Below are 70,405 nucleotides of genomic sequence, written 5' to 3'. Positions count from 1 at the left end.
ACTTTAACGTTTAATATCCTTTGTGTTGCCTTGTTCTTAATTCATAGCATTTGAGAGCAAGTTCCCAACAATTGCAATATCAAATGAGCATTCTATCTCTAATGTGTTTTTAGTTGAGAGTCTTGGATATAATTTACTATCTGTTAGTCAATTATGTAATATGGGATATAATTGTCTATTTACAAATGTAGATGTGTCTGTCTTTAGAAGATGTGATGGTTCACTAGCTTTTAAGGGTGTACTAGACGACAAACTTTATTTGGTTGATTTTGCAAAAGAAGAGGCCGGTCTAGATGCATGCTTAATGGCTAAGACTTGCATGGGCTGGCTGTGGCATCGCCGCTTAGCACATGTGGGGATGAAGAACCTCCACAAGCTTCTAAAGGTAGAACACGTGATAGGTCTAACCAATGTTCATTTCGAAAAAGATAGACCTTGTGCAGCTTGTCAAGCAGGGAAACAGGTGGGAGGAGCACATCACAACAAGAATGTGATGACCACTTCAAGACCTCTGGAGCTGCTGCATATGGACCTCTTCGGACCCGTCGCCTATCTGAGCATAGGAGGAAGTAAGTATGGTCTAGTTATTGTTGATGACTTTTCCCGCTTCACTTGGGTATTCTTTTTGCAGGATAAGTCTGAAACCCAAGGGACCCTCAAACGCTTCCTCAGGAGAGCTCAAAATGAGTTTGAGCTCAAAGTGAAGAAGATAAGGAGCGACAACGGGCCCGAATTCAAGAATCTTCAAGTGGAGGAGTTCCTTGAGGAGGAGGGGATCAAGCACGAGTTCTCCGCTCCCTACACACCTCAGCAAAATGGTGTGGTAGAGAGGAAGAACAGGACGCTCATAGATATGGCGAGGACTATGCTTGGAGAATTCAAGACCCCCGAGCGCTTTTGGTCGGAAGCCGTGAACACGGCTTGCCACGCCATCAACAGGGTCTACCTTCACCGCCTCCTCAAGAAGACTTCATATGAGCTGCTGACTGGTAACAAACCCAATGTGTCTTATTTTCGTGTTTTTGGGAGCAAGTGTTATATTCTTGTGAAGAAAGGTAGAACCTCTAAATTTGCTCCCAAAGTTGTAGAAGGTTTTTTATTAGGTTATGATTCAAATACAAAGGCGTATAGGGTCTTCAACAAATCATCGAGTTTGGTTGAAGTCTCTAGCGACGTTGTATTTGATGAGACTAATGGCTCTCCAAGAGAGCAAGTTGTTGATCTTGATGATGTAGATGAAGAAGACGTTCCAACGGCCGCGATACGCACCATGGCGATTGGAGATGTACGGCCCCGGGAACATTTGGAGCAAGATCAACCGTCTTCCTCAACTATGGTGCAACCCCCAACCCAAGATGACGAGGCGCATGATCAAGGGGGAGCACAGGATGTTCAAGTTGAAGAGGAAGAAGCACCTCAGGCACCTCCAACCCAAGTTCGAGCGACAATTCAAAGGGATCATCCCGTCGACCAGATATTGGGTGATATTAGCAAGGGAGTAACTACTCGTTCAAGATTAGTTAATTTTTGTGAGCATTACTCTTTTGTCTCTTCTATTGAGCCTTTCAGGGTAGAAGAGGCCTTGCTAGATCCGGACTGGGTATTGGCCATGCAGGAGGAACTCAACAACTTCAAGTGCAATGAAGTTTGGACACTGGTGCCTCGTCCCAAGCAAAATGTTGTGGGAACCAAGTGGGTGTTCCGCAACAAACAGGACGAGCACGGGGTGGTGACAAGGAACAAGGCTCGACTTGTGGCAAAAGGTTATGCCCAAGTCGCAGGTTTGGACTTTGAGGAGACTTTTGCTCCTGTGGCTAGGCTAGAATCAATTCGTATCTTGCTAGCATATGCCGCTCACCATTCTTTCAGGTTGTACCAAATGGATGTGAAGAGCGCTTTCCTCAACGGGCCGATCAAGGAGGAGGTGTACATGGAGCAACCCCCTGGCTTCGAGGATGAACGGTACCCCGACCATGTGTGTAAGCTCTCTAAGGCGCTCTATGGACTTAAGCAAGCCCCAAGAGCATGGTATGAATGCCTTAGAGACTTTTTAATTGCTAATGCTTTCAAGGTTGGGAAAGCCGATCCAACTCTTTTTACTAAGACTTGCGATGGTGATCTTTTTGTGTGCCAAATTTATGTCGATGACATAATATTTGGTTCTACTAATCAAAAGTCTTGTGAAGAGTTTAGCAGGGTGATGACGCAGAAATTCGAGATGTCGATGATGGGCGAGTTGAACTACTTCCTTGGGTTCCAAGTAAAGCAACTCAAGGACGGCACCTTCATCTCCCAAACGAAGTATACGCAAGATTTGCTAAAGAGGTTTGGGATGAAGGACGCCAAGCCCGCAAAGACGCCGATGGGAACTGACGGACACACCGACCTCAACAAAGGTGGTAAGTCCGTTGATCAAAAAGCATACCGGTCCATGATAGGTTCTTTGCTTTATTTATGTGCTAGTAGACCGGATATTATGCTTAGCGTATGCATGTGTGCTAGATTTCAATCCGATCCTAAGGAGTGTCACTTAGTGGCTGTGAAGCGAATTCTTCGATATTTAGTCGCTACGCCTTGCTTCGGGATCTGGTATCCAAAGGGGTCTAACTTTGACTTGATTGGGTACTCAGATTCCGACTATGCTGGATGTAAGGTCGATAGGAAGAGTACATCGGGGACGTGCCAATTCTTAGGAAGGTCCCTGGTGTCGTGGAACTCTAAGAAACAAACCTCCGTTGCCCTATCCACCGTTGAGACCGAGTACGTTGCCGCAGGACAGTGTTGCGCGCAACTACTTTGGATGAGGCAAACCCTCCGGGACTTTGGCTACAATCTGAGCAAAGTCCCACTCCTATGTGACAATGAGAGTGCTATCCGAATAGCGGAAAATCCTGTTGAGCACAGCCGCACCAAGCACATTGACATCAGGCATCACTTTTTGAGAGACCACCAGCAAAAGGGGGATATCGAAGTGTTTCATGTTAGCACCGAGAACCAGCTAGCCGATATCTTTACCAAGCCTCTAGATGAGAAGACCTTTTGCAGGCTGCGTAGTGAGCTCAATATCTTAGATTCGCGGAACTTGGATTGAATTATAGCATACATGTGTTTATGCCTTTGATCATGTTCATTCTGCATTTTGTTGCTTTTTGTGGTGCTCAAGTTGTACAAACACTCCCTGGACCTCACAAGTCCTTTTTGCAAGTGATGCACATATTTAGGGGGAGCTGTGCTACAACTTGACCCTTTGAGACTAACCATGTACTTGAGTTTGGTTGTTTTAGTCTCAAAAGAGGATTGAAAGGGAAAAGGTGGACTTGGACCATGCAAGACTTCCACTGCACTCCGATGCAAAGAGTAACTTTTCCAAGTTCATCTTTATACTCTTATTGCCTATGTGTTCTTATTTGAAGATTTTGGTGAGACAATGGGGTTAAGGGGCCAAGATTGATCCCGTTTTGGTGTTTGATGCCAAAGGGGGAGAAAATAAAGGCCAAAGCGATAAATGGATCAGCTACCACTTGAGAGATTTTGAAAATAGTAGAATAGAGCTTTTGGTTTGTCAAAACTCTTTTATTGTCTCTCTTGTCAAAAGTTGGCTTCTTATGGGGAGATGTATTGATTATGGGAAAAAGGGGAGTTTTTGAAATCTTGAATCAATTTCTCTTGGAATGACTCTCTTTATGTCTTAACATGTGTGTTTGACTTAGAGATAGAAATTTGAGTTTGATTTCAAAAACAAACCAAGTGGTGGCAAAGAGTGATCCATATATGTCAAATTTGAATCAAAACAATTTGAGTTCTTATTTGAATTGATTTTGTATTTGTTCTACTAGCTTTATGTTGTGTTGGCATAAATCACCAAAAAGGGGGAGATTGAAAGGGAAATGTGCCCTTGGGCCATTTCTAAGTATTTTGGTGGTTTAGTGTCCAACACAAGTGCCTAAGTGTAAAAAGGTGGACAAAGTACAAATCAAGGATAAAGGAAAAATCCAATTGAAAATGCCTTGGCTCGAGCAGCCAAGACTATGCTCGGTCTGGAGCACCGGACTGTCCGGTGGTGCACCCGGCTGGCTCTGCAAAGTGGCTGCTCTCGGGACTTCGACGGCGGTGTACGGCTATAATTCACCGGACTGTCCGGTGGTGCACCGGACTGTCCGGTGGGTCGTTCACAGGCGAACTCGTCGCTCTCGGGAATTCATCGTCGACGTACGACTATAATTCACCGGACTGTCCGGTGAGCCAACGGTCGGCAGGGCCAACGGTCGGCCGCGCGATCTGCGCGGGACACGTGGCCGGGCCAACAGCTAGAAGGGGGCACCGGTCTGTCCGGTGTGCACCGGACATGTCCGGTGTGCACCGGACATGTCCGGTGTGCACCGGACATGTCCGGTGCGCCAACGGCTCTCAGCCTGCCAACGGTCGACTGCTTCGTGTTTGGAAAGAAATCGGGCACCGGACTGTCCGGTGCGCCAGTCGACAGAAGGCAAGATCAGCCTTCCAAGATTGCTCTCAACGGCTCCTAGCTGCCTTGGGGCTATAAAAGGGACCCCTAGGCGCATGGAGGAGGACACCAAGCATCTCCTAAGCATTCCTAAGCACCAAGACATCGATTCCGCGCCTTTGATTCTTTGCGATAGCAATTAGAGCTCTAGTTGAGTGGTGAACTCATTGAGTTGTGTTGTGAGCTCTCGTTGCGACTTGTGTGTGTGGTGTCGCTGTGATTTCTTGTCTTGCGTGCGTTGCTAATCCCTCCCTTGCTCCGTGTTTCTTTGTGATCTTCAAGTGTAAGGGCGAGAGGCTCCAAGTTGTGGAGATTCCTCGCAAACGGGATTGAGAAAAAGTAAGCAAAACACTGTGGTATTCAAGTGGGTCTTTGGACCGCTTGAGAGGGGTTGATTGCAACCCTCGTCCGTTGGGACGCCACAACGTGGAGTAGGCAAGCGTTGGTCTTGGCCGAACCACGGGATAACCACCGTGCCATCTCTATGATTGATTTCTTGTGGTTATTGTGTTTTGTTGAGATTCTCCTATAGCCACTTGGCAATTATTGTGCTAACGATTAACCAAGTTTTGTGGCTTAAGTTTTAAGTTTCACAGGATCACCTATTCACCCCCCCTCTAGGTGCTCACAGATGGAAACGGTCGGAAACGGTCGGTAAACACTAAAAACATTACTGTTTTCATATTTTTTATCGGAAAACAAAATCGAAAACGGTAACTCCGGAAACGGAAACGATATCGATATTTTGGAAACATCGGAAACGAAAGTTTGGTGCGGAAAATACACCGGTAACGGTCGGAATCTAAAATACAATCGGTAAATATATCAAACTTCATAATACAACAAAGTTGACAAAAGATCACAAAGACCACAAGTTCACAATTCATGATATAACAAGTTCACAATATAAAAAGTTCACAAGGATTAAAAATTTATAATATAAAAAGTGTACAAAGATCACAAGTTCACAATATAACAAGTTCACAATAAATAAGTTCATAAAGATCACAAGTTCATAGACTCAAAGTTCACAATTCATAATATCCACTTGATCTAGTTGACATGGCATGCTTACTTATGAAATATTTTTCCTCACATAAAGAGTTTTTCACAACCTCACAGGAAAACCCTAAAACCTAGTGTGTGGAAAAGACCAAATTGTTAATCTCAACTGCCTTCCAACACCATCTATCCAAAAAAATCTAAAGGTGTCCAAAAAATACAAAAATAAGTAATACTTATCTAGAGACGTACAGGCGATGCGAAAAATCAAATGCTGGAAAATTCCAAAAAATTCTGAGACCCAATTCCGAAAAATTTCGAGACACAATTCCGGAAAATTCCGAGACACAAATCCGGTAATTTTCGACAAAAACCGGTAATCGAAGGAAACGGTCGGTAAAACACCACGCCGATTCCGATACCGATTCCGATAGAAAATTCCGAAAACCGATTCCGTTTTCGAAAAATACCGTTACCGATGAATCCGACCAAAAAATTTCGAAATCGGTTTCCGGAATACCGAAAAATTCCGAAACCGTTTTCATCCCTAAGAATGAGGCATCTAGCTCTAGGCATTCTACCCATGTTAATATGCCTAAAAAGAAAACTCCTACTGCATCAAATGATCGTAATGTTTCATTTAAAACTTTTGATGCATCCTATGTTTTAACTAACAAATCAGGCAAAGTAGTTACCAAATATGTTGGGGGCAAACACAAGGGCTCCAAGACTTGTGTTTGGGTACCCAAGGTGTTTGTTTCTAATGTGAAAGGACCCAAGACCGTTTGGGTACCTAAGAACAAGGCCTAAATTGTTTTGCAGGTTTATGCATTCGGGGGCTCAAGTTGGATAATAGACAGCGGATGCACAAACCAAATGACAGGGGAGAAAAGAATGTTCTCCTCCTACGAGAAAACAAAGATCCCCAAAGAGCTATCACATTCGGGGATGGAAATCAAGGTTTGATCAAAGGACTTGGTAAAATTGCTATATCACCGAACCATTCCATTCCAATGTTTTTCTTGTAGATTCTTAGATTACAATTTGCTTTCTATTTCTCAATTATGTAAAATGGGTTACAAATGTCTTTTTACGGATATAGGTGTTACTGTCTTTAGATTAAGTGATGATTCAAGAGCGTTTAAGGGAGTATTAGAGGGTCGGCTATACTTAGTTGATTTTAATAGAGCTGAACTTGATACTTGCTTAATTGCTAAGACTAATATGGGTTGGCTCTGGCATCACCGACTAGCCCATGTTGGGATGAAGAATTTTCACAAGCTTCTAAAGGGAGAGCACATTCTAGGACTAACCAATGTTCATTTTGAGAAAGCCAGGGTTTGTAGCGCATGTTAAGCAGGGAAGCAAGTTGGTACCCACCATCCACACAAGAAAATAATGACAACGGACATGCCACTGGAGTTACTCCACATGGAACTATTCGGCCCAATAGCTTACATAGGCATCGGCGGGAGTAAGTTCTGTCTTGTGATTGTGGATGATTATTCTTGCTTCACTTGGGTGTTCTTTTTGCAGGAAAAATCACAAACCCAAGAGACCTTAAAGGAATTATTGAGACAAGCTCAAAATGAGTTCGGATTGAGAATCAAAAAGATAAGAAGCGACAACAGGACGAAGTTCAAGAACTCTCAAATTGAAGGCTTTTTTGAGGATGAGGGCATCAAGCATGAGTTCTCTTAGAGTCTTTGGTAGCAAATGTTTTATTCTTGTTAAAAGAGGTAGTGTCGGCGTTTCGACCCGGGGGGGTCCCTGGACCGACGAGTAAATTGTCGCTGCGTGCCCCAGTCCAGATGGGTTGGCGCGAGACGGAACACAAAGGGGAAAACCGTGGCTTCGTGTTATCCTGCGCCAGAGCGGGTGCGCTTGCAGTAGGGGTTACAAGCGTTCGCGAGGGAGAGAGAGAGAGAGTCCCGCGCGACCCCCCTCCCGTATGAGGGCACTGGCCCTTCCTTTTATAGATGCAAGGAGAGGGTCCAGGTGTACAATTGGGGTGTAGCAGTATGCTAACGTGTCCGACAGAGAGGAGCCGGAGCCCTATGTACATGCCAACGTGGCTGTCGGAGAGGTGCTAGAGCCCCGTGTACAGGGTGTCATGGCCGTCGGAGAAGTGCTAGAGCCCTGTGTACATGGTGTCGTGGCCGTCGGAGAAGTGTTTGAGCCATGTAGAAGCACAGCTGTCAGGGCTGTCGAGACCTTGCTGACGTCTCCTTGCTTCTGTAAGGGGCTGAGAGCCACCGACGTCATGGACGCACGCGGGGAGCCATCATTACTTGTTACCGGGGCGAGCCTGGATGGGACGCCAGTCTTGTTCCCACGTAGCCTGAGCTAGCTAGGGGTAGGGTAATGATGTACCCCCTGCGGCATGGTCGGTCCGAGCCCAAGGTTGGGCGAGGCGGAGACTCCTTCTGAGGCCGAGGCCGAGGTCGGGCGAGGACGCGATTCCTCCCGGGGTCAAGGTTGAGGCCGGGCCCTGGGGTCGGGCGAGGCAGAGACCACCTTCCGAGGTCGAAGTTGAGGCTGAGCCCTGGGGTCGAGCGAGGCGGAGACCACCTTCCGAGGCCGAGGCGGGGGCCGAGCCCTGGGGTCGGGCGAGGCGGAGACTTCTCCTGAGGTCGAGGCCCAAGGTCGGGCGAGGCGGAGCTTCCTGTGGCGCCTGAGGTTGGACTCAGCTGCTGTCAGCCTCACCCTGGCCGGTGGCACAACAGTCGGAGAGGGGCGAGCGGCGCTGTTTTCCTGTTAGGTTAGTCAGTGGAAGGGCGAAGTGACTGCGGTCACTTCGACCTTGCCGACTGAGGCACGCGTGTTAGGATAAGGCGCCAGGCGATCCTTGCATTGAATGTGCCTGCGATACGGTCGGTTGGTGAGGCGATTTGGCAAAGGTTGCTTCACAACGAAACCTGTCCGAGCTGGGCTTCGCGCGAGTCGAGGGTGCTCCCGTTGCTGAGGAGGCCCTCGGGCGAGGCGTGAATTCGCCTGGGACTACAGTCCCCGCCCGAGGCTGGGCTCGGGCGGGGCGAGACCGCGTCCCTTGAGCAGACAAAGCCTTGACCTGAATTGCGCCCATCAGTCTCTGTAGTTTGTGCTGATGGTGATTACCAACCGAGTTTAGGAGTGTTGGGGGTACCCCTAATTATGGTACCCGACAGTAGCCCCGAGCCTCTAAGGGAGTGTTGGTACTCGCTTGGAGGCTTTGTCGTAGTTTTTAGCAAGGGGACCGGCCTTTCTCGGTTATATTTTGTTCCGGCGGGTGCGCGCGAGCGCACCCGCCGGGTGTAGCCCCCGAGGCCTCGGAGGAGTGGTTTGACTCCTCCGAGGTCTTAATGCTTTTCGTGATGCCTTGGCCGGTCTGGTTGTTCCCTCATGCGATCTGATCGTAGTCCGGGTGCATGGTCAGGTTCCAAGTTTTTAGGCTGGTTTGTTTGACGCTGTCAACGGTTTGGCCAGAGCTGGGTTTGCGAGAGCAGCCCCCGAGCCTCTGCACAGAGCGAGAGGACGATCAAGGACTGACTCGGCTTTTATCATACGCCCCTTTGTCGCCTTTTCGCAAGGAGGGGGGAAAGCGCCATGTTGCCCTCGGAGGGCGCCAAACATGGTGTTTCCAGTGAGTTGCTAACGGGTGATCCGAGTGGACGCCCGTGCCCCGTTCGATAAGGGTCGGCTAGTGGCCCAGAGGCGCGCTCCAAAAGTACCTGCAGGTGATTTGCCGGACCCGGTCCCGTTCGATAGGGTCCGAGGCTCGATGCCTCCCTCTGATGGGATTCCATTACAAAATCGCTCATGTTGGTCTCGGAAATGTCCTAGGGTACCTCGGGAGCGTAGCCCGAGCCTCGGCCATGTATCGGACGTACCCAGAGTCATCCCTCGCTCTGCGTGCTCTAGGGCGATTGTTGAACCCTTCGAGGGGCCAGCCTTCGAACCCCTGATCAGTAGTGGGCGCGGAGCCCGAGTGCTCTGAGGCGGCTGTCGAACCCTTCCGAGGGGCCAACCTTCGAACCTCTGATCAGTAATGAGCCTGAAGCCCGAGTGCTCTAGGGCGGCTGTCGAACCCTTCTGAGGGGCCAGCCTTCGAACCCCTGATCAGTAGGAGGGCTCGGGGCCCGCTTCCTTCGCGGAGAAGGATCCCTTTCGAAATACCCCCTTTCCCGGTCCCTGTAGCAAGAGAGAAAGGGGAAGAAGAAAAGGATATGAATTTAAATGGTGTGGCACACCTTTTTTGACGCGGTCATCATGCCGGAGGTGAAATGTCGCCCGCTTCACCTGCCAAAGGTGTCGCTTGCCCTGCCGCGAAGTTAATGCGACGGGACGGGTGGCTCGCGGGGCGGTCGTTGTGCGAGCCGTTCGAGGGACGGAACACGGGCGCGTCGTCTTCACGCCGTGGGAGAGGGATCCCCTGCTGCTCCAGGAGGGGACGTGAGCCTGCAGACGATTTGACTGCTGCTTCCGCTCGCCTGCTGCCGCCATTACTGTCGGCCGACTTTTGGCCATATCGAACGTCGCGCCTCCTCCCGCGGCTGACTGACCCATGACCGATGTGCTCGGTTGGCACTGTTGGGCTATGCACAGGGTTGCCTCGAGTCGCGACACCGGTTCCGTAGTTGAGAAGGCGCGGCATTGGCGCAAGTGGCGGTGTAGTTTTTCGCACATAGTAACCGGCGCGCCGGTTACATGACGTGTGGCCCTGGGCCTCCATGCTGGATGCGTCGAAGTCGAAGGGGCGCGTCTCTGTGGTGCGGTTGCACGCCACCTGCATGGCAGTCCGCCCTTTCAACCGTTGGTTTCGGCGAGGGTGGAGGAGTGCTTGTAACCGCAGGGCGGTTACACGCTCCGCGCGCGACGGTTTGGCTTCTTCTGTTCTAGGCCAGCTTACATGATGTGTGGGACCCAGCCCCCGTGTCGTAGGGGGAGGACCCCGGAGCACGTCAGTGAAGACTTAGTCCGTGACGCCTGTGGTCGCGAGTAGGGAGAGCCGCCTTTAAAAAGGGGTCGACCCTCTGGGTGGTAGCCATGCCTTCGCACTCCCCTCATGCATCGCATCCTTCCACCTTCCGAGCCCCCGGATGGGGAGCGCCCGCGTTGCCTTCGTCTTGTTGTTGGAGGAGCGCAACCTTACGGAGGTGGGCACCCTTCAGCCATTGCTCGGCTTCAAGGATTTTCATCAGGCAGCCCGGCTGCATTCCCTCATCGATGGTCACCCAGGATGGTGACCACCAGCTCGATGGTGGGGAGAAGCAAGCCGGGCTGCGGTCTCTGCCCCACCCTCAGCTTCAAGGATCTTCATCATCCTTGCTGGGGCGGGGGGTGAGCTGAGCCGGAGCTCTACCTCCTGTATGGGCCGGCGGGCCACCTCTTCCTTCAGCATTTAGGGGAGAGGGCACTCAACGGCCTAGCGGAGGGGGCAGACTTCGACAACGCGGGGCCGGTCAGCCGCAAGCGTCGTCAGCTCCAGCATGTCTGGCTTGCTGGCTCAGCTGGCTCTGGCGCAGCTTCTGGTGCCACCTCCCACCGCTGGGGCAGAGTATGGTTGTCTGCCCGCCGTACGGGCGACTGTTGCGCCGTGCGCACCGGGGGACCGTCCAAGACGTCGCACGCCGCTAGGGCGGCGTTCGTGTTCTTGGATTGTCTTGTCCTCACTCCGGCACGACGCCTCCGCGCGGAGGTTGGTGCCTGCCCGTCCGCGAGGACTTGAGTGGGGATCTGCCGGTGCAAGATGGGGCGGCCACCATTTCGTTGGCATAGCGCCGGCGCGCAGGTGGCCGCTGTCGTCGGTGCGGAGGTGGTGGTCGCCGGAGAAGGTTTCTCTGCCAACAAGATCGTCGGCGCCACCTGCGGACTGACCTCCGGCTCGTCGGCCTTGGCGGCTTGTCCTCGCCCCTCGAGTGGGTACGCGGGTGAGGGCCTTGTCGCAGCAGCGTCTGCCCTGAGGTCATCGCTGCTGCTGTTGTGGTCGGCGGTGAGCCAACTGGAGCTTGTCGTCCCGCAGGCCCTCCGATGTGGAGGTTGTTCATACCCGCGGGAGTGGAACCAGAGTTCCATTTGTAATGGCACCTTGAGTGCTGGTGTTTGTTCATTGTGGTTGTCGAGGCCTGAACATCTAGGTATTTGAGTGTAATACCGTGTTTCTTCCTCATTTCGAGCATTAGGACTCGCCTGTCGGCTAGCTGAACCGCTTAACCGAGTGTGAGTTGCCCTGTGCGGAATGTGACGAGTGAGGTATCCGTATCCCGGAGGCGTAGGAGTCCCTCGGCTCAATCGGCCTTGCCACCCAAGGCTTCTCTTGCTTAGTTAAAGAACCCTCGGCTGCTCTGCGATGAGCCGGAGCCGGAGGCAGCGGTGTCAGCGTGGACAGAGGCGGAGTCGGCTAGAGAAGAAGCTTCGTTGGCCTGGGAGCACGTGGCCTCCCTGGCCGAGGAGGTGCAGCAGCGGCGGCTGGAGCATGGCTAGGTCATCCGCTGGCAGGACCAACCCCGGAGTCAGGCTGCCGAGGCCATGAGCCGGCCTGATGTCCTCGGGGGATAGCTGGCTAAGGCTACGGAGCGGCCAGTCGAGGTGTTTGCCCGGGTCGGGACCCTTACGGAGACCTTGGCTATGATGGCCCGAGCTTGGTGCTGGCCTCCTCCTTCGAGGTGGAGATCCTTCCGCCCGCATCGCTGTTCGAGGCCGGGCCAGATTCCGCCGAAGGTGGAGACGACGCCGAGGGTGGTGCTGCTCCCTCTGTTGATGTCTGAACCTGCAGGGAGAGTTTGTCTGTAGTGTGCGTATGTTTTTCGCGGCCGCCGAGGCCCAAACATATCATTGTCGTTTTGTAAAACTGTGTTTCCTTTCCTCTTGTTTCGAGTATCAGGACTTGTTCGTCGGTAACAGAATCGTTTATCCGAGCGAGAGTTACTTTTCACGGAAGGTGACGAGTGAGGTATCCGTATCCCGGAGGCGTAGGAGTCCCTCGGCTCGGTCGGCCTCGTCGCTTACGTGCACTCTTACTCATTCGTAGGATTTTGTTATCGATGTAGTCGGGAAGGCACGAAAATCGTTCTGACAGAAAAGTTTTCGAGCGTTAAGACTTGTTCGGTCAGCAGAATCGCTTATCCGAGCGTGAGTTACTTATCGCAGAAGGTGATGAGTGAGGTATCCGTATCCCGGAGGCGTAGGAGTCCCTCGGCTCGGTCGACCTTGTCGCTTACGTGTACTCCGTCGTTTTCAGGATCCCGCTATCGAAGCAGTCGAAAAAGCGCGAAAGATGTTCTGGCAGAAAGACTTTTTCCGAGGAAAATTTTTACGCAGAGGGGGTTCCCCCCTTCTAGCCCCCGAGGGAGGGTCGGGCTTTGCCGAGGCAAGGCTGACCCTTCCTTGACGGTTAGACTTTATTTGTGTATGTATAGAAAACGAGGTATATGAACGACTTGAAAACATCTTAAGGGTAAAAGCGACGTAGCTGTCGGATGTTCCAAGCGTTGTTGTAGATCTCGCCTTGATTGTTGGCCAGCTTGTATGTTCCGGGCTTCAAAATCTTGGCGATGATGAAAGGCCCTTCCCAGGGAGGAGTAAGCTTGTGGCGCCCTCGGGCGTCTTGCCGCAACCGAAGCACCAAGTCTCCCACTTGGAGGTCTCGGGGCCGAACCCCTCGAGAGTGGTAGCGTCGCAGAGACTGCTGATATCGCGCCGAGTGTAGCAAGGCCATGTCCCGAGCTTCTTCCAGCTGGTCCAGTGAGTCCTCTCGGCTGGTCTGGTTGCTTTGGTCGGCGTACGCCCTTGTCCTCGGGGAACCGTATTCTAAGTCTGTGGGCAAGACAGTCTCGGCCCCATAAACTAGAAAGAACGGCGAGAACCCTGTGGCTCGGCTTGGCGTTGTCCTCAGACTCCAGACCACCGAGGGTAGTTCCTTCATCCACCGTTTGCTGAACTTGTTGAGGTCGTTGTAGATCCTCGGCTTAAGTCCCTGCAGAATCATGCCGTTGGCACGCTCCACCTGCCCATTTGTCATGGGGTGAGCCACGACGGCCTAGTCCACCCGGATGTGGTGGTCCTCGCAGAAGTCCAGGAACTTCTTGCCAATGAACTGGGTGCCGTTGTCGGTGATGATGGAGTTCGGGACCCCGGAGCGATGGATGATGTTGGTGAAGAACGCCACTGCCTGCTCGGACCTGATGCTGGTTAGGGGTCGGACCTCGATCCACTTGGAGAATTTGTCGATGGCGACCAGCAGGTGCGAGAAGCCCTCGGGTGCCTTCTGCAAGGGATCGACGAGGTCCAGGCCCCACACAGCAAACGACCAAGTGATGGGTATTGTCTGCAGGGCCTGAGCGGGCAGGTGCGTCTGTCTTGCGTAGAATTAACACACCTGGCAGGAGCGTACAGTCCTAGTGGCGTCGGCCACCGCGGTCGGCCAGTAGAAACCTTGTCGGAAGGCGTTCCCAATGAGGGCTCGAGGTGCTGCGTGGTGACCGCAAGCCCCCGAGTGTATCTCTTGCAATAGCTCCTGTCCTTCAGCGATGGATATGCATCGTTGGAGAATGCCTGAGGGGCTGCGGTGGTAGAGCTCCCTTTCATCGTCCAGTAAGATGAACGACTTGGCGCGCTGCGCCAGTTGCCGAGCTTCGGCTTTGTCGAGGGGGAGCTCTCCTCGGTGGATATATTATAGGTATGGGGTCTGCCAGTTCGATTAGGCATGACCCCATCCCACTCTCCCTCTACACGCAGTGCCTCACCCTCGGCGGCCGAGGGTGCCTCGGGCTGGGCCGAGGCCTCCTCGGGCTGGGCCGAGGTTTCCCCGGGCTCGGGCGTGTCGTCGGTCTTGATGGAGGGTTGATGTATGTCTCTGGAGAAGACATCCGGTGGAACCGTTGTCCGCCCCGAGGCTATCTTAGCCAGCTCGTCCGCGGTCTCGTTGTACCGTCGGGCGACGTGGTTGAGCTCGAGTCCGTAGAACTTGTCTTCCAGGCGCCGAACCTCGTCGCAGTAGGCCTTCATCTTCCGGTCGCGGTAGTGGGAGTTCTTCATGACTTGGTCGATCACAAGCTGCGAGTCGCCACGAGCATCGAGGCGCCGAACCCCTAGCTCGATGGCGATGCGCAACCCGTTAACCAGAGCCTCGTACTCGGCCACGTTGTTTGACGCCGGGAAATGGAGGCGCAGCACGTAGCGGAGGTGCTTCCCGAGGGGTGAGATGAAGAGCAGGCCCGCACCTGCTCCTGTTTTCATCAGCGACCCATCGAAGTACATGGTCCAGAGTTCCGGTTGGATCGGAGCTGTTGGTAGCTGGGTGTCGACCCATTCAGCCACGAAGTCTACCAAGACTTGGGACTTGATGGCCTTCCGAGGAGCGAACGAGATTGTCTCGCCCATGATCTCCACCGCCCACTTTGCTATCCTACCCGAGGCCTCTCGACACTGGATGATCTCCCCCAGGGGGAAGGATGACACCACAGTCACCGGATGAGACTCGAAGTACTGTCGCAACTTTCGCCGCGTCAGAATTACTGCGTACAGTAGCTTCTGAATTTGCGGGTAGCGGATCTTGGTCTCGGATAGCACTTTGCTGATAAAGTAGACCGGCCTCTGGACGAGCAGTGCATGCCCTTCTTCTTGTCTCTCGACTACGATCGCGGCGCTGACCACCTGAGTGGTTGCGGCTACGTAGATCAAGAGGGCTTCTCCTACAGCGGAGGGCACCAAGATGGGCGCACTTGTAAGGAGTGCCTTTAAGTTTCTGAGGGCTTCCTCGACCTCAGGGGTCCAAGAGAAGCGCTCGGTCTTCCTTAAGAGGCGATACAAGGGTAGGCCTCTTTCGCCGAGGCGCGAGATGAAGCGGCTCAGAGCCACAAGGCATCCCATGACCCTTTGTACTCCTTTCAAGTCTTTAATAGGCCCCATGTTGGTGATGGCCGCGATTTTCTCCGGGTTGGCCTCGATGCCCCGCTCGGAGACGATGAACCCCAGGAGCATGCCTCGGGGGACTCCGAAGACACATTTCTCAGGGTTAAGTTTCACGCCCCTCGCCCTCAGACACTTGAATGTCGTTTCAAGGTCAGAGAGGAGGTCGGAGGCTTTTCTCGTCTTGACCACGATGTCATCGACGTAGGCCTCGACCGTTCGGCCGATGTGTTCTCTGAACACATGGTTCATGCACCTTTGGTATGTCGCGCCTGCATTCCTCAAACCAAATGGCATAGTAATATAGCAGTACATGCCAAAAGGTGTGATGAAAAAAGTCGCGAGCTGGTTGGACTCTTTCATCTTGATTTGCTGATATCCTGAGTAGGCATCAAGGAATGACAGGGTTTCACACCCAGCAGTGGAATCCACGATTTGATCGATGCGAGGCAGAGGGTAGGGAACCTTCGGACATGCTTTGTTTAGACCAGTGTAGTCTACACACATCCTCCATTTCCCACCTTTCTTTTTCACAAGCACAGGGTTGGCTAACCATTCGGGATGGAATACCTCTTTGATGAACCCCGCAGCCATCAGCTTGTGGATCTCCTCGCCTATGGCTCTGCGCTTTTCTTCGTCGAAATGGCGCAGAGGCTGCTTCACGGGTCGGGCTCCAGCTCGGATATCCAGCGAGTGCTCGGCGACATCCCTCGGTAAGACAGGCATGTCCGAGGGACTCCACGCAAAAACCTCGGCGTTTGCGCGGAGAAAGTCGACGAGCACTGCTTCCTATTTGGGGTCGAGCTCGAAGCCGATCCAGACTTGCTTGGAGGCGTCGTTGCTGGGGTCGAGAGGGACGGACTTAACCGCCTCTGCTGGCTCGAAGTTACCGGCGTGGCGCTTCGCATCTGGCACCTCCCTGGAGAGGCACTCCAGGTCGGCGATGAGGGCCTCGGACTCGGCGAGGGCCTCAGCGTACTCCACACACTCCACGTCATATTCGTACGCGTGTCGGTATGTGGATCCGACGGTGATGACCCCGTTGGGGCCCGGCATCTTGAGCTTGAGGTAGGTGTAGTTGGGGATGACCATGAACTTGGCGTAGCACGGTCTCCCCAGCACCGCGTGGTAGGTTCCTCGGAACCCGACCACCTCGAATGTGAGGGTTTCCTTTCGGAAGTTGGAGGGAGTCCCGAAGCAGACGGGCAGATCGAGTTGTCCGTGGGGCTGGACGCGCTTCCTGGGGATGATCCCGTGAAAGGGCGCCGCACCGGCCCGGATCATGGACAGATCGATCTGCAAGAGCCCGAGGGTCTCGGCGTAGATGATGTTGAGGCTGCTGCCTCCGTCCATGAGGACCTTGGTGAGCCTGACGTTGCCGATGACGGGGTCGACAACGAGCGGGTACTTTCCTGGGCTCGGCACGCGGTCGGGGTGGTCGCCTTGGTCGAAGGTGATGGGCTTGTCGGACCAGTCTATGTAGACTAGCGCCGCCACCTTCACCGAGCAGGCCTCCCGGCGCTCCTGCTTGCGGTGCCGAGCAGAGGCATTCGCCACTTGTCCACCGTAGATCATGAAACAGTCGTGGACCTCGGGGAACTCCTCTGCCTTGTTGCCCTCCTTGTCGTTGTCATGGCCTCTGCCACCTTCCGCCGGGGCCTAGCCTTATGGAAGTAGCGCCGAAGCATGACGCATTCCTCAAGGGTGTGCTTGACGGGACCCTGATGATAGGGGCATGATTCCTTGAGCATCTTGTCGAACAGGTTGGCCCCTCCGGGAGGCTTCAAAAGGTTCCTATGCTCAGCGACAGCGATAAGATCTGCGTCGGCGGCGTCGCGTTTCGCTTGCGACTTCTTCTTGGCCTTCTTCTTCATGCCGCGCTGGGCGGATGCCTCGAGGATGTCTTCCTGTTGGCGTCCCTGAGGCTGCTTGTCCTTCCGGAAGATGGCCTCGACCGCCTCCTGACCAGAGGCGAACTTGGTGGCGATATCCATCAACTCGCTCGCCCTAGTGGGAGTCTTGCAACCCAGCTTGCTCACCAGGTCGCGGCAAGTGGTGCCAGCGAGGAACGCGCCGATGATATCCGAGTCGGTGATGTTGGGCAGCTCGGTGCGCTGCTTCGAAAACCGTCGGATGTAGTCCCGCAGGGATTCCCCTGGCTGCTGGCGGCAGCTTCGGAGATCCCAGGAGTTCCTAGGGCGCACGTATGTGCCCTGGAAGTTTCTAGCGAAGGCTTTGACCAGATCGTCCCAGTTGGAGATCTGCGCAGGAGGCAGATGCTCCAGCCAGGCTCGGGCGGCGTCGGAGAGGAACAGGGGGAGGTTGCGGATGATGAGGTTGTCATCATCCGTTCCACCTAGCTCGCAGGCCAGTCGGTAGTCCGCAAGCCACAGTTCCGGTCTTGTTTCCCCCGAGTACTTGGTGATGGTAGTCGGAGCTCGGAACCGGGTCGGGAACGGCGCCCGTCGTATGGCCCGGCTGAAGGCTTGCAGACCAGGTGGTTCGGGCGAGGGGCTCCGATCCTCCCCACTGTCGTAGCGTCCCCACGCCCGAGGTGGTAGCCTCGGTGCACCTTTTCGTCGAGGCGGGCTCGACGGACGTGGCGACGGTGCTCGTTGCCGAGGCGACCCAGGGCCGCAGGCGTCGCGTCCTGCATGCGCCCGGTGTGGACCGAGGCTTCCCGCATGAATCGGGAAGTCGCGGCGCGATGCTCCGGGGGTACCCTTGCCTTCGGGAGGCAGAGCTCTCGGCCCGTCGGACCGCGGCATCCTCCAGAAGATTCTTGAGCTCTCCCTGGATACGCCGCCCCTCGGTGGTGGATGGCTCCGGCATCGCTCGGAGTAGTATTGCCGCTGCAGCCAGGTTCTGACCGACCCCACTGGAAGCCGGGGGCAGCCTTGCCCTGGCATCGTCAGTGATACGGCGTTGGACGTCTTGGGCCTAATGACGCGCTTCTCCGGTTAGTGCTCGGCCTGCCCACTCCTGCTCGATGTTTTGCCGGAGCTGCACAAGCTGTCCTGCTTCCTCGTCGAGCTTGGCCTGCATCTCGCGGATTTGCTCGAGCTGTGTGTCCTGACCCCCCGCAGGGACTGGGACCACAGCTAGCTCCCGCAGGACGTCAACACGAGGCGCAGGCCCAGGGGATCATCGTCCTCCGGCATATCGAGGTGGTTGCCTTTGTTGTGACCCCCTAGATCGACGTGGAAACATTCGTGACTTGGGCCACAACCTTCATCGTCAAGGTTGTGGCCATCATCGGAGCAATCGGAGAGGTAGTAGTCGCATGCGGTCATGAAGTGTCGCATTGCGCTAGGATTACCGAGCCCAGAGAAATCCCAACCAGAGTCGGGCTCGTCGTCTTCCTCGGAGCCCGGGGGCCCATAGGTCGAGACGGCCGTCAGTCGGTCCTAGGTCGACCACATATGGTACCCCAGAAGGTTAGGATATGCCTTTATGAAAGCGCTCACCGAAGCGGGATCGCTTGGTGGATCAAAGCTAAATCTAAAAGGCACAGGGTGGGAAACAGATGGCACCTCTCGATTGATGGACGGTGACGAAGTCGCGTCGGGGACGGACTGCACCGTTATGTCAGGTACGAGGCTAACGCCCAGCAGGCCCTTCGCGAGCGTGCTGGCATCATCTGTCCGCTTGGGGTTGGCGTGTTGCGGGGAAACGACGCTCGTCGTCGTCTCAAGCGCGAGGTCAACGCCCGACGTGACCCCCGATGGGGCGCCGGCGTCGTCGACTCGCTCGACAGCCAACGAGGTGCCGCCTCCTGCTTGGCCACGGTTGCCCCGCCTCCTCCTCCTGCGGCGAGGAAGGCGACGGGACAAACCCGGATGTTGCTCTTCCGCCATGGGGGGAAGACGTTGCCGAGTCCGCCGCCGCCGGGCGGACTGACGGTCGTCGTTGTCGCTGTCGCGCTGCGGGGGAAGGAGTACCATGTCGTAGCTGCCGTCGAGGGACATGAACTCGAGACTCCCGAAATGGAGCAGCGTCCCGGGCTGAAGAGGTTGCTGGAGACTACCCATCTGGAACTTGACGGGAAGTTGTTCGTCAACACGCAGCAGGCCCCTACCTGGCGCGCCAATTGTCGGCGTTTCGACCCCGGGGGGTCCCTGGACCGACGAGTAAATTGTCGCTGCGTGCCCCAGCCCAGATGGGTTGGCGCGAGACGGAACACAAAGGGGAAAACAGCGGCTTCGTGTTATCCTGCGTCAGAGCGGTGCGCTTGCAGTAGGGGTTACAAGCGTTCGCGAGGGAGAGAGAGAGAGTCCCGCGCGACCCCCCTCCCGTATGAGGGCCCTGACCCTTCCTTTTATAGATGCAAGGAGAGGGTCCAGGTGTACAATTGGGGTGTAGCAGTATGCTAACGTGTCCGGCAGAGAGGAGCCGGAGCCCTATGTACATGCCAACGTGGCTATCGGAGAGGTGCTAGAGCCCTGTGTACAGGGTGTCATGGCCGTCGGAGAAGTGCTAGAGCCCTGTGTACAGGGTGTTGTCGTGGCCGTCGGAGAAGTGCTAGAGCCCTGTAGAAGCACAACTGTCAGGGTTGTCGGGACCTTGCTGACGTCTCCTTGCTTCCGTAAGGGACTGAGAGCCACCGACGTCATGGATGCACGCGGGGAGCCATCATTACTTGTTACCGGGGCGAGCCTGGATGGGACGCCGGTCTTGTTCCCCCGTAGCCTGAGCTAGCTAGGGGTAGGGTAATGATGTACCCCCTGCGGCGTGGTCGGTCCGAGCCCAAGGTTGGGCGAGGCGGAGACTCCTCCTGAGGCCGAGGCCGGGGTCGGGCGAGGACGCGATTCCTCCCGAGGTCGAGGTTGAGGCCGGGCCCTGGGGTCGGGCGAGGCGGAGACCACCTTCCGAGGTCGAAGTTGAGGCCGAGCCCTGGGGTCGGGCGAGGCGGAGACCACCTTCCGAGGCCGAGGCGGGGGCCGAGCCCTGGGGTTGGGCGAGGCGGAGACTTCTCCTGAGGCCGAGGCCCAAGGTCGGGCGAGGCGGAGCTTCCTGTGGCGCCTGAGGTTGGACTCAGCTGCTGTCAGCCTCACCCTGGCGGGTGGCACAACAGTCGGAGAGGGGCGAGCGGCACTGTTTTCCTGTCAGGTCAGTCAGTGGGAGGGCGAAGTGACTGCGGTCACTTCGACCTTGCCGACTGAGGCATGCGTGTCAGGATAAGGCGCCAGGCGATCCTTGCATTGAATGCGCTTGCGATACAGTCTGTTGGTGAGGCGATTTGGCCAAGGTTGCTTCACAACGAAGCCTGTCCGAGCTGGGCTTCGGGCGAGTCGAGGGTGCGCCCGTTGCTGAGGAGGTCCTCGGGCGAGGCGTGAATTCGCCTGGGACTACAGTCCTCGCCCGAGGCTGGGCTCGGGCGGGGCGAGACCGCGTCCCTTGAGCAGACAAAGCCTTGACCTAAATTGCGCCCACCAGTCTCTGTAGTTTGTGCTGATGGTGATTACCAGCCGAGTTTAGGAGTGTTGGGGGTACCCCTAATTATGGTACCCGACAGGTAGAAATCTAAATTTGCTCCTAAGGCTGTAGAAGACTTCTTACTTGGCTATGACTCAAACCCAATGGCATATAGAGTCTTCAACAAATCCACTTGATTAGTTGAGGTTTCTTGTGACATTGTGTTTGATGAGACTAATGGCTCCCAAGTGGATCAAGTTGATCTTGATGAGCTGGATGATGAAGAGGCTCCGTGCGTCGCACTAAGGAACATATCCATTGGGGATGTGTGTCCTAAGGAATCTGAAGAGCCTACACAAGCATAAGATCAACCGTCATCTTCCATGCAAGCATCTCCACCAACTCAAGATGAGGATCAGGCTCAAGACAATAAAGATGAAGATCAAGAGGATGAGCCACCTCAAGAGGAGGATAATGATCAAGGGGGAGATGACCATGACAAGGAAGATGAGCAAGAAATACAGGGTCAAAGACCGCCACACCCAAGAGTCCACCAAGCGATACAAAGAGATCACCCCGTCAACTCCATTCTTGGTGACATTCATAAGGGGGTAACAACTCGATCTCGAGTCGCTCATTTTTGTGAACATTACTCTTTTGTGTCCTCTATTGAGCCATATAGGGTAGAGGATGCACTAAGAGATTCAGATTGGGTGCTGGTAATGCAAGAGGAGCTCAACAACTTCGCGAGGAATGAGGTATGACATTTAGTTCCACGTCCTAACCAAAATGTTGTAGGAACCAAGTGGGTTTTCTGCAACAAGCAAGATGAGCATGGTGTGGTGACAAGAAACAAAGACCGACTTATGGCCAAAGGTTACTCACAAGTCGAAGGTTTAGACTTTGATGAAACTTATGCACCCGTAGTTGGGCTTGAGTCAATTCACATATTACTTGCCTATGCTACTTACCATGGCTTTAAGCTTTATCAAATGGACGTGAAAAGTGCCTTTCTTAATGGACCAATCAAGGAAGAGGTCTATGTTGAGCAACCTCCTGGTTTTGAAGATAGTGAGTACCATAACCATGTGTATAAACTCTCAAAGGCGCTTTATGGGCTCAAGCAAGCCCCAGGAGCATGGTATGAATGCCTAAGAGATTTTCTTATCACTAATGGCTTCAAAGTCGTTAAAGCCGATCCTACTCTCTTTACTAAAACTATTGCTAAATATTTGTTTGTATGCCAAATTTATGTTGATGATATCATATTTGGGTCTACTAACAAATCTACTTGTGAAGAGTTTAGTAGGATCATGATTCAGAAATTCGAGATGTCTATGATGGGGGAGTTGAAGTATTTTCTAGGATTTCAAGTCAAGCAACTCCAAGAGGACACCTTCATCAGCCAAACAAAGTACATACAAGATATACTCAACAAGTTTGGAATGAAGGATGTCAAACCCATCAAGACACCCATGGGAACAAATGGGCATCTCGACCTCGACACGGGAGGTAAATCCGTAGATCAAAAGGTATACCGGTCGATGATAGGATCTTTACTCTATTTATGTGCATCTTGACTGGATATTATGCTTTCTGTATGCATGTGTGCAAGGTTCCAAGCCTTCGCCTTAGGGTCGTGAAAAGAATCATGAGATATTTAGTTTATACTCCTAAGTTTGGACTTTGGTACCCTAAGGGATCCACTTTTGGTCTAATAGGATATTCAGATGCTGATTGGGCTGGGTGCAAAATTGATAGGAAGAGCACATCAGGGACTTGTCAATTTACGGGAAGATCCCTAGTGTCTTGGGCTTCAAAGAAACAAAACTCAGTGGCTCTTTCTACCGCCGAAGCCGAGTATATTGCCGCAGGCCACTGTTGAGCGCAATTACTTTGGATGAGGCAAACCCTCAGGGACTATGGCTACAGATTCCGCCTATCCACCCTCCTTTAGGCGACTTTCATAACCTCACTCCACGAAAGCATATGAGACATTGTTAAATTTGGAGCGCAGACAGCATAGGTGGGGGACGAGGACTATGACTCGGACGAGGCCGCACAAATTAGACACTTTTAACTCCCAAGCAACTTCTATACTCCTCGTCTCTTTATGTTGAGAGGAGTATAACAAGGTGCAAGGGTTAAATAATGCCAAAGAAATTTGGGACGTCCTCAAAACGGCACACGAAGGGGACGAGGTGACCAAGATCATCAAGCGGGAGACGATCGAGGGAGAGCTCGGTCGATTCGTCCTCAACAAAGGAGAAGAGCCGCAAGCCATGTACAACCGGCTCAAGACCATGGTCAATCAAGTGCGCAACCTCGGGAGCACAAAATGGGATGACCATGAAATGGTCAAGGTTATTCTTAGATCCCTCGTTTTTCGTAATACTACTCAAGTTCAATTAATGCGTGGGGATCCTAAATATAAACAAATGTCTCCCGAGGAGGTTATTGACAAGTTTGTGAGTTTTGAACTTATGATCAAAGACTCTAAAGATATTGTCAACTTGGAGCAAGGCGCCATCTCTACACCCGAGGTGCAACCCGTTGAATTCAAAGCAACAGAAGAGAACAAAGACGAGTCTACACCAAGTAGGCTCCCAATCGACGTCTCAAAACTTGACAATGAGGAGATGACTCTAAAAGGGACTAAACTTTAGTCACCTAACTAACTTTTAGTCCCTAGTCCTTTAACTAAAGGAACCAAACGTGTCCTAAAAGAGACTCAACCATATTAATTTTAATTTTCTTGCCCCTCGTTTATTTTATTTACACTAAAATAAAATAAAATGGAGAGATTAAAAATCAATACTTAGAAACCAAACAACACATAAACGATAAGACGAATCTACTAAACCTAATTTGTTTATGGTCCACTCATATGATGTTACAATAAACGTTTGTTAACTATAGATTAATTACACTTTGTAAATTTATCTAATCGTTTAGTCTTCAGCTGTATGATTACTTTTATAATTAAACTATATTTAATACTCGTAATAATCATTCAAATATCTGACACGATATAAACTGAACTTTAGTCCACGTAACAATTTGTCTAATCAACGATCACCTCTCAATACGAGCTAGCCGCTGTAGCACCTATTGAAGGTCATGTTTGTTTCAACTTCTGATTGGATTCAGAGCGATAGAGACGGGTTCTAAAAGTCAAACATGTTGCTTTTTAGCCGACTTTTATGAAAACCATTTATGTAAAAATCGCATAAATCCATGTAAAGCAAAAAACCGATGAGTCACCGTGATGGGAAGAACTGACCGCTTTCTAAACCCTAAATTATGTAGATCCTTTGATCCTCTACACACCGCGATACGTGAAAATAGATTATATACAATTCTTGATTTTTAGAAAATTTTCTTTAGAAAAAGGTGTATGCCCGAAATGGTTCGATTCAAAGGCTGGTGCCCACCTCCCCACATGAGGCGTGGGCCCTTCTCGCCATACAGAGAGACTCCCTCACGAAAACTCACCGTCTCCCGCTCTCGATTTCGAAACACTCGCCACTCTTCGCCTCCCGTTCCCCAGCCCAGACCCGAAGCCCTGCGCCTCCCCCTCCGCCGCTCGCCGGGCGAGATGTCCCCGCCGTTCGTGTTCCCCTCGACCCTGCGGGATCTGGAGCTGGACACCGACGGAGACAGAGACGAGGAGCCCTCGCTCCGGCCGCAGAACCCCGTCGCCGTCGCCACGCTCCGCGCTGCCGACCTCGAGGAGTTCGTCAAGGGTACGTGCCACTTCTGCCCCAGATCCCCCAGCTTCCGCGCGGTTTGTTGTTTGGTCGGGGTTGTACCGGTACCCAAGAATTACTAGTTTGGATTCGTATTTTTGATGGTAACACGAACTAGTGGCTTTAAATTGCACCGGAATAGGGTTTTGCTGGTCAGTAATACTAGTCGGAGCTTCGGATTTCGATGTAGCTGGCAACCTGCTAACCCTATCTTCTTTTTTTCTCTAGCAAATCGGTGCATAGCGTAAATAATCGAGTTTGCAGAGAAATGCTCGCTGTCACTTCCACATAAGCCTTTTTCAACTTGCTTGCCACCAATCTTAAAACCTTCTTGTATCTCCGCGGCTGTGTTAACAAACTTGATCTGATATCAGAAAAGGTGGGTGCGGGCAGCTAGCAAAAGCTATTATAAGCTCTGCCTCGATGGCCCTACGTAACGTTGCTATATTATTTATTCATGAATCTTTGTTCTTCATCGCCGTCTCTGTAATATTAGCTGTTGTTTGATGGGAATACACCTTTCCCCTTAATTTCTGCCTTACTTTTGACAATTCTGGCTGTTCTAACTTGTGGCAACGTACAATTAGATTTTTTTTCTTAAATGAAAGAATCTTATTAAGTGAACTCACTATTTCTTTAATTCTTATTCAAACTGAAGGTGCATCATTTGATCTTTCTGATAAGGAGCTCTTCTGCATTGAGGAACAGGAGGTGTTTGATGCCATCTACTCTATCGTGCGTGATTTCAATTGCCTACCCCCAGCCCTTAAGTTTAACATTGTTGAGACCTTGCGCTCCAACCTCAGTGTCCTTCTACCCAGCATAGACTCACTTTCCCGGGCATCCATGTCATCCCCTTCTGATGCTACCGAAATCACTGACCGCATTGCCTCACACCGCAATGCCCTCAAGATCTACTCCTTCTTTCTCATTTCCATTGTTCTCACCGCGGAAGCTGGCGCTGAAAGCTGCACAGCGGCTAAGGTGATTTTTGTGCAGAAGATACAATTATTCAGATTGTTTATGCTCTTGTTCTTTTAGTTGACTTTATTTTTTTCATGACAATTAGGCAACAGCACATGGTCGAAAGAAGAACCATATATATTCTTGGAACTGGGAAGCACAAAGAGGCAGGATCATGAGTCTAGTCGCTAATTCTCTTGAAGCTAACCTTTCGCTACTTTTTGGTCCTGGAGGAACCGATGAACGATATCTCTCTTTTGTTTCGAAGTAAGTTTTAGAAAGTGGAAACTGACTACAGTATTCCAGTAAGTCATCTTTTGCAATGACATCACTTTCATAACATGTAGGTGTACTTTTGTTCTCTGTGAAAATCAAAATGTGTTAAAAGATGAGGATACAAGAAATGGCCTGTGCCGGATAATTGGAGCAATTGCCACGAAGCATCAGAGGATTTCTCAAATCAGTGCATCTGTTTCACATCTAATACACAAATTTGATTTCACTGTTCCTCATCTTGCGGAAGCAGTTGCTTCTGCGGAGAAAAAGTTTGGTGATGGAAGCCTTGCAATTTCCCTGATTAGGGAAATAGGTCGGGCTGATCCAAAAGAATACACGAGAGATAGTGTTGGTGCGGATAATGTTGGGAGATTCCTTGTAGAACTTGCAGACCGCTTGCCAAAACTTATGTCAACCAACATTGGTGTTCTGATACCTCACTTTGGTGGTGAGTCATATAAGATCAGAAATGCTCTTGTTGGAGTTTTGGGAAAGCTGGCTGCAAAGGCTTTCAAGGATGTTGAGGGTGATAGCAATGCTCGGCTTCGAAGTAAGCAGGCTATGCTGGAGATTTTGATTGAGCGCTGTAGGGATGTGTCAGCATACACAAGGAGTCGTGTGCTTCAGGTGTGGTCTGAGCTTTGTGAAGAAAATTCTATTTCAATTGGCCTGTGGAATGAAGTGGCTTCCGTTGCTTCAGGGCGACTGGAGGACAAAAGTGCTATTGTGAGAAAATCAGCATTACAGCTTCTTATAACAATGCTGCAACACAACCCTTTTGGGCCTCAGTTAAGGACTGCAACCTTTGAGGCAACTCTAGAAAAGTACAAGGAAAAATTACAAGGAATGGAGCCTTCAAATTCAGACAAAGATGAGGCCGCAAATGATAGTTCGCCTGGTGAAGTGATCATGGGGCAAGATGAAAGTGTCAGTGATAGCTGTTTAGCATCAAGTCAGGATCAAAATGACCGTGATGCTACGATTGTGGATATAACAAACTTGGAACAAATAAGAGCTTTAGTTGCTTCACTTGAAGCTGGTCTGCGGTTTTCAAAGTGTATAACTTCGTTAATGCCAATTCTTGTTCAGTTGTTGGCGTCATCCTCAGCTACTGATGTTGAGAACACCATCCTTTTACTGATGAGATGCAGACAGTTTCAGATCGAAGGATCAGAAGCAGCACTCAGGAAAATGTTACCTCTGGTAATATCCCAAAAACTCTGTCTGGTATTTGTGCTTGTTTTGTATTTGTTAATTGTTCCTTGGCCCTTTGGATTTTTCAGGTGTTTTCTCAGGATAAGTCAATATATGAGGCAGTGGAGAGTGCATTCATTACTTTATACACAAGGAAAAGTCCAATAGAAACAGCAAAAAGTTTGTTAGACCTTGCCATTGATTGCAGCATTGGTGACCTTGCTGCTCTCGAGAGCTTAATTAGTTCCTTAGTTTCCAAAGCAGAAATTTCATCCAGCATGGTGCACACTTCTGTCCCTACCAAATTTGCTTTTGCTACCACTTTGAATGCTATTATTGTCAAGTTAACTGAGCAGTTCCATGATTAAACTATAATTCAGTAGCGAAGAAAAAAACAAATGTGGCAACATATTTGAAACTGACTGAACAAAAGTTTTTCAAATTGGAGAAATTAAGATGCTTCTTCAAGATCCATTTTTTACCTCTATAATGGGAATTGTCTTGCCTTAATTTGTCCTTCCTAGATCCCACTCACGTGGGAGCTTTTGGCACCAGTGTTCTTAAGGCGCCTAGGTGAGCAAGTGGACCAGACAATCGCCTTAGCGCCTAGGCGGGTATGGCGAGCAAGGCGGCCAGTTTTGCCCGGGCGCCTGGACGCCTAGGCGACGCCTTAAGAACACTGTTTGGCACTGAGCCTGCCTCTATAAATAGGGATTGTAATTACATAAGGACTCGTAATTTTCTGTGTCTACTGATTTGTTGTCTTTTTTTTCTTTGATTGCTGTAGTCATCTATAGCTTAGCTTCCAAATATAACCATTTTTTGGATTCTATTACTTCACTTCAGTGATATCTTATGTAGCCTCTATTTTCTATGACATGTTGCTTTTTCCAGGTATCAGCACTGTGGGACTATTTTTGCTTTAACATAAATGGAGTGAGACCAGTGCAAAGCCGTGGAGCTCTATCTATTCTTTGTATGGCTGCAAAGTCGTCTCCCAGCATTTTGGGTAATCACTTGCAAGATATTATTGACATTGGGTTTGGACGCTGGGCTAAGGAAGAACCTCTGCTTGCTAGAACTGCATGTCTTGCTTTGCAGAGATTATCAGAGGAAGACAAGGACAAGCTGATAAGTAATAATAGTAGAGTATTTGCTGCATTGCAAGGTTTGGTAACAAGCTTCTCGATTCCTGAGAAAATATGGTATGGAGCTGCAGATAAAGCTATAAGCACCATCTATACCCTACACCCTGCACCTGAACTTTTTGCTACTGAGACTGCAAAGAAGTCTCTCAGTTCTGTATTCAGCGTTTTAGGAACAAATGATGTGTCAAATGGAGATGAAGCTCAGAATGGTGCCTCTCTGTCATCAGTATCACCTTCAAAGCTGGGTAGATTTCTTTTTGTTATTAGCCATATAGCACTAAATCATTTGGTGTACATTGAGAATTCTGTTAGGAAAATTCAGAAACAGAAACGGAAGAATGAAAAATCTCAGCCCACCACTGAGGATCTCCAACCTGACGTGTCTAAAAGTTTGGAGGTAATTCTGGCTTGACTGCTAAATCTCTGTGCTTTCTGAACTTGTCAGTTTTCACTTGTCGTTGTTTGATTTAAGTTCAGGCTGTGCTTTGTGTAACAGGCACAAGGCATAAATGCCGAACTGGGACTTAGTGCAACCATAGATATTGCAATCGAGTCCCTTGCTGAAAGAGCAGAAAAGGAAATTGTTTGCTGTTCTTCTGAAAAGAATCTCATAGGACATTGTGGGCCATTTCTCTCAAAACTCTGCAGGAATCTTGCATTGCTGCAAAAGGTTTATAGTCTACCGGACTTCCTGTATTTCATTTAAACCTTTTCTCTTGTTACTATTGACATTTACTAATTTCTTGTCTTTTGAATCTAGTTCCCAGACCTTCAAGCTTCTGCAATGCTTGCTCTTTGCAGGCTAATGATCATTGATGCAGAGTTCTGGTAAGTATTTTTTCTTTCATATGACTCTAGTTGTTCGTAATTGTGGACTGATCGAACATTTCATGAAAGCACCCCTCACATTAAGTACTCATCTTTCAGCGAAGCAAATCTTCAAATCCTGTTTACTGTTGCTGAGAGTGCGCCTTCTGAAACTGTCCGATCCAATTGCACTATAGCCCTTGGTGATTTAGCAGTTCGCTTCCCAAATCTCTTAGATCCTTGGACAGAGTATATATATGCCCGGTTACGTGATCCTTCAGTGTCTGTGAGGAAGAATGCTGTGCTGGTCATTTCTCATCTTATATTGAATGATATGATGAAGGTCTCTCTCTCTCTCTCTCTGCTCCTCTCCTTCCCACCATTCTGTTACTTTTCAGTCACTTTGAAAACCTTTTGTAGGTTAAAGGGTATATAAATGAAATGGCTGTAAGAATAGAAGATAAAGATGAGAGGATATCAAGCCTGGCGAAACTCTTCTTTCACGAGTTGTCAAAGAAAGGTATGGAAACATGTGTCAAAAACATTGATTGACTAACTTGAATACTAGAGTTTCACTTCTAACAAATTTGTTTCTTATTTATTGGTGGCCTCTGAAGGAAGCAACCCAATTTATAATCTTCTTCCGGATATCTTGGGTAGACTATGCAATCAACACCTCAAAGAAGAAACATTTTGCAATATTATGCAGTTCTTAATCAACTCAATTAAGAAGGTATAATGTATTAATGCTTCACTCAATTGCATGCTGTTACCATACCCCACATTACTTGTTAGTAACTATATACTATTGCGATTGTGATCCCAGGACAAACAAATGGAAGCTCTTGTGGATAAGCTGTGCAATAGGTTTGCTGGAGTAAATGGTACTATGCTTATGTCTTTAATAGGATAAATAGTACCCCATCTGTTTGCTACGTCACATTTGACCAGCATGCATACAAAGGAAGTCATGTTTTGCATAAAGTTGGTTTGATTCCTAGATGGGTGCTTGTACTTACTGTTAATAAGGTACTTTGGGAAAGAGCCTCCCTCAGTGTTGTGGTAGTGAATTTATTGTGAACAAAAAAGGTGGTAAGAGTAAGAAATTTGCAACAGCATAGGAGAGAAACATTACTGCATTCTATTATAAAATCAAAAGGAGAGAACATTGCACATATCAGAAATAAGATGTGATCAATTAGTTCTTTTTCAACACTCTTGTGCCTGCGATTGATGTCTACATTTTAGCTATATTGAAAGTTAACACTTATTTCTTTGTTTCAGTCATTTAATTGTTTGTTTTCTCGAGACAATTGTGCTGTAAGACATGCATCGTAACATTTCTCAGACGTCTGGCCTTTTCTTTGCATGTGTTTCAGATGTCAGACAGTGGGAGTATATTTCTTATTGCCTTTCTCAGCTAACCTTCACTGAAAAGGGCCTGAAAAAACTCATTGATAATTTTAAGATGTTTGAACATGCATTATCTGAAGATTCTGTGATGAACCACTTCAGAAGCGTAATATCAAAGGTTGGTAGCATAGGCTTGATGTTTGTGTAGGCTTCAGTTTGGTTTAATAAATCATCACTAAATTTATGAACAATCCTTTTTCTTCACTTATCTATGGCGATTCCACCAATCAGTGCAAGAAGTTTGCGAAACCTGAGCTAAAAATTTGCATTGAGGAATTTGAGGAGAAACTTAGCAAGGTTCATCAGGAAAAGAAAGAGCAGGAGGAAACAACAAAAAATGCTGAGGCACACAGACAGAGAATTGATTCGCTTGATGAATTTCTGGTTACTAAGGAAGTTAGTGAGAACAGTGGGAATTCTGCTGAAGGTAAGTAGAAGAGTTTTAGTTTCTTCCTGAATCCTGATCCTCCTGATCCTGTATGCTTTATAACTGCAAACGTCAACTAATTTCTACTACTTGAATATTCCATGTGCCACTATGTGATAATTATGAACAATGTCCTGAAAATATTCTTCTATGGTTAAGGCATACATAGCCCAATAGCTGTTCATGGTCGGTGCACTAGATGGTAATATCACTGTTTCTCTTGCACCTATGGCCTGATCTGTCCATTTGTGTTATTGGCAGATGAAACTAGCGAGGTAGTTGATCCTTCTGTGGATAGCAGCACGGAACATATGGAGAACACGCCAGAATGCAGTGTCAATACTAGTGCTGAGAATTCTCAGACAACAGCCCCACTTACAGAATCAGAAGGTGGCGGTGAAGAGATTCAATCCGCACAACCTGTTAGCAAAGGTGAATCAAAGAATCTAGCTTTGGTATCCACAAAACACGAGAACCTTTTTCTTAAGGAACTCATCTTTCATGCATCATGCAGGCATGTCACGGTTAAGGGCAAAGAAAACCAGAGATCCTGTTGTAGATCCTTCGGTGGACCGCAGCACCGAATATAAGGGGAACACGCCAGAGCACAGTGCGGATACTAGTACGGAGAATTCTCAGACATCAGTCCCACTTACAGGAACAGAAGGTGGCAGCGAAGAGATTCAATCCACACAACCTGTTGGCAAAGGTGACTCATGACTCCAGCTTTGATATCCACACTCTGCACGAACACATCAAGTTTCTTAATGAACTCATCTTTCATGTATTATTATTATTATTACGCAGGCGTGTCGCGGTCAAGGGCAAGGAAAACCAGAGACCCCGTTGTAGAGGACTCAGCAGCTCCAGTGAGACGCGCCACGCGTTCAACCAGAAGGTACGTACGTGTACTTACTTACTCATCTCTCTGCTCGCTGGTGCCCACTTCATTTCCGCCCTCGACGATTAAAGGACCGCAGGCTGTTGCTTTGTTCACACGGCATACCATTCTATTCTTCTAGTCATGTTCGGTTCGTACCCCATCAATCACTTGGTAAAACAAAACATATTCCGACGAACTGTGCAGACAAGGAAGCTGATGGTGCAGCAAAGCGGCAGCTCAAGCCATTCCGTGCCGATCTCGCCTCGAGGTCCCGGAGTACTGGACCACAGCAAAGCGGTGCCTGGACGTCTGGATCGGAGAGTTGGCTGGCTCTATCCTTTTTGCGTGATGCGTGTCGGTCTAGTTTTAGCTCGCTGATTCCCGGACAGGCCAATAATGATCTCTCGTGAATCTGTCTAGGGGCAGTATGTTTAACTGCTCCATACGAGGAGCTCTTGTGTTTGGTTGTTGCAGTAGGTCGGCTTTCATATGGATTGTCTACTACAGACATTGCTCCCTTGGGGAGCGTATGTATAATATCTGGCCTGATCTTTTTGAGGCCTGATGACGCTATGATATTTTTGAACGTGTTGTTCTTATGAATCCAGCAGGCTCAGCTGATTTCCAGCCTTTCAATGTGACCACAGAATCCCATCTCCTCCTGGTGTCTGAGTCCACACACTAGTAGCTGTTGGGGACTTGTTCTCAAGTGCTAAGAGTTTAAGAACAAGACAACATAGAAAATGTTAATCGTTAATGCCCTTCGTCCTCCGAAGCACTATTTCCCTTAGGACATAATGACTTGCGGACGAAGGTTATGAAGGACATACCTTCATAAATTAATCAAATAATGACGAAGGATGAAATATGAAGAATGTAAAGGAAAACATGAACAATCATTTATTATTATTGAGTATAAACAAAAATATTATTGAACAACAGGTGTACCTTCAATCGGAAGGAAATGATTGTACAAGCGTGACGCAAAAAGCGAATGCCAAGTCAGTGTGAACAGTACGGGGATACTGTTCACCTATTTATAGACACGGGACACAGCCCTTACAAAATTACATTCATGCCCTTTACATCTGACAATAACTCTATAGTAATCTATTGAGGTCTGAATAGCCTTTTCATCTTTAAGTCGGTTCCACTCTCTGCTGTTACGCCGAAGCTTTCCTGCTCAACACCTTCGGCTCTGTATCAAGCTTCGTATTATTCCGGTCTGCTGCAATGCCGATTTTAGTCTGAGGGTACCTGTTCACATATTGTACTACAGAAATACTGTTAAATTCTGTTTTTGAGGACCTTCGGACGCCGAAGGTCCCCAACAGTAGCCCCTCGCAATATTAATTTGTTTGAAATAATAAATTCAGATTGCGATATGAACGAAGGCTTTATGCCGAAGGTCCGAAAAAACACCTTCCCTTTGCTAGAATAGCAACATTTAATGACAAGTGGAGTCTTTCAACTTTCAACGCATCAAGCGTATAAATACGGCCATACCGCAAACTTATTTTGCACGCTTTCTGGCCAACCACTCCTGCTCACTCATTTTTTAGCTCTTGTGCACTGTGATCTGCTAAGCTTTTAGCTTTGAAGCTTCGGCTTTGAAAACAGTTTTTTAGTGTTTCCGAAGATGTCTGAAGCTGCTAAGAAGGCTGCTGCTGAGATGAAGCTGAGTCTTGATGAAGAGAAGAACTTAGGGTTTCTTATGGCAATGTCGAAGACCAACACAGAAAAGATCACCAGGGAAATTCTGGAAGGGCTGTCTGAAGATACTGGTGACAGTGAAAGTTATGATGTGGACAGCGGTGGCGAAGACTCCGAAGATCGCCCCTGGCGACCAAGCCATTCAGTTTATGGTAAATCAACTATCAAAGAGAATCATCTTGTTAATATGAGAGGAAGGTATTTCCGGGATCTGTCTGTTGTGAGGGCCGACAAAGGGGAGAAGACTTGCCCAGACCCCGAAGAAAATGAAGTCGTGGTATTCCGAAGCTTTTTGAAGGCTGGGATGCGATTGCCCTTGAGCAGCTTCGTCGTGGAAGTGCTGAAGATCTTTGAAGTCTATCTTCACCAACTTACCCCCGAGGCAATCATAAGGCTGAATATCTTCGTGTGGGCCGTGCGAAGCCAGGGTCTGAAGCCTGATGCAAGAAGCTTCTGCAATATTCACGAATTATCATACGAGACAATACCTTGGGGTAAGGAACAGTATCACAATAACTTTGGCTGCTACAAATTTGTTTCTCGGTCTGGGTCAAGCTGCCCCGTGCCAACTTTTCGGAAAAAATGGCCCAGCGGCTGGATGACAGAGTGGTTTTATGTAAAAAATGATCTGAAAGCACGAGAAGACATCAAAGGTATAATCATGCGTCCTATTTGGCAAAGCTTCGGCCTTCGGAGGCCGAAGGTTGAAATGAATGAAGCCGCCGAAGAGTGCCAAAGAGCCTTCGGCGTTGTCTGCTCTTTTATAGGAACAAGGGACTTAGTACAAGAGCATATTGCCTTCAGGGTGTGGCCGCTTGCGGAGAAATGGGAAATGCCACAAGAAACCATTAAAGAGGCCGACGAAGGTGGACTTATCAGGTTTAAGTACACTTTTAAATTTGGAGATAAATTTATTGAGCCAGATGATGAGTGGTTGAAAAGCATTGACAATTTAAGTGATGAGCTGCTTGGGACCTACTCGAAGGCCGAAGATACTGCAATGTCAGCAGCCTTCGGAGGCCGAAAAAAGAAAAGGCTGAATCGGGTATTTGATGCCATCGGGTTTGTCTACCCTGACTATTGCTACCCCATTCGAAGGCAGAAGAGAAAAAATACAACCTCTGCAAAAGAAGAAACTGCAGCTGCTCCTAGCGAGTCAGAACCAAAAAGGAAGAAGATAAAGGTTCTTACGCATCGGTCGCGTTATATTGAACCAGCTTCGGTGCCTGAGTTTACCGGAGAGACTTCTTCGGCCACCGAAGCTGAAAAACCAGCCGAGCCAACTTTGCTGCCAGAAGTCGCAGAAACAGCCGAAGTACCAACGAAGACAAAATTGGAGCAATCAAAAATTTTGTTACCAGAAACGAAAGAGAAGGCCGAAGCGCCATTCACAGAAAAAATGGAAGAGGTAAAGGAAGCAACCGAGGACTCCAAAACATCAGAAGTTTTGAGTCCTTCAGCAATTATTGGGACATCAAAAAATGAAAAAGTGCCAGCTGCAACTCCGAAGAGAAAGAGAATGGCTAATGTGCTAGATGTACTGGAAACGATCATATCTTCGAGCACACCTCCGAAGAAGGCTGCTGTTACTTTTGAAACAACAGCTGAAATTTCTGGTTCTGCAGCTCCAGAGCAAGAAATTGAAGCCGAAGCTGGGCCCTCAGAGCCCGCAAAGGCAAAAACCTTGGAAAGTGAGGCAGAAAAAATAACAAAGCCAACTTTTGCTGAAGGAACTGGTGTTGTTACCCCCGAAGCATCCCCCAAAATTCGTGATTATATTTTTCGTCATGCTTCAGGGAAAAAATTATCAGAAAAAGAAGAACAAGAGGCCCAACACTATGCCCAAAAGTTAAAATATCCAAAGGGGGCGTTGATATTTAATGGCAGTGGAGAAGAAGATTTCTTGTATTGCCTCCCCGACAGCAAGGAAATTTCTGTCTGTCGGGAGATGAGCAGAAGCTTCGGATTCCCAACTTTAGAAGACGGACTTTCGGTGCTGTCAAAGAACGATCTGGCTGACAGCCTAGCTTACAACAGTTTAAAGGTGCGACAAATGGAATTCTTATATTTTTGTTGAGTTCAAGATTTTTCGTTTGTTTAAAACTATTGACACAGACATATTCCTGTCTGCAGGGCCTGATACTCAGCAATGCCCTCAGAGCACAGAAAGATGCTGAGGACGAAGGATGTACTATAGCCCTGAGCAACCTTCGTTCCGAAGTAATTGAACTGAGGAACGAAGGTCTCGAAAAAGACAAAATATTGCATTCTTTAATAAATAAAATAAAAGAAGACGAAGCTATTTTCAAAGGTCAGGCCGAAGCTCAGAAGCGTGAAATTGAAAACCTTCGTAAACAATTAGCCAGAGCTAAAGAGGAATGCATACTTGAAGAAACAAGGCGAGAACTCAGCGACCAATGGGCAAATCATTTAGAAGAAACTGTTAAAGAGCTTCGGTCAGCCAAGAAGAAATGCTTCGACAAATCTATAGAGTGTGTCAAGAAAATAAAAACTAGCTTCGCCAGCGTTGGCGCATTTTCGCAAGAAGAAAACTTTATAAGAGGTAACCCCGAAGGTCCCCTGGAATGGATCAATCATGAGGCGGAGGCCTTTGAAGAAATTTTAAATAGTCGCGGAGACATCTGCGCTTTTTCTGGTGCCAGAGGGATTGCCACCATTTTGGAGGGGAAAGGATGTGAACATGTAAAGATTTTATCGCAGTCCGAAGCCACCTTGTCCACTGAAGATATAAAAGATCCTTCAGCCGAAGCTAGCGCGATTGGGGGAAAATTTTTCACCGACATCTGGGACAACGGTGGTAGAGAAATGGCCCAAGAAATCATTCAGAAAAGCGAGAAAGTGATTCATGAGGCTAGAAAAGTAGCCGAGGCTGCTGAGAAAAACGCAGAGCCCGAAGGGCAAATAGGTACTAACGAATAGTTTTCATTGCGTTATAACTTTTAATTTTATAGTTCGTTCGCGATCTGTAATAGTGATGTAATAGTATCCCGTCCTCACTCAGATCCTACTAAAGCATCTTCGGGCCCTCAGCCTAAAGATGACGACGAAATTAAAAAGATGGCCGAAGCTATCATGGATCAGGTTGTCGATCGACTGCTGAACGAAGCTGCAGAGATAGTACTTAGGGAAGACTAAGTGCTATTGCAAAAAACATTTGATATATGATTTGTGTAATATTCTGTAATCCTGTATGTAATATACTTGTTTTATGATTCAATTCTTTACGATGCATGAAACTTTAAACACATACCATTTTTGAGTCTTCGACGAAAAAACACCTTCCCTTCTTTTCATGCTTCGTGAAGAAGAATTTATCATTTATCACGACAATATCCATAGTGTTCTGATAAGAAATATCCAAGCTTCGTAAAAATAATCTCCGAAGCTATACCTCGAAGATCAATATTGTTTCTCCCTGTAACTTGGCATGATTTGCCCTTTTTCAAAGCATTTTCCGAAGATCGATAACATGCCCCTTTCTTGTGCCACATGCCGCATGATGTATGATGATTATGCTATGCAAAATGATGTGATGATGTTATGTTATGCAAAATGATTTTTTGTGCCGAAGATACGCACATTCCTGCAATGGAGCACAATCTTTTGTATCAATACTGACTTTTTCATTATAAGCCTCCCTTAGGAGCTTCTTCGCCTTTTACTTCAGCGGAATCAGCGTTTATTTTTCGCTGTAAGTTCTGCATCCCCTTAGGAACGTCTTTGGAACTTCTTCGCCTTTTACTTTCGGCGGTATCAGCGTTGACTTTTCGCTGTAAGTTCTGCATTCCCTTAGGAACGTCTTTGGAACTTCTTCGCCTTTTACTTTCGGCGGTATTTAGCTCTGCATTCCCTTAGGAACGACTTTGGAGCAGAAAACCTACGCTGCGCTCCCTTAGGAACGACTTCTTGTAGCTTCGGCAAGCTTACTCTGCGTCCCTTAGAACGACTTTTTGTAGCTTCGGCAAGCTTACTCTGCGTCCCTTAGAACGACTTTTTCCTTGCTCTGAAAAATACATATCGTGGTGGAGGCAAGCTTATTCGCCCTTCTCTTGCAAATTCTTACAATTTGAACCTGTGAAGAAAATTTACTTTCCTCGTGGCAAACGACAAAACCATTACATGAAGTTTAAAAAGTGTTCTTTATTACATGAAAAATGAAACTTGAATAGAGAAGACTTCTATCAAAGTAGGATACTTGTCAATAGATGTGCTTTGACTCTGGCACAGTGCTATTAACTGTGCGAGCTTCGGACTGTTCTCTGAAATCCCGTTGGTTTTGAGTATATTGGCCCCCTTCTGGCTGCTGGCCTTGTTGTAGCGGTGGTGGAGGCGGAGGTTGTTGCCAGGAAGCCTGAGGCTGACTCGCCGAAGCAACAGAAGCTGCAGGGTGATTGCCTACATATTCTGGGATGTAAGGCGAATGATACGAAGCAGTGTGCATGACCTGCTTCGGCTGAGCCTGCTGCGCGGCAGCTTCGGCTATCTCTTTTTGCTTCTGAATGGTAACATGGCACATCCTGGTAGTATGACCTTTGTTTTCACCACAGAATAAGCAAAATATTCTTCTGGGTTGATCCCCGAATCTTCCGCCGAAGCCCCTGGCGCCTCTGCCTTTTGGAGCTGGTGGTCGGAAGGAGCTTTGCTGTTGCCCCGAAGCCTGTGAGGAGTACTGTGGCCTTTGCTGCTGGCTCCCCTTATCATCATTTTGATTGGAATTATGAATTGATCTGACATGCCTCGGATAGAATCTTCCTCCGAAGCCCCTGGTCATCTCAGAAAATCTGAAGGCCTCCTCCCTTCTTTGGCGAAAATCATTGTCAGCTCGAATATATTCATCCATCTTCTGGAGCAGCTTCTCCAGCGTTTGTGGTGGCTTCCTGGCAAAATACTGCGCTGATGGCCCTGGCCGAAGCCCCTTGATCATGGCCTCAATGACAATCTCATTGGGCACTGTCGGCGCCTGTGCCCTTAAACGCAGAAACCTTCGGACATATGCCTGAAGGTATTCTTCGTGGTCCTGGGTGCACTGGAAAAGGGCCTGAGCAGTGACCGGCTTTGTTTGAAACCCTTGGAAACTAGTTATGAGCATATCCTTCAGTTTCTGCCAAGAAGTGATTGTCCCTGGCCGAAGAGAAGAGTACCAGGTCTGAGCAACACTTCTGACGGCCATGACGAAGGATTTTGCCATGACTGCCGTATTGCCACCGTATGAAGATATTGTTGCCTCGTAGCTCATTAGGAATTGCTTCGGGTCTGAGTGACCGTCATATATGGGAAGCTGGGGTGGCTTGTAAGTCTGTGGCCAAGGTGTAGCCTGCAATTCTGTTGAAAGAGGAGAAGCATCATCAAAAGCAAAGTTTCCATGATGGAGATCTTCATACCAGTCGTCCTCATTGCGGAAATCTTCCTGATGAAGCTCTCTGCGTGGAGGCCTTCGGGTTTGATCGTCTTGAACGAAATGACGGACCTCTTCCGAAGCTTCATCTATCTGTCTCTGAAGATCAGCTAGACGAGCCATCTTTTCCTTCCTGCGCTGAACTTGTTGCTGAAGGATCTCCAAATTTTGAATTTCCTGATCAAGATCATCATCCGGAGGTGTTGGACTGACATCCTTCCTTTTCTGGCTTCGGGCTTCTCTAAGAGAAATAACATCCTGATTGGGATCCAGCGACTGCAGTGTGCCAGCTCCTGTTGTTGAAGCCTTCTTCGGCGGCATGACGAAGGTGACGCTCGTCGAAGGTATTCAAAGCTCAAGAAATGGAAGTGAGTTCACCGGAGGTGGGCGCCAATGTTGGGGACTTGTTCTCAAGTGCTAAGAGTTTAAGAACAAGGCAACATAGAAAATGTTAATCGTTAATGCCCTTCGTCCTCCGAAGCACTATTTCCCTTAGGACATAATGACTTGCGGACGAAGGTTATGAAGGACATACCTTCATAAATTAATCAAATAATGACGAAGGATAAAATATGAAGAATGTAAAGGAAAACATGAACAATCATTTATTATTATTGAGTATAAACAAAAATATTATTGAACAACAGGTGTACCTTCAATCGGAAGGAAATGATTGTACAAGCGTGACGCAAAAAGCGAATGCCAAGTCAGTGTGAACAGTACGGGGATACTGTTCACCTATTTATAGACACGGGACACAGCCCTTACAAAATTACATTCATGCCCTTTACATCTGACAATAACTCTATAGTAATCTATTGAGGTCTGAATAGCCTTTTCATCTTTAAGTCGGTTCCACTCTCTGCTGTTACGCCGAAGCTTTCCTGCTCAACACCTTCGGCTCTGTATCAAGCTTCGTATTATTCCGGTCTGCTGCAATGCCGATTTTAGTCTGAGGGTACCTGTTCACATATTGTACTACAGAAATACTGTTAAATTCTGTTTTTGAGGACCTTCGGACGCCGAAGGTCCCCAACAGTAGCAACAATGCGTCTACGGTATGAGTGCCGAAAGCGACTGTGTCAATCCGTTGGCTGACGATGGATCGTACTCGGACGCCGGAACTGTTGTCCCTACGTCGTCGCACGCAGTCGCCCCATCAGGATAGGATAGCTGGATAGGAAGAGAACCCCGGAAAGCAGAGCTGTTAATCTCCCGGGTGGGACCCTCCTGACGGCGGCTGGCCGAAGGAGCATCCACAGCCACGACATGACCATTGCCCCCGCCTCCGAGCTGTTGGTCGGACGGACCACTTGCGCTTGCGCCTTGGAGCAGCGATCCTTTTCGCCTCCTGGTCCTGGAGGACCGCTCCCACCCACCCACCCGCAGACGCGCGCCTCCACCTCCAAGTATTTGATCGCGCGCAGCGCAGAGGCGCACGACTCGGCCCGCCGCGACGGCGACGGCGACACCCCCCGGCTGGCCGTGTGTGGCCTGCTCCTCCCCCGCCGCACGTTCCCGCCGGCTCGTCTGCCACCACTGGTTTTCGAGTGGCAGGCGAATTTCCATCACCCTTCCCCTTCTTTTTCTGAAGTCGAGGAGGGTGCCGGCTGCCGGGTTTGTCAGGGGTCAGCGCGGAAATACGAGCGACGACGGGAGCGTTTTCTGCCTGGTTTTCTCGCTACAAGACGCGGGTTGGGTTTAGCGTCACAAGACTACTAACTATATACCGGTAATGATGATATGATCGTTCGCTTGCCGTTTCAAAACACGATGCGAGTTTGCCGCGTATTTGTGGTCCGAGGCTGAATCTTTTCACCCCCTCCTCTTTTTTTTTAAAAAAAAATATGTGGCTTGAATCTTTTCTCTCCTCTTCTACAGAAAAAAAGGAGAGTTTATGTGGCCTGAATCTCACACTCCAATGACGACGCAGAAATTTGATTCAGAAGATCTAAGTTTGACAGCATCGTTCGTTCGCTCGCAAGTTGGAGGAAACGGGGGGTGCTTGTGGTTCAGGTAGATCGCTTGCCGTCTGCGTCTGGGCCAAGCGAAGCGGCCGAGCGATCCCTGTTCGGTGAGTGGGGGCCACATGTCCGGCCGGCCACGGGTGCGATCAGACTCGGAGCCGCCGCCGCGCCCACGGTGCGCGCTGCGAGGTCGCGGCGTCGCGGCCACACGTCTAGCGAGCACGGCCGGGAAAATGATATCTGTTCAGACCACCACTCGGATAAAGCGTACCAACTGCAGTCGGTGTCCGTTTCTTCTCCGGGGACTGTAATTGTACAACTGTCCAAACAGGTGGGCTAATAACTAAATCAATTTTCAGTTAACATCTTAGCTGCAGCGCTAGCCAGCTACTCCACCAGTAGTTTGCAAAAAAAACACGACCGATGAGGTGTGTGTCCAGTTTAGCAACCAGGTTTAACAAACTCGCTCACAAATTTGGGAATTTTTTTTTTGCTGTAGCCCGTCTACAAACTAGGATGTTTGCAGCACCTCACAAAAGTAGATAAAACGTTACCTAGTGGATCTGCAGGTAAGGTCTATCCTTCTTTTTGTGAGGGGCTGTAACCATCCTGGTTTGTAGTCGGGCGGCTGCAGCATTTTTTCTCTCGAAATTGGAACGTTGCCGGCTGCACCAGACCCGTCTTGGAACGGGTGCCGAAGCGGGGAGGGGTTGATGTCTTGATAAATTTGGAGCGCTGATACACTACTCCAGTGATAGACTTTGATACGACTAAAATCATGTAATGACTCATAATTTACAGTTCAGAACAAGAGACAACAACAGCCATATGTTTGAAATTGGTGTTACTTCAGGTGGATCGTACGTGAAACATTTTCCTTGTATTCCGGCGCGGTCCATTAAAAAAAATTCGACGGGATACTACATACACTACCAACCAAGCTGGAGAGCACGAACCTGGTCTCTCTAAACTAAACTAAGCTAATGCAAAGGTGATGTGTATTGCAAGCTAAAGAATAATAAGGTAATAACTTTGTGCTGCTTTTGTCGTCGCGACGGTACATGACAAAGCCGTAGGACGTGGCAGGACGAGAAACCATTTGGCTCTGTGGCATGCGGACTCATGTTGATGGAAACGGCTTTATTTCGTGTCCATTGGAACGAACGAACGAATGAATAAAAGAATTGATATATCAATAATTTCGAGCGACTTGGTCTGGAGTCCAACCAACCTCACTCCTCCCACCTGATCGAGCAGAAGAGCACTTCCAAAAGTCGGTGTTCAGATTCAGAAAGCAAGTGCCATGCTCTATCCAATCCATCTACTCTATTCGGATATACTAAAAGATAGAAATATGCTGGAATTTTGTTTGCAAACATCCACGACGACCCATCCACGAATAAAGCGTTGCAAATCTTGGTGGTGACTGTCTGACTGATATGTCACCTCCATGTTTTCATGATGATCCAACTCTGACCAAACCAAAAACATGTTCAAATAAATGATCCATCCGATCCGAAGTTGCAAACACCACCTGAAATTGAAAAAACCCAGCCGCCGAACGAACGAACGAGCAAGGCCTATAAACCTCCTCACATCACAGTCACCACACCACTCGCCACGCCTTCGCCGCCTATAAACCGCCACCACTAGCCCCCCCTGCTCCGAGGACCACAGGAGCCCACGGCACGGCGACGCCATCGACCTCACTCCATCCCTCCCTCCCTCCCTCCCTCACTCCTCCTCTTCGCCGCCTCGCAAGCAATGGCGGTGGCGCGGCTACGCGCGGTCGCCGCCGCCGTGCTGCAGCCGGCGCTCGCCGCGGGCGGCCGCGGCGAGAGGCGGCCGCTCGGGACGGCGGCGGAGGTGGCCGCGGGCGCGGGCCCGGGGGCTGCGAGGTGGGAGCTCTTGGGCGCGCGGGAGTACTACGACTACCGCCGCGCCATGTACGGCGACATCACGCACAAGGCCATCCTCGTCGACGCCGCCGGCACGCTGCTCGCCCCCACCGAGCCCATGGCGCAGGTCCGATCCGCTCGCCCCCGCCCCCGCCCTCGCTCTCTGGCTCGCGTCCTTCGCGGCTGCGTCGCGTGCCCGGTTCGTTGCCTGCTGCTGCATGTGCGGTCGGGCGGTAGCGATTGCTGCGGCATGCAGGTTGATTTCGGCTCAGCCATGCGCGCTCTGTGTGGCGCGCGGGGTGACTGGAGTTGATCTCATCTGCTGTTTCTCTCCACTGTATATGCGGTCTCGGGCTGTTTCGTACCCAGGAGGAGCTATGAGTTGCACTTGCACAACATGTTCTTGTTCTCTCTGACGCGTTTAATTAATTAAGTATGTATTCTGATGTCTGCTTTTTTAAATACAAACAAACGTCTATTTCAGGTGTACAGGACGATAGGCCAGAAGTACGGAGTGAATTACTCAGAGGATGAGATTCTGATGCGGTACCGGCTAGCTTATGCGCAGCCATGGGGTCGATCGCGTCTGAGGTAAGCCCCACTCGACTTGTGACTGTTCATCGTAGTTTGACACATGTCTCGTGCTTTTGCGTAAATTCAAACGAATCCTGGACCTATGGTATTAAAAGTGGTTACAAGCTGCTGATCGTTCACTTCAGAGGCTTCAATCTTTTGGAACAACCAGATTCGAAGTGCTTCCCTGCATGCAAACCAGGGGAAATTTAGTGCCGTAAGCAATTTTATAGCTGGGAGAACAAGTCAGTAACTGGGATAGTTGTATCATCACAAATCTTCCAGATCTGGTCCCGAGAACAGGATTCGCTCCCAAACAGCATAGTTCTGCTGCTTTATTTATGCCACTGCTAAAAAATACCCCCCACCCACCAAAAAAGAAGGAACACTCATTCCTAGGTTCCTGCATCTACAAGGGTGTAGGTTTATGCGTTATAGGACAACAAATACTGCACAGTTGACAAAAGTCACTTGATCTGGTTTTGTGTGATTTTCAAGCATACTCCTACATAATGATAAAGTACTTCCAGGCTCTTTCTTTACACCTATCAAGAGAAATATCTTGGTCAATAATTATGGCCACCGATTTTTCTCAACATATCTGATCACCTGGGCGGTGGTCCAAAGTAGTACTGCTTCTTTCATTTCATTTGTCTTCAGCTCATCTTGCCTGCCCACTTATGTACAAGCAGAACGAACTAATTTGCGTTTGTTATCTTACTAAAAAGAGCTGTGCCTGGGAGCCCTGCACTGCAGCCCTCCCGACCACGCTATTGCTTGGACTTGAACAGTTGGACTGCAACTGAAATCCCAATCCTAACGCATCTGGGTTTCTCCAGGTATGTCGATGACGGAAGGCCCTTTTGGCAACATATAGTGAGCTCATCTACCGGCTGCTCAGATCTACAGTATTTCGAGGAACTGTACCAGTACTACACAACTGAGAAGGTGAGATACAGTGTGCAATCGAACCGGGTTTTGGCCTTCTCCTTTTTGGTATATACTACTACTGTGTTTGCTAAGCTTACGAGATGTGGTACGTTTGCTAGGCCTGGCGTCTCTGCGACCCAGACGCTGGACGTGTTTTCGAGGCGCTGAGGAGGGCTGGCGTCAAAACAGCCATCGTGTCCAACTTCGACACTCGTCTTCGGCCGCTTTTACAGGCGCTGAAATGCGACGGCTGGTTCGACGCAGTTGCTGTGTCTGCTGAGGTTGGTTTCCGTTTCAGAGTATTCCTTGGATGGATGACCTTGTTTTACTGGCTAAACTCTGACCCTTGGATGCTGCTCAACTTCCAGGTTGCAGCAGAAAAGCCGAACCCCACAATATTCTTGAAGGCCTGCGAGCTGCTAGGAGTGAAACCTGAAGAAGCGGTGCACATTGGTGATGACCGTAGGAACGACTTATGGGGAGCGAGGGATGCAGGCTGCGATGCCTGGCTTTGGGGCAGTGACGTTTACTCCTTCAAGGAGGTATATTTTTTCCTTCTTGTTGTTGAACACTCTCATCGATTTCCATGGCGCTGGATCTAAAATCTACCTAGCACAAATCAAATCCTAGTTTAGTTTACAGTGATTCAACATCTATCAGCTATATGTTTTCTGTTCGAATTCATCAGGATTTAGATTTACAAACAGTGGCATTGCATAGCTTGGCCCAGGATCCCCTGCAGCCGTTTTTTTTTATATCTTCACCGCTTTTCCGAAGCGTGATTTTTTTTTTTGCGCTGATCTGTTTGTAAACTGCATTGCAGATCGCGGAGAGGATCGGAGTTGAGGTGTAGCAAGTTGTTTCTCCTCGGTCGGCGCCACTTACCCCGGGCGTCTTGTACATATTCCCAAGAGAAATAACAAGAGCATCAGTTTCTCCTGTGTGCGACTGTGCCAGGCCTTTTGTAGCAAATACCGATGTGCATTTCCACGCTTCCCTGTAGCAAATACTGATGTGCAGGAGCTCTGTCCGGGTTGAATTCACAGAGAAGAGGGTACCAAAAAGGACAGCTAAAATGCAATACAGAGAAACAAGAACAGCAAACTCACACAAATAATGGCGAAAGCTTCTCTTTTGCTCAACAGCTAAAGAATCGCGACTGACTCTTGGCGCCTGCCGTGCACGACATATCGATTTGGTCACATCAATTGCTTTGCGAATTATTCTCTCCATAACTTTTAGTTGTCGCTAGATAGTTTAATTTTGCACTAAGAAACGGTAAATATAAAAGATCGGAGGTGGTACTAATTTAGCCATTCCTTACGGATCACGGGCGGCTATGATTTACACGCACTGCTAAATGGTTTTAGAATTTGTTGGCCGAACGGAGGCTCCGTTTGCGGCCTAAAATTCTACACCAACTCTCACCAAATGTGTCATGGCAATTCGACATGGTACATGTTCAAAATCTATTTGCATAAAATGTGTGCAACAAGTATAGGTAACCGTTGGTTCGTGCTTCTCATATGGTGTGACTGTGACATGTAGTTACGATTTTGAACGGAAGGCCCTTCGAGGAACTATGCACTGATATCCGACTGAAAACTTGAGGTACAGCAAACAATCATATGCTTGGTTAACCCTTTACTCAATGAGGAAGAAGCGATCACTCTTTCGGATCTGGTATTAGATTCATTGAGCAGGTACGATAAAGGAAACGCTGAACTGAATCAGACTGCATGGCCCCAGAACACCCAACTGAACAGACCTGAAACACTCTCAAGTCAGTCCCAATCTAGACCCCGACACAATGGCCAAAACAGTGTGGCAAGCAGGTGTACGGAGTGCTGAGAGATCAACATTCACATAACCATAGCATTCCATTCTGCCAAAAAGCCACCGCGGCAATTACGCGAGACCACAACAGCCAAGCCTCCGACCAACCAACATGTTACTCACACGAAGACAGTCACACGGGAGAAGAAGACAAAGACGAGGTGAACTTGGTGACGGCCTTGATGCCCTTGGATGTCCTGGGATGTGATGGTGCCCATCTTATTGTGGCGGATGAACTTGGCAGCCTCGCCGGCAAGTTGTCGTTGATGAGCGAGTTCATGACAGACATGACCTCGCAGGGGATTCCAATACCAGGGTGCACCTGCTTCAGCGATGTAGATCTTGTGCGTCTCCACGCTCTTCTTGCCCTCTTCCCCATTAGTATCCATATGCAGGAAGTGGATGAACAAAATTAGCACAAAACAAAGTATTCTAAGAACAAAACAAGCGAACAAAAGATAGCTTCAGCGCAACTCTAGAAGTAAGGATCCATCAATAGTTGCCAACCTCACCTTGTCCTGTAACATTAAAAATCATGTGCGTATTTAAGGAGCCACACGGTGTAACTGGACTCTTATCTTCCCAGCTTACAAACAAACTGACTTGGTGGTGGTGATAGGAAGTAGACCATAAAAAGGTCCCAATAGCCAAATGAGAGATTCCATGCGGCACACTTTATTGAACAAGTGAGAAGGTAAATAATTGTCAATAACGATTGCTTAGCACGCTGCAAATGGTTCACTGCATTAAGGAAGAAGTTGAAATCAGGCAAAGAGTATCAGCTATTGAGGTTTAGCATTTGGGTGTTCCCTCTTTTTCGTTTTATATTATAGTATGGTATCCCATCATATTGTTGGCTGCTGCTGTTCTTGTCGTTCCTCTGTTTATTTCATTTTGCGATTTTCCTCCTCCTGTGAATTAGCATAAGTCATTCCTTTTGCTCCAAGAAGAACAGGAAATATGCTTTATTACGTGCTACACCAGATCAAGGTTTGGAACATATCCCTTTAGTCTCATCTCATTTACCAGTACGCCCATGAGTTGATACATATCTTCCGCACCATGCTGTGGTTCAGTGCTTGCATAGAATTCAAGAACTTTTCCATTAACCTCAACCCAGCTGCACCCTGGAGTCTTGTTGACACCCCTCTCCCTCATTAGCCCTATCATCCTTGCAGATTCATCCATTTTATCTGAGGTTGCATAAATCTTGGATGACACCACGTAGTTCCACGAGTTTGATGGCTCCAGCTTCATAATCCTATTGATGACCCTCTCACCAACCTCAGTGTTCTTGCATTTCCGGCAAGCAGCAAGCAAAGCGCCTAACATGACGGCATCTACCTTGCCAGGCATTTCCTCAATAAAATCCCATGCTTCTTCTAAATGACCAGCACGTGCCAACAAATCAACAATGCAGGAGTAGTGCTCAATTCTAGGAATGATCTTAAAAACAGGTGTCAGAGAATTGAACAACTGGCGGCCATACTCGAGTAGCCCAGCATGTACACAAGCCGAAAGCACACCTATGAATGTGATATCATCTGGTTGGAGTCCTTTCTCATCTCTCATTAGTTCAAACTGCTGAATGGCATCATAGCCTCGACCGTTGAAGGCAAGTCCACAGATTAATGCATTCCATGAGGCTTCATTTTTGAATGGCATCTTCCCAAAAACATGCGTGGCTTTCTCAAGATCTCCACACTTAGCATACATGTCCACTAAGGCTGTTCCTACATAGACATTGTTGTAGAGGCCTCTGCGCATGGCATACGTATCCAATTCAACTCCAAGCTTCAGTGCACCAACTGCTGCGCAGGATGAGAGGACACCGACCAAGGTTATCTTGTCCGGACACAGCCCAGCTTCCCTCATGCTGTGAAACAAGGCTATCGCTTCATTTGACATGCCATTTTGCGCATACCTGCATCAGCTGATATACCATTTGTAAATTATCAGGCCAAAAAATGGATCTTTAATCAGCATTTCTTTGCAACAATAACATAAGCGTGTCGCCATATACTTACCCGGTGATCATGGCATTCCATGCCACGACATCCTTGTGTCTGATGCCATCAAACACACGCCGTGCCTCTGCCATCTCTCCACACTTCTCATACATCCCCACAAGTGCTGACCCAATGAGCGAGTCCACCTCCATCCCCGCAGACCTCACCCACTCCTCCACCCACCTCCCAAGCACCAAATTGCCAGCGTCCCTGCAAGCTGTGAGCACAACCGCCAGAGTCACCCCATTGGGTGCCACTGCGCCCTCGGTGACCATCGACCGCAACATCCCTTCAACCTCGGCCACCATCCCTGCCCGTTCGTATGCCTTCACCATCGAGTTCCAAGAGACGACATCCCGGTGGGAAATTCCGTCGAACACCCTGCGCGCGGCGAGGTGATCATCAAGGCAGGAGTACATGGTGATGAGGGAGTGGACGGTGTGGTCGTGGTCACCGAGACCGATCTTCTCGAGGAGAGCATGGGCGGACCGGGCGAGGGCCGGTGCCGGGCAGCGCGCCGCGGCGAGGAGGAGGAAAGGGAGGGTGTATGCGTCGGGTCGGACGCGGACCTCGGCGCGGAGCATGCTGAGGAAGAGGCGAAGGGAGGTGTCCGGGCGCGATGAGGCGAATAAGCGGATTGTGACATTGTAGGTGAAGGCGGTGGGCGCCGGGTGGGAGGAGAGGAGGAGGAGGGCATAGTTGGCGGCGGAGGCAGAGGCGGAGCAGGAGAGGGAGAGGAGTTTGGAGAGGAAATGATTGTAGGGGAATGGGCTGTTTGAACGTGCGAGGATGTGGGCATGGAGCTGCTTGACGGAGGCGAGGGAACGGCAGCGCGACAGGAGCGTAGAGAGCGCGGCGGCGGCAAAGGCGGTGGTATTGGTGGAGGCGGCGGAATGCATTGCTTTGAAGGTGGCGTGGATGTCGACAAAGCTCAGGAGTCAGGACTCAGTTGTGGTCTGAGCTTTGTGAAGGGAATTCTGGCCAATGATGTCGGTTGTTGTACGAAGTGCCTATTTAGTGCTAGTTTGGCAAGCCCAATTTTTTATGGGATTTTTAATTTTTTAAAGGAAAATGAACTAATTTTTCTTAGTAAAACGAAAAACCTTTGGAAAAATAAGGTTTTTAAACTAACTTTTATGAAGAAAACGTGTAACAAATATGCTACAGAATTATTATCCTTATGGTCATGCTTCGAAGATTTACTTACATTCATGAAGCTACTAACTGCATCATCTATGGTGTACTCCTTCCGATCCTAAATTAAAATCCGTTTTAGTTAATTAATTGGTTCACACAATACTTGATGTATGCATTTTAAATATGCGTCTAGGTTTATTTTCATCTATTTGAATATAGACATAAAAATTATGAGGTAAAATGACTACTATTTTATGAAGTAGAAAGTAATATTTTCTGCATTTCTGTATCATGACAGGGCTTCAAATTCGGAAAGTTAATAAGTAGAGGATGCTCAGAAGATAAGGAGTGTGATAGATTGGTTGCTCCACCGTCTCCAAGATGTTCCTGCTTCTTGTGCTATAGTAAATACGATGCCAAAGGAAATACAAATAACAAGTCAACAAATACAAATAACAACTCAACCAACTGTAGATTCTGAACCGATAAGTAGAACATCAAGCCAAAAAGGTAACATACAGACGTTAGACTACCATGAGAGATAACTTTTTAGTGTTCTGGTGTTATGCTATAGATAGGGTTGAAAACTAACGGAAAAAATCTCGTTCCGTACTGTTTTCTATATTTGATCCGATTTTTTCCGTATTTACGGAAAAATATGGAAACGGGACGGAAACGAGAGAGGGCTTATTCCGTCCGTTTTTGCGGGATCCTTTTTTTCCCGGATTGAATCCGTATTTATTCCGTATTTGACAAATATGGGATGAGCTTAATATGCATTAGTATATAAACTAAATCCTCGTGTATTTAGGTGACAAATTATAGCACAATTGACCATTGTAACCACCGGGTTTTTTTTCAAATGACAAGTGATCTAAAATCTTAAAAAACATCGGATGTAGCAACCAAACAACAATAGAATTTTGTCTCTCTATATCTATTTGTTTTATGTTATTGTTCTGCCAACCAATCACTAGTCAAACATCAATAACATTTCTATGTGTATTAAATTATGAGTTTCTGTTAGTATTTTCGTTTCCGTTCGTTTTCGCAATTCTGTTTACTACGCTCTTGTTTCCGTTCCCGACTATTCTGGACTCGATCCCGTTTCCGGTGATAAAATGCGGATACGGAAACGGGAGAGGGGTTTTTTCGTCCGTTTTCATCCCTAGCTATAGATTGTGAGGCTAGCTCCAGCAAGAGACTCTAAATGGTTCTGTACCCTAAATATAGAGGATCAAATGGTCCTCTACGCTCTCCAGCAGCGTCCTCTAAACGATCCTCTAAATTTAGAGGACGCTGCTGAATTTTCTATACATAGAGTTTCTCTAAACGGTTCTCTATCCATTTGAATACTTCAAATAACCGGTTTAACAAAACTAAAATATGTACAATATATTTGAGAATATGACAAATACGTATGTACAAAAAATAAAAATAAAAAATGCCTCTAATATAAATATTTGAGTATAGAGGACGTGATTTAGAGGACGTTGTTGGAAAGAAAGAAGATATAGATGATGAAATCTTTTAGAGGAGACTGTAAAGGACAGATATAGAGGATATTGTTGGTAAATTTATTTTTAGATATTGAGATTGATAATATATGTGGTGTTCGTTTTTATAAAATCGTTGCACAGTAACATTTTGACAAATATTTTATGTACTGTTATAACACACGAGCTGAGATAAAACTTATCTTATCTATAATATGCTTAAAGCACCAGTTTTAACGGTCGTCTGCTGACTGTGTCGGGCCAATCCGTTAGTCTGTCAGCTCATTTGATTAAATCAGCGTAAAATATTAAAAAACGGTGCAAGGAGGTGGAGTTCGAACCCATGCCCCGATAGAAGAAGGGTGTGAGACACTGGATAAAGTTGTCTAACCAGTAGAACATCATACTCAAATGTTTTTAATATTGAATATAAATTGTATATATATACGTTTTTTTGTAAAATAAAAATATATAATCGTGTAGGGCCCGGCCAGCACTACGGACCAAGGCTACAGCCCAAGCACGACACCTCGTTCTTGGCCCTTACAAGTATTAGGTCGTTTCTGAGACCACATTGGCGCAATGGACTCCATGGTGTTTGAGTTTGCTGAATTGGATGGAGCAACAATAATTTGTCACACTAACAGTAAAATAAAATGTTATTTGTTGATTTTAAACGTTAGTGATTGCTACAAAGTATTATAATTTATATGGAGCGCATCCAGTTTTTATTGATGTCTTACTTTAGCAATCACTCCATATTTTGATTTATCTTTTTTATAAGTTTGAGTTCATGTGACTTATTTTAGAAACTTGAGCTCACAAACTTTCTCTTATTTGACCTATGTATGGTGGAATCATGTCATTTTATAATCTCTATTCATTCAGTTAGATATTGTGAACTCCCTTCTAATCGTTCACTTTATTGGCCGTGTTGTACCAATACATATTGGATGGAGTAAACAATAACATCAGTTAGCCAAATAAAAAAATATTATATGGAGAGCGGAGACAATTAATAAAAAATCTTGATTTTTTTTTGAAAAATATTATACGGAAAACGGAGACAATCAATAAAAAAAACTTGATTTTTTTGTGTGGATAGTTTACATCGGTATTGTTGTAAGCCGTCGCAACGCACGAACAATCGACTAGTTTTTTTTATTTACGTGCAATTTTCGTAGCAACGCATAAAGAAATGCTTATAATTTCGTAAAAGCCCGGCCCTCGATCCCAATTCCCAATGAAAAACCCAGTTCATGGATCGAGCTGCTTCACCTAAACATCTAAAGAGCCACGTAGTTCCTTCCCTCTCTAAACATCTAAACGGCCCAAACAATGCAGATCTTGGGCTGGGCCGATATAGTGCCTAGCGTCGACAGTCGACGCGTACAGGAAGCGCTAGAACAACGCGACCGCCGCCGCCGACGACGACGACTCAGCTACTCGCCTGGTGATGGGGGTCGAACTGGCGCAACCGACCGCCGCCGCGGCTGCGGTGACCACCGCTGAGCAGGCTCAGGATCTCATCGACGTAAGTTACTAAGCCCCAACACCAACCCCAACCCCAAACCTCCTCCTCCGCCACCGGCTTATCATCGAGCTCTGGTTCCCCTTGTTCGTATGCTCTACTGTATACTGAGCTGGGTACTTGGCTCCATTAACTTGCCAGGCCGCTAGGTACGACGACTTGGAGGACGTCGTCGCCCTGTTCTCCGCTGGTGTCTCGCTGGACTCCACAGATTCGCAAGGCCGCACAGGTTAGGTTGGGTTCGATTCTACGGACTCATCCACTGCCCTAAGTGATCTTACTTCGCTGTTTACAAGAGTATAACACAGGGCTCAGTTCAGTTGTGGTGACTGTCATACACTTGCATAGAATAAAGTGGAATTATGTAGTACAATTGTAGAAGTATGCAGTATGCATATCTGTTTGGTGAACAATAAACTAGTATATATTAACTGAGGTACAGTTGCTCCTTGATTGAAGATTTATACTGTCCTACATTCTACACTTCTACAGTGTGTCAATGAGCCTTTTTGTCTCCGTTCGTAGTCTTATCAACCTAGTATGATTTAGTTACAAATCACCAAAGGACTGCCTAGACTCTTAAACTGTGCAAAACTGGAACAGTTAAATTTCATCTGAAGCCTGTTGATGGACTTGTTAGCTGGTTTTCTTACCGAATAGATTACCTAAACTCTTAAACTGTGTGAAACTGGATTAGTTAAATTTCATCTAAAGCCTGCTGACGGACTTAATGGCCGGTTTCCTTACTGAATATATTACCGAAGCTCTTAAACTGTGAGAAACTGGAATAATTAAAGCTCATATGAATTCTGAAGCCCGCTGGAAGACATGCTGGCTGGGTTTTCATCAAAGAGTAATGTCAAATTCTTGTGCTAGTGGTCATTAACTAACATTTTCCATATTTTCGTTCAGCTCTTCACATGGCTTCTGCCAATGGTCACCTTGCTGTGGTGGAATACTTGATTCAAAATGGAGCGGTATAAAGCTACCTTTTCTTGTACAATAATTTAACATGTCGGACAAGATTAGATGTCATCGTTTCATAATTTCAACTACTTCTAGGCCCTGTCGCAATATGTTTTTTTTCCTTATCAGAGAAAGGACAATCCGATTTCTATTGGAAGTCAATTGAGGTCCTTTTCATTTTGATTGGACTACCAGCTATGAAAAAGATCCACTAATCAATCTAACCTGAATAGAAATATCTCTACTACAGACAGTCAGACACCATGCAAGTTAACCACAAGCAAAGCCTGAACCCTTTGAAGTTTCATTTTGTTTTTTTTGGACTAGTCTCATAAGTTCGGTTTGTGACTGCATAACTTCAAATTCAGAATGTTAATGCCACCAACATGGAGAAGAACACACCACTCCACTGGGCATGCCTTAATGGACGTATAGAGGTAAAATTAGTAGCTTCGTTGTTCTGCTTTCCCGTGCAGATGTAAATACATTCAGTGACACTGCTGCTTAACTAACCCAGGTAATCAGGGCTTTGATCTCAGCGGGGGCTAGCGTGAGTGCTCTGAACAGGTAAACTCAATCTAAACGACCACGTCTCACGGCGCGACATCATCATGGATGCATTTTTTTCCCATCACTGTGTATGAAATTAATAAGCTGGACAATGATTGTGTTTTTTTTTTCATGGCATGATTTGTGTTCTGCAGCCACGAGAAAACGCCAATGGACGAAGCGGTGACCACAGGCAAGATGGACGTGATCGACGCGATCGGTGCGGCAGTAGCTCAAGCCGAGCTCGACGCCGTTACTGTCTCCTAAAAGGACCTGATGAGTACCTGGAGCTTTGAATGACTTGCAGCCTTGTTCTTATCTCCCAGCGGTTCTGTCTGTATCACTCGCGAACCTGGATCCCCCGACGGGCCAGTATCCGGGCAATATCTATACTGACGGCAATCGCCTGTTAGTGTCATTGGCACGAGGACCCGACCTGTCGTTGTAAACCAGATGTGCAGATGTCAAAGATCAGGATTTTCTCCTACAAATGTTGTAGGGCCGTTGCTTGTTCTCCCAGGCAACCTTCGTTTTCCTTTGGGTTCCCTTGGCTCCAAGTAGCAGCGAAACGGGATCCGCACCTCCACCCTCTGTGTTTTTTTTTCTTCTCGAAATTCAGCTTTTGTTGCCTTTAAAATTGGAATGCAATGTCGTGTCCCTGTTTGAGGGTTGTTTTTATTGATGAAACGCTGCAATCAAGGATTCTCTCCACTTGGTTAGTGCTACTGTATTGGTCTACTGAATTGGAAAATACTCCTCCATAGGCGTTTTGGACCATGCCCCCCCACTCGCTAGTTGGTCGCTCCACTCTGCGCTTTTGGTTGGGCCTATCTGGACGAAAGCACAGTGTCACGGAGGCACGGAGCCCGTTCCGCTCAGCTGCGACGATCCGTGGCTGTGCGCCTGTGCCAGAACAGACACACACAATCGGACGGATTTCTCGTCCTCATCCGTATCTGGTCTCTGCAGCAGCCGTCACCGCTGCTGCTTCGGCAGCTTGACTGACACAGCCAGAATCACCGTGCGTTCGTAGTGCTCGTGCATGACCCTTTCTGGTTGGTTTGTGCCGTGACAAGTTGCACGCGTGTCCCCTTCGACGACGGCCCCAGCAAAGCGCTGAGCTCGCTCTCATGGTTCTGTGCCCTGACCCACGAAGGCCTGCGCGCGTCGCTGTCCGTGGCCAGCCTCGGTGTCAGATCAGGCAGGAGGAGCTTCTAGCAAAAGCAACCACTCTGTCCATTGATGAATGGTTGGTTTCGGATGGCATGCTGCGTGCCGACCTCAACCTGGCGGGCGCGGAGTGAGATGCACGAGGCCGCCGCCGCTGGCATGGTTACTCCGCCGGGGCATGCGTGAGACGAAGACGACGAGTACTAGGAATTAATGGCGCGGATGGCCCGTGAGTAGGTGGCAGCAGTGACAGTATATATTCCGGGTACGATACGTAAATACGGGCGGCGTGTGTCGAGATAGAGACCTAGTAGTGTACTATCTGTATTTTGGTTGGCTTGCCTTGCATGCCTGACTGGCACTAATGGCGAGGGCAACGGCGCCGCAATGATGCTGGGTGCGCCGCTGGCCTGACGACGATGCCCACTGGCCACTGCCGGCCTAAGACTGTCTCCAGCAACGTCCCCTAAATTTTATCCTCTAAATGAATATTTTATGTACTTTACAGCACCCTCTAAAAGATTTCATCCTCTATATTTTCTTCGTCTCCAGCAACGTCCTCTAAATTTGATCCCTACATCTACAGTATTACCAGATTTCACGATACATTTATATTATATTTTTCTAGTCGTATACATAATAAAATATTCTTTCTATGCTGTGAAAAATAAATTAAAACTAATTATAATAATTACATTTTGTAAGCTATCCGTCTATCTTCATATTTATTACGTACATATTTTTTACTTATGTATCGGAAGATCCGTCTATCTTCATGTCTGGCTCTAGCATGAGAGTGACGCGCGGCCGCCGTAGCCACCATCGAACGGCTTCAGGAGCTTCCCAGCAAGCGCAGGAGAGAACAGAAGCATGTGCTGCACAGTGGATAGCGAGCCATCGTCTACCCTCCAAATGTAGCGGATGAGGGAGGCCCTGTATTTTTTACCGGAGGGTTTAGCGGATGTTGTTGGACGCGTACCGAACGTCTACGTCCGCTATATTTAGAGTACAGGACGTTTTACCGGCTCTTGTTGGAGATAGCCTAAGACTCTATGAGCTGTGACTGACTGACTGCAGTGCAGAGAGCACTGAGGTCTGCCTTCTGAGCCAGCACCAGCCGCAGTCAGCGAGACGCCAGGAGCTTCCCCTGCCATTGTCCAACGGCACGAGAGTGTATACATGTCCATCTGTGCGTGCCGGGCCAGCCCGGTCCGAGCACGCATTGGCCCGGCCCGACTATAGCGTACTCAGGCACGGCACGGATACACTCTCATGCCTGGCCAGGCTGGCCCGTGGGCTAGAGGAGTCTAGACTCGGGACGCCAGCTGTTATATAGACCGGGCCGGGCTTAGAGCACGGTAAGTCCATCAGTGCGTGTTGGGCCCGTGCCATCTCAAAAAAACCACAGAAATTGTATCATCACAGAAACTTCCTATTTATACACAGAGATTGTACATTGAAATACACATAAATACAATTTAATTCAGCTTTGAAGATACCAAAATAGTATACATAATCTCAGAACAACTATATGAAAAATCTTAGAACATCACAGAACTCAGAACATAAGACAAATAGGTAATATAAAATTTAATTGGAGCCTTAGTGCAATGCTACCTCATTAAAAACCTTTCTAGGTAAAAACTCACACTTGTGAGAAAACCCTAGGAAGGAAAAGAGTACAGTCAGCTCCTTATAAAGTTTACTAGGTGAGTGCCCGTGCGTTGCAACGGGACCACTACATTGCAACCTTTAAGTACAAGGATTTTCCACTTGCAACGGGGCCAGAACCTCCAATGTCTAGGAACATTTCAGAAGAGGCGGAAATCAGAAAGTGAATCGAGTCCTTCGGAAGGACAACAGATTATTGGTTAGATTGCTTCTTGCTTGTGAAATTGATCGAAAAGCAAAGAAGGGCATTGACTTGAAACAATAGGGAAGCGAGGCAGAGCGTTAAGCGGCCTCGCGAACGCCTCCTTTAGAGCTCAGTGGATGTTCTCCTCGTGCCACAACTTTTTCCTTAGCTTGTTCACCTGTAAGACAAAATTGAAAACATTGGACGTCCTCAACAGAAATGCAACAGGCTTACAACTAAACACCAGGTAGAACAATACACACACGTCTTGTTGCAGTGCAGTTTTCCTGTCCCTTCGAAAATGGCTTCTGTTCTTCATGCCTTGAAGCGTCGCATTTGCGGAGGACGCCTTCATGGACACTGGCACCATCTTCGAGCTAGGTGGCCTCCTTTGCTCCTCCATGGCCATGGACAGAGGAAACAACACAAAAAAATTACTCACCCCAAACACATTCCTCTAATCTTCATAAGAACAGATAAGAATACAATAAGAAAGACAAGCTCAAATAATAGTATAATATCAAGTATGTAATATATATTTGGTCTCAAAGTACAAGTTCAACCACCTTCTGCAATAGGCTAACCAACTATAAGGATAACAAAATGTAGCATGTCGTAAGTATAAAACTCTCACTTGCAACTTAATATTACAGACTGAGGTTCAACACAATATGAAGCTCTTCATTGCCCCCATATATTTTAAAAGAATTGCTCAAAAGAAAATGCATATCTTGTTTTGTACAAGTGATCGAACATTGAGTCACGCTAACCGTAAAAGGCAGTGCTTCAGCAAAAGAAACACAACAACACCAACGTTTGTGTAACAAAACATACACACTTTAGCTCCATATTTTCAATGCAAGAAATAAGTAGCCACATATGGCATCTTCAGTTCATCACTGCTCATGTGACTACATTTTGAATGCAGGAAATAAGTAGCCACATGTGACCATATATTCTAGTGGAATGCTAACCTCTATTTTTTAAAAGGTATTTGAATCCAACACTGACACCTGAATTTACAAAGACTGCAAGAGCAGAAGCAAGAAAAAATGTATTTTAGTTGTTGTCAAATAATTGTCGATCCAAATTGCAGCTCAACATCCCAAGCGCTGTAGTGGATCATCTTCCCATCGTTCCATTATAAGCTGATCAAATAAGCTAATCGAAGTTATGCACCATCCGATCATTTGCCCACAAGACCCAAATGGGGCATTGAAGCATTCTCATGGGCATAAACTGCTACTCGGTTCATGGTGTTAACATCACAGTCAACAGGACGTAGCTGAGTTGAAAGCAACAAAAATATCTCCATGAATTGTACTATTTTAGACTAACTGAAAAACAATTGAATAAAAGGGGTGCAAGAGAAAAAAGATATGCAATAGAACAGGGAGGTGGGTCAGTGTAAAATCTAAAACATTATACTCAATGCATGGTTAACATCTCTTTCTTAAAACGAAAAATGTGCAATATTGTATCCATATTCAAAATACCACTTATAAATGACAAAAGGAGAAACATAAGGATGCAACTGCTAATGAAAAGAATTACCATTCCTTCAAATTTCTCAAGGCACATACAAAATCAAGTGTGGCATGCTACTTCTCAATAATGGGACAAAGAAAACAGAACCAGAAGTAACTGGTAAGTAAATCCAGTCGTTGTAGTTAAATTTACAAATATAGGTTTTATCGTTTTGTTACTAATCATGGTTAGTCTAAAACAAGCTCCATTCGTGATATTGGTAAGACCATCACTGCGAAACTAAGGAGCTTCACTCCTGATCAAGACTAAATCACTATTGACCTTGACAGTTCAACAAACAAAGTTTTTGCCACTAAATGGCTATTTTTATATTAAATATACCTGGTAAGACTATGACACAATGGAAGATACTGCTGGTCAATTCTTGTGCATATACTTTATTGCTACAGGGAGTACAAGAGACAGTACCTGGCAATATCTCATAAAAGTTCTTGTAGCTGAACATTATTACATACAAAAGAACCTTGGATGTGGCAACCATCTTCAATAACAACATGATCCATCACAACCGAGTTGACAATCTATAGCAAGGGTGGAAATGATCTCTTTCATGACAAGGAAACAAAGAAGCTTAAACCAGAATGGAACTTAAATCTGGCAAGGATATCAAAGGACAAACAATAATTTAATAAAGCATCAAGATATAATTGTAGACAACCACGGAGGATACCTTACAGGGTGTCTATAGATGTAGAAACTACTATGTAACTCCCTTTACCAATGACTTCTTAGATCTGGTACTGCTTGCCTCTCCGTACACTATGAAAAACTCCATTTCCACTGGGTTCTGTAAGACCACAATTTTAAGTACATATTGAAGTTAACCAGATATACACATAATGATGAGCATCCAAGAAATGACTTGTTACAAAATACCTGTAGCGAAAGAACCTCTGATCAGCAATTTCATACATGTAGCGAAACAAACTCTGGACCCAAATCTACATAAAAGGAAGACAAATGTTTAGGTTCTCTGAAATTTCACAGCTCACAGTGTCATGGTTAGGTTTGTTGAATTTTTTTCTCCCGTCGATCACAAGAGCCCCAACCATATATGAGAACTTCCCACCTCTTTAAATCCAAAAAATTGATATGCTATTAATTCATAATTAGAACAGTGAGGTTAAATCGATCTAATCCCACCCCGCCAATCCCAAATATAAGTTGATTCATAGCTGGGGCTAAAATATAGAAAAGAAAAACATTATACAAACTCAACTCCAACTTTTGTACAGGAAAATAAAAGGCATGGTCTGAGTGATTCTTATCTTCTGCCATCAGCAATAAAAAGGCACAAAAGTGAGATTATATGGCCAGGGCATCCTGTAGAACAATTCTATCATGTCCACCATTATAGTTAGCGAGAGGAGGATAAGGGCATGACTAACCTGCCGAGCGACCTGGTTCTTGAGCCTAGAGGCCTGCTTCCATAGTGCCTCCATGGGGGTAATGGGGCGGGGTGGGCAGACGACAAAGTCGGGATGAGACGGCGAATTGTCCTGTGGAGGGGAGCCGACAAGGTACTGTCTCTTGTACTCCCTGTAGCAATAAAATGTATTTATATGTTTACTATAGTTCTGCTTGTGCGAGAATGTATAACATTATAACGTATAAATACACATGAGACATAACACAATACTGGTACAGTTTTGCAACAAAATCACTGAACAGTGAACATATAAATTGGTCAGTTTGATAGGACAATATGTACTGGGAAATTGCTATGAAAAAGAGAACTATTATTTTCTGCCAGTATAATTCTATAAAGTGCAAATTGAAACCAAAGGCTAAACTGAAGTAACAGGCATACCCTGGCAAACAGATCTTCCCTCATACATGGAACCAAGTACTTCCAAGGCCAGATATCTAAAGTTCGGACAACACAACAATTTGTTAACACACGGGTACTCATTAACTTCACAGAAGTTAAGTTTGGGTGCACAAGGAATCTAGCTACAACTTCAACTAAGAACTCATATGTGCTAAATACACGATCAACTGGGTTTCTTAGTACCGTTACAACAGAAGTTCTCTCCCTTGGCAGCTTGGAAGTTAAGCTATAGTCATCATGGATAACAACCAGCTTGCAATCAGGATGGCTGATAAGTGATAAGAATACCAAAATGTAATTAAAAATTGTAAGCAACTTACTTTTTTTTGCATAAACGAAATTGTAATGGCATGTCACGTTTGCTGTCATAATTAAATAAAATCTTAATCACACATTAATGAATCCGTAGATTAATTAGTATACATGCAAACAGGGTTCATCCTTTCTCATGCAGATATAGTAGAGTAAGTTAGTAACGTACTGTCAAACAAACCATATTTGACTTGCCTCCTCTTGTATTCCAATTTAACAGTACAACCATCAATTTGGCAAATATCAGGGCCTTATGTAATTGGCTCAAGCAGGAATTTCCTTCTGCAATTGACAACAGGAGTTCAGCAACATGACAGATGAATACATATAATAGTATAGGTGTACCCACAAGCATGCTCCTCCCTTTACATGGATCTAAACCATCAAATGAAGATTTCTTTCTTAAAAAACAAAATATGTTAGGTGCAATGAACTAATTGTATCTCAAAAAACAAGAGCCTAGAATATTATGACATTAAAAAATCGTTGCGGCTTCTCATAAACTAAAGTACACATGAGTATGATCATAAGGTAGGCCACAAGCTGTACTCACTTAACATCTGAATACTTCTGTGGAATTAAACTATTGCAAACTTGTACCAAAACACATTAGGGCAATCAACCATAGCCGATAAAATAGGTTTGTGATGCATTCGCTTGCGAGCCTAGGACCCGGTACTGTATCCACCAAAGACCCTTGAGGACAACCATCATCATGGACTTTTTGCATTACGCGTCACTATGATTCAGAACGCTCCATTGGGTTCATCAATCCCTACCTAGTGAGCTAAAAAAAACTTAGGATGCACTCTGGGCAGAATTGTGTGGCACGCGAAGGTAAATGTAGATGAACATTGAATCTTGAAATGACCACTCATCTGAAATTTGCAGAGTCGCTCGAGATCTCCGCATCAATTTGGGACCCCATAATAAGGGGGGAAAGATTAAAAGAAAGGGGAACGAAATCATCAGCAACTCACGGGACACGGGGAGTCACATATCTCATCAACTGTTACACAGGACACAGGGTGTTGTTCTTCATCTTCTTGGCTAGAGACCCAATGAATCAAGCAAGAGCACATCATAGATCAAGAAATGGATCGTATCACCACGCATTCTTGGGCAGAGGGAGGCGCGGTCCGGTCAGGTCACATCTTGGCGATGGAGGCGGAGGAGCCGGACCGGTCGTAGTAGTACTCAGGGATCGGGCGGGAGAAGGAGCGGCGGGCCTCCTCGAGGTTCTCCTCCTCCTCGTCGCCGTCGTCCTCCGCGGTGTGGAGGTGGATGCAGGAGCAGCGCTCGAGGGACGCGAAGAAGGCCGACGCCACACCGGTCGCCACCCACATCGCGTAGCTCTCCATGTTCCCATACGACAGGAAGCCGCCGTTGGCGTTGATGTCGGAGGGGGCGGGCGTGGGCGGCGGGATTCTCGGCGAGGCGCGTGGATGGGGGATGACGGAGGGGGAGGCGGAGGTCGCGGGGCGCACGCGGGATGGAGGAGGGAGCAGAGGCGGTGGTCACGGCGCCAAGGCTGCGCGGCCGAGCGGGCAGGGGATTGTGCGAAGGCGTTGATGGCGGCTACGACGCGCTAGGTTTTCCGGGAGCTGAGGGCGCGGGATGCGCGGGACCGGGCGGGGGCACGGCTGCGGGATGCGCGGGACCGGGCGGGGGCACAATGATGCTGTGGACGCCCTCGCACCACCCTTAAGGATTAGTAGAGATAGTCCAGTTCATAGTCCATGTTCATGGTTATTACAAAACAGCATACATAGATATAAAACTAGAAGTTCAAGTTTGTTCCTTCCTCCTCCCCCCTGCTCATCTTTGCTTCCTTCTTGAACCTTTCTCTTGCTCCCAGGTGATAATTCATGCTCATCATCGAGATACATAGCTTCAAAAACTACCTCAAGGTCCTTGGTTTCCTTCTCCACAGTATGTTGCTTGTGTTGGTCAGCCAGTTCCCAGTCCTTGATGCATGAGAGCACCTCCACCATGTTCGTTGTCAGCCGTCGTCGCCGCTCCTCGAGAACCCTGCTAGCTAGACTGAAAGTGGATTCTGAAGATATAGTAGAGACAGGGACAGTCATAATATCTCTAGCAAGTATAGAAAGAATTGGATAAGTCTGATTATGGCGCTGCCACCAGCTAAGTATGTTAAAATCTGGATCAAACTTAGTTTCAGTGTCACTATCTAGGTAAGAAGAGAGCTAAGATAGAGAAAATGAACTACCTGGTGTACCAGGTATACTACCAGTACAGGTACCAGAACTAGTACTGTAAGTTTCATCATCACCATATATATCATCCCAAGCCTCTATGGCCTGAACCAGCACCTGGCATTGGTTGAGTATTCAAACAAACTCCACCAAATTTGGTTTCATAAATCTGAAACATCTTAGTTAGTTTAGTACGAATAGATGATGGGAATCTACTATAATCTGTACCATTTAGAGTAGATAACCTCTGAAGAACTTTATGAAACCCTCTCATCTTACCTCTAGGATCAAGAATGAAAGCAAATGCATAGAGAATGGGTGTTTCTCTCCAATATTTCAGAAACTTTGATTTCATAGGAACAACTGCATCTCTTAACAATTCATGGTTCTCATATGCATTAAGATGCCTAGCAATTTTTAGAATATGATGCAGCATCAAGGGTGAAGTAGGGTAATAAACACCAGACAATGCCACAGTTGAATCATAGAATAACTGAAGAAAAGATAACAACTTTTCTGCAATAGACCAGTGATTATCACTCAGTAAAAATGACCCATCAACTTTGCAAATATGGTTGGTTCTGATCCAAACAGAGAAAGTACTTTGATAGGGAACCAAATGTTTGAGCATAAGAAAAGTGGAATTCCATCTAACATCCATGTCCACTCCAAATTTACGAGGACGGACACCAACACTAAGGCAATATTGTTTATAAGAAGCAATACGTTGATTTGAAGCATTTAAGAATGTTATTACAGTTCTAAAATCTTCAAGATATGGTTGCAAACGTTTCAAACATCTCTTAACAATCAAATTAATTATATGGCAACCACAACGCTGATGCAATAAAATAGCACTCAAATCATATTCATTTCTACTAGGCATAGGAATCAAATGGCCAATGTAACCAGAAAACACTGGTTTTAGAACTTCCATAGCAGTTTTGTTAGATGAGGCATTATCAAGCACAATAGCAAAGATTTTATCAGTAATTCCATAATCATTAGCAACCATTTCAACACGCTCAGCAATGTTATAACATGTATGAGCTACCTCAATTGGTCTAAGACCAAGCATCCTCTTTTCTAAACACCAATCAGAGTTCACAAAATGAGCAACAACACTGATGTAATCCTCTTTTGCGTTGCCAGACCAAATGTCAGATGTAAGTGCAACAGATGAAACGGATTTGAGTACATTAATCAGTTGTTCAGCACAATCATTAAAAAGCCTAATTAAGTCTCTAGCAGTAGTTTGCCTAGAGGACTTAACAAACCGAGGATTATGAGCACGAGTAATATATTCTTGAAATGCACTACATTCACCAAAACACAGAGGTAGGTCTAGTCTAGCAATCATACGACAAAGCTCAGTCCTTGCAACAGATGGAGCGTACTCCCAGTGCACAACAGATCCATCAACATTAAACTTAAGCATGGATTGAGATCTACCGGTTTTTTCTTTATCTTTCTTAGCGGGGGCAAAGTTCTAGGTGACAGATCAAGTGTCCAGTTCCAGAAGAAGATTTAGCAGACAGTGTGTACTTGCAGTGAAGGCAAATGGCGGAAATCCTTACCTCCTTACCTCCCTGCTTCTCAGTAACTTCCTCAAAACGCAACCAAACCTTAGAGGTCGGTCCCCGCCTCCTGGAGCGCTTACCAGGGGCAGCGGCGGATGTGCTAGCATCGGCTGTCGCCGTCGGGCTGGTGGATCCGGTGCGCGTATCCGCCGTGCTCGGTCCAGTCTCCATTCCCGTCCCGACACCGGTGCCATGAACCTCGACGGCAGCAGCTGAGCTGCTACCAAGGAGGAAACACCGAGCATCATCTTGCTCGTTCTGATCTTCAAGTCGCCGTTCCTCTGTCTCTGCGGATTTAACGAACTCGTCGTCCATGGAATCATCATCCATGGACATTGCCACCGGCGCCGGACCACCCGCGCAGTCGGCGTCTCCGGCTACCTCACGGCAAGCGCCGACCTGAGATCTTTATCCAAAGACCAAATCGAAGCACAATGAGTAACAGAGATGGGGAGATAGAGCAAACAATCTAGAAGGTTAGGGTTTCAGACATTTACCTGCGCTACCGGAGCACCAGATCCACCGACTATGTGACACCGGACTACCGGACCGAGGATGGCACAACACTTGAGCAGTTCGAGAGACGAGGGGAGCGGACGAGCGGTTACAGAAACGACAGGGAGAGGAAAGAACAGTTACGGACGAGCAGATCGAGAGACGAGGGGAGCGGACCAGCAGGACAGCGATGAAGACTCGCCGGCAAACGTCAACGCCGGGACGGTAGGAGAGGAGAAGGCAGCGACGGTGGAGCAGACGACCAGTGGAGGCACCAGGCGGCGACGTATGCGAGGGGAGAGGGAGAGCCGCTAGAGTTTCGTGAGCAGGCGAGTGCTGCGCATATGCGAGGGGGCGCGTGGAAACTGGGAATGGGAAAATATCCCCTCGCACCCCTCCCCTCCCTCCCCCTGTAAATGCCGACCGTGCTCTAGTCAGGCCTGCCCGTTAACCAGGCCCGTGCTCGTGCCTTCACCGTGGGCCGACATCGAGGCCCAAGCACGGCACGGGAGGCGTGTCGGGCTGGCACGGGCACGGCCGCCGTCATGCCAAGCCGGGTATAGGCCGTGCCAACGCGTGTCGGGCCACGTGTCGTCCAACGAGCCGGCCCAGTATGCAGGGGCGAGCCCCACTAAATTCAAAGGTATTCAAGTGAATACCCATTATTTTTAACAATTTTTTTAATATATACATGTATATGTAGTATATATACATAGGAAATAGAAAATGAGCAAAATAGTGAAGGAATTAATGATGGAAGAGTCACCTTCTGCTCATTATGTTCACTGCTTTGTCCATCAACTTCAACTAACCCTTGTTGCTATTGCAAAGGAGAATATTGATTGTGCTTGGTTCTTTGGACAACTTGCATATTTATTGAATGTTCTTGGTATGTCTTGTAAAAAGATCTCTATGCTTCGAGTAGCTCAATCTGAATATATGATTGAAACATTAAGGTTGGGTGAAATAGAAACTGGTCAAGGTTTGAATCAAGAGATGGGCTTAGCAAGACCAGGTGATACACGTTGGGGATCTCACTACAGAACTGTAATGCATGTTATGGCCTTGTATCCATCAGTTAAGAAAGTTCTCTCCAAGATTGGTAAGGAATATAAAGGAGGTGAGTCTTTGGGAGCTCAAACTATGCTGCAAGTATTTCAATCATTTGAGTTTGTTTTTATGCTGCACTTGATGAATGAAATATTTGGGTACACCCATGACTTATGCAATGCTTTGCAAAGGAGGGACCAAATATTGTAAATGCAATGGACCTTCTTGATTTCACTAAGGTAGAATTGGATGTTTTAAGAAACGATTCTGGTTGGGAAGAATTTCTTAAGAATGTCAATTCCTTTTGTGAGAAGCACAAAGTTAAAATTGTTGATATGGATGGAAAGTATAAGCCTATACAAAGAGACAAGAAGTTCTATAAAAATGCTATCAATTATCACCGGTTTCATGCTGATATGTTTTTGGGTGTTATTGATAGGCAACTTGTTGAGCTTAATAACAGGTTTGATGAGGTCAACACTGAGTTACTTAGATGCATGGCATCATTTAGTCCAGCCAAGAATTTTTCTGCCTTTGATGTTGAGAAATTGGTTAAACCTGCTGGACATTATCCTCATGATTTTGAATTTGAAGAGAAGGCACAACTTCCTTTTCAACTTAATCGCTATATTGAAGATGTGAGGCATGATGAAAACTTTAAAAACTTGAAAGGCCTAGCTGAGTTGTCTATGATGCTTGTTAAAACAGATAAGATTCTGAGGTATGACATTGTCTACAAACTTCTTAAGTCGGTGCTAGTTCTCCCTGTTGCAACTGCCGGTGTTGAGAGGATTTTTTCTTCAATGAACTACATAAAAAAACAAGCTAAGAAGCAAGATGGGTCAAAAATTCTTGAATGGATGTTTGGTTACTTTCATTGAAAGGGAATTCTTCTTGGAAGTCAAAAATGAGGACATCATTGCTCAATTTCAAAGCATGAAGGATCGGAAAGTTAGATTGTGATTTGTAAGCTTTCTTCTCATTTTATCATATGAAACAATTATTTGTCTTTACTCTTTGTATTATGGTATGTTCTAGAATTTTTAAATTATGATAACTAGTTATTGAATCAGTTATGCCTATATTGTTTATACTTAATTATATGTTATATATACAAATAATTACCTATGTGTACTAGTAGAAAAACTTCAGTTTTTAAAAATAATCATCTTAGAAAAATTTTCGAATACCCACACTCTAAATCCTGAGTCCGCCACTGCCAGTATGGACATGTATACCTGCTATGCATTGACATTTCTGCGGGTGCGGCTACTTCCGCATCAGTGCTGCGCTTAACGTGACAGTAATTGTTTGTGTGGCCAAACCTGTCGCTGCTCGTCCCTGCTCGTTTCATCTGGCTGGATCTGCGATAGTATTGTGTTCTTCAGTTTTTAATAGTATGATCAGAGGAATATATATTGGATCTGTTTTATTTATATATAAATATAGCGGTAGTAAACCTGCTTGTTTGTGCCGGTGCTAGCTGTGTGCACGACGTGTCCGGCGGAACGCATGCAACGACGAGGACCTCTCGTTGCGTCGCATCTCCGACGACGCGTGTCTGCAACCTGCATACCCCGATCGAGATTATGGATATGGTCGGCAGGCACTCACGCGACGGCATTGTTGTCCTGTACGCATGGCGGGAGGGGAGGCAGCAGGACATGTCACGTGGCGCCGTTGACACGCCGCGGCCGGCGTGCCGTAGCCGTACGTGACAGCGCGCGGCTGTAGCACCTTTTGGTAAAAACTAGAGCGACGAGGTCAGGTGGGTGGACAAGAAAGCCTTCATTTATTTTGCCAAAATAAGAAGAAGAAAAGGAAAGCAATCTTCATGTCGGGGTGGCTTGTTCAGTTGTTTGTGGTTCGAATCGTTCCGATTGTCTCGGTCTTGATTGCCACACTGTTGGCTTGGCTGAGAACATAGGATCCGCACTGCTCACCGAGGACAATATAGTAGCCTAGGTACTATGCCCACACATGCATAGCATATTTAGTACACACTGTGCCGCTGTAGGTTTTCGACATTCTGAAGAAACTGTCAGGCATACGAGATGGTGGTAGACTGGTACTACACGTCACCCGTTGAAGCGATTGGGGGCCTTCTGTATGAACACTACGGTGCGGTGCAGAAGTGTGCCCCCGCGGGCACCTCAACTTGCCGATGATGCCACATGCGATGCGACCGAGCCGAAGCGAGGGGGGTGGGAGAAGCGGACGAGGAGGAGGGCAGGATGGGGACGACAGGGGACTGCAGCGTGTCGGGCGCGGCAGCGGCAGGACCTGTCCGGCCGTCCCTACCGCGCGCGGGCGGGGCTCGCCATCCATGGGGCTGCCGTGCAGTGTTGTGTAGCCAGGGCTCGTGACGCCGACGGGCGACCACCCACCACACCACACGCCCGTCATTGCCCGTGCGCTGGCATGGCTGCTCGGCTGTTGTCGCTCCTGCACTGCAACGCCGGGACTGGGACCGTGGGTGTGCGCAAGTTCTCTGTGCTTGCTGTGACCGGTGGTGCCATCGTTCTCTGTGCTGTGCGTGGCTCTAGCTCTAGCCTCTGGGACAAATACCGTGCTCGGCCTAGCACGTATTTCACATCGTCGCCGAACCCCTACCGCCGTCATGATGCGTGTGACGTGCGTGTCGTCACGTGGTCGTGGGTCGCATAAACCGGGTCCACCTCGAGTCGTGACGGTGCGTGTCGTTTCCCCCCCGCCACGCGTTCATCCGTCAGACACGTCCCGTGCACGTACTGAATTGTTTTCGTAGAACTCTGTACAGTGCGTCTGTATCTTCGTGTTGTCGGCGACATACTTGAGACACGACTGCACTGGCCCAGTGGACCTCCGCCAACTAACGCATTGCCCATTTGTCCTACTGATAGCGGTACCCTCTCCGCTAACCAACACGTTGCTTTTCTTCTAGTCTATATTCATCCTCTATATCTGTCTTTTACAGTTTCCTCTACAAAATTTTATCCTCTATATATCTTTCATCTCCAACAACGTTCTCTATACGCAAATACCTTTATTAGAGACATTTTTAATTTTTTGTACATATGTATTTATCATACTCTAAAATTTATTGTACATATTTTAGTTTTGCTAAACCGATTATTTAAAATATTTAAATGCATAGATGATCGTTTAGAGAAACTCTCTATATATAGAATCTAACAGCATCCTTTAAATTTAGATGATCGTTTAGAAAACCTTGCTAAAGAGCATAGAAGACCGTTAGAATGAATATGACTTGTCGAAATTTATAAATAGGTGCATAACGATTATATAAAATAAATGTATTTGTAAAACTCTCGTACGTACGAAGATTGTAATATATACTTAGAATAAGTTAGCAGTAGTAAACGAGAGATACAAAGACAAATGGGCCACATAACTAATGGACAAACAGAGCGTCGAACACAACCGTTTCCTTTTTGTAATGAAAAAAAAGAGCGGATGCACCACACTACAGTCGCGTATACTGCTAGCCAGACAAGAACTGGTCTGTTGACCTCGCCTCGTGTCCTACTCATTTCTTTCTTCCTTTCTTGACCTCTCTAGCTATTTAGCCTATCTATTTATATATATTTATTTTGTAGCATCAGCTAATGGAGAACTAGTCAAATCCTTCACCGGCCAAGGAAAACGCTACAGCTACAGGTGTAAGGATAAACCAAGCAAAACAATAAAGGTTGCACTTTTTAGATGAACAAATCAATTTTTTTTTGTGTGTGGCGGGCTGGCGGCTACTTGGGTAGTGTTTGGATGGATGAATGAGGAATGATGAAGAGGGATAAGGTGAGATCATTTTAAGTTGACCCACGTTTGGTTTGGAGGTCTAAAGTCAGGGTAAAGGAATATTCTTCAAAAATAGTGGATGAGTCGTCCCTCAAAAAATAAGGGACGATGTCAACCCAGAGTTTATCCTGTCTCATCACTCGTTGACACCGAACCAAATACATCTTGATTTTATCGGAAACAAACCATGCGTGCGCGAGCTGTAGATTATAAAGTTCCATTGCCCACATCATTACAGAAAGTACGTTACCTAACCGTGAGAGACCCATGCGTGTTCCGAACAACCCCCACCCGAAAAAAAAGAGGGTGTTCTTGTTGTACTGCTAGGTGTCCGAATAACGCCATTGACAAAGCGATCGAAATCGTCAATGCCATTAGATTTCCGGCGCGCTTTTTCCTGCGTTTGCCGGTCCATTTCACCGACCAGATGAGCGTACGTTGAGATCTTTTTTTTAAAAAAAAAATTCAAACGTCAACCCTGGCCAGACAAGACAGAGTGGGGAAAAGTACCGCTTATTAATGCTGCAGATGGAGGACAGGGAGTACTGCATGGCAGAGGAACAGCAGCCAAGAAGGCAAGAACAATGCAAGCTGAGCAGGATTGTATACTTGAGGAGAATATCAACTTTCCCTCCGTTCTCCTCCTTTGATTGAGCTTTTGCTAGGGTCATCAGATTAGCTATATAAAGCAACAATCAGGGGCGGTGTCATTAGCGTAACACTTTTTTTAACTAACCAGTAGGTGCTTATACCTACAGGGGTCCAGAAGATTAGGAGGAGCAGGCTGAAGCTAGCATCCGACAATGCAAGCTGCAGCTTCTCGCCACTGGCAGCTGCAATGCATGCAGGTCGTCGCCTCA

The 70,405-nt window shown here is 47.4% G+C and overlaps 4 protein-coding genes across 5 annotated transcripts; 3 read left to right on the top strand and 1 right to left on the bottom strand.

Annotated features, from left to right (window-relative positions):
• Nucleotides 1-24,367: 24,367 nt before the first annotated feature.
• LOC100216627 (uncharacterized) lies at nt 24,368-32,270 on the top strand. The gene is made up of 18 exons (NM_001360065.1): nt 24,368-24,555; nt 25,217-25,542; nt 25,628-25,788; nt 25,869-27,000; nt 27,081-27,272; nt 27,886-28,536; nt 28,636-28,809; nt 28,900-28,967; nt 29,067-29,289; nt 29,367-29,466; nt 29,564-29,679; nt 29,773-29,830; nt 30,326-30,477; nt 30,591-30,786; nt 31,048-31,218; nt 31,301-31,495; nt 31,594-31,684; nt 31,874-32,270. Exons 1-18 carry the CDS (start codon nt 24,408-24,410, stop codon nt 31,884-31,886), a joined length of 4,167 nt encoding a protein of 1,388 aa, NP_001346994.1. The 5' UTR covers nt 24,368-24,407; the 3' UTR covers nt 31,887-32,270.
• A 9,908-nt stretch (nt 32,271-42,178) lies between these two features.
• Nucleotides 42,179-45,289, top strand: LOC103633527 (haloacid dehalogenase-like hydrolase domain-containing protein 3). Its single transcript, XM_008655211.4, has 6 exons — nt 42,179-42,790; nt 43,148-43,254; nt 44,076-44,184; nt 44,286-44,447; nt 44,535-44,708; nt 44,990-45,289. The coding sequence occupies exons 1-6, from the start codon at nt 42,530-42,532 to the stop codon at nt 45,017-45,019; spliced, it is 843 nt and encodes a 280-aa protein (XP_008653433.1). The 5' UTR covers nt 42,179-42,529; the 3' UTR covers nt 45,020-45,289.
• Nucleotides 45,290-45,737: 448 nt separating this feature from the next.
• Nucleotides 45,738-49,007, bottom strand: LOC103633526 (pentatricopeptide repeat-containing protein At2g34400). 2 transcript variants are annotated; one of them, XM_008655210.3, is made up of 3 exons: nt 48,030-49,007; nt 46,515-47,935; nt 45,738-46,372 (listed from the first exon to the last, which is right to left on the bottom strand). In XM_008655210.3, exons 1-2 carry the CDS (start codon nt 48,908-48,910, stop codon nt 47,932-47,934), a joined length of 885 nt encoding a protein of 294 aa, XP_008653432.1. In that variant the 5' UTR covers nt 48,911-49,007; the 3' UTR covers nt 45,738-46,372; nt 46,515-47,931. The 2 variants fall into 2 exon arrangements, with proteins under 2 accessions (XP_008653432.1, XP_008653431.1); XM_008655209.4 differs by having other exon boundaries at nt 46,515-47,926; nt 48,030-48,999.
• A 2,992-nt stretch (nt 49,008-51,999) lies between these two features.
• Nucleotides 52,000-54,431, top strand: LOC100273326 (Tankyrase 2). Its single transcript, NM_001147767.1, has 6 exons — nt 52,000-52,178; nt 52,317-52,404; nt 53,088-53,152; nt 53,510-53,578; nt 53,659-53,708; nt 53,846-54,431. Exons 1-6 carry the CDS (start codon nt 52,101-52,103, stop codon nt 53,955-53,957), a joined length of 462 nt encoding a protein of 153 aa, NP_001141239.1. The 5' UTR covers nt 52,000-52,100; the 3' UTR covers nt 53,958-54,431.
• The last annotated feature ends 15,974 nt before the right edge of the window (nt 54,432-70,405 follow it).

The sequence above is a fragment of the Zea mays genome, chromosome 7 (assembly GCF_902167145.1).
Source record: "Zea mays cultivar B73 chromosome 7, Zm-B73-REFERENCE-NAM-5.0, whole genome shotgun sequence".
NCBI lineage: Eukaryota > Viridiplantae > Streptophyta > Magnoliopsida > Poales > Poaceae > Zea > Zea mays.
This window is presented reverse-complemented; position numbering and strand designations above follow the sequence as displayed.

Coding starts and splice junctions, on each gene's coding strand:
- LOC100216627 (NM_001360065.1), top strand. CDS start 24,408: ATGTCCCCGCCGTTCGTGTTCCCCTCGACCCTGCGGGATCTGGAGCTG. Junction 27,273..27,885: donor CAGAAATTTCATCCAGCATG/GTGCACACTTCT, acceptor TGCTTTTTCCAG/GTATCAGCACTGTGGGACTA. Junction 29,680..29,772: donor TAATCAACTCAATTAAGAAG/GTATAATGTATT, acceptor TTGTGATCCCAG/GACAAACAAATGGAAGCTCT.
- LOC103633527 (XM_008655211.4), top strand. CDS start 42,530: ATGGCGGTGGCGCGGCTACGCGCGGTCGCCGCCGCCGTGCTGCAGCCG. Junction 44,185..44,285: donor AGTACTACACAACTGAGAAG/GTGAGATACAGT, acceptor TACGTTTGCTAG/GCCTGGCGTCTCTGCGACCC. Junction 44,448..44,534: donor CAGTTGCTGTGTCTGCTGAG/GTTGGTTTCCGT, acceptor CTCAACTTCCAG/GTTGCAGCAGAAAAGCCGAA.
- LOC103633526 (XM_008655209.4), bottom strand. CDS start 48,910: ATGCATTCCGCCGCCTCCACCAATACCACCGCCTTTGCCGCCGCCGCG. Junction 47,927..48,029: donor TGGAATGCCATGATCACCGG/GTAAGTATATGG, acceptor CAGCTGATGCAG/GTATGCGCAAAATGGCATGT.
- LOC100273326 (NM_001147767.1), top strand. CDS start 52,101: ATGGGGGTCGAACTGGCGCAACCGACCGCCGCCGCGGCTGCGGTGACC. Junction 52,179..52,316: donor AGGCTCAGGATCTCATCGAC/GTAAGTTACTAA, acceptor TTAACTTGCCAG/GCCGCTAGGTACGACGACTT. Junction 53,579..53,658: donor GCCTTAATGGACGTATAGAG/GTAAAATTAGTA, acceptor TAACTAACCCAG/GTAATCAGGGCTTTGATCTC.